At 38.5% G+C, this 72,089-nt stretch overlaps 1 protein-coding gene across 1 annotated transcript; it reads right to left on the reverse strand.

Annotated features, from left to right (window-relative positions):
- Positions 1–7,581: 7,581 nt before the first annotated feature.
- Positions 7,582–38,238, reverse strand: LOC136058886 (orofacial cleft 1 candidate gene 1 protein homolog). Its single transcript, XM_065752670.1, has 9 exons — positions 38,227–38,238; positions 32,467–32,533; positions 31,991–32,167; positions 21,350–21,436; positions 17,627–17,710; positions 12,857–13,026; positions 11,455–11,562; positions 8,798–8,965; positions 7,582–7,629 (listed from the first exon to the last, which is right to left on the reverse strand). The coding sequence occupies exons 1-9, from the start codon at positions 38,236–38,238 to the stop codon at positions 7,582–7,584; spliced, it is 921 nt and encodes a 306-aa protein (XP_065608742.1).
- Between the last annotated feature and the right edge of the window lie 33,851 nt (positions 38,239–72,089).

The raw sequence follows: 72,089 nt of genomic DNA on the forward strand, positions 1-72,089 counted from the left end.
TGCTGGGTATTAGATTCAAGAGAATAGTTTAGTCAGACAAGATAGGTCTCTTTTGTGCTCATCAGAATGCTCATCAGCTGTCACAGTAAGCAGAGACTCCTTAGTTATATCCACGAGGGTTATTTATTTCCTCCATTCATTTCTTTACAGGTAATTTGACACGTGTATTTGTCTGAAGGTCATGCATAGCTTGATCATGAAAACATTACTCCAATTCATATTTCCTCCATTCTCCAAGGGTAACTCAGAGGCAGGGATGAAGGGCACTGGGAGAAGCCATTTGGTCACCTTTTGAAGTGCTCTCTTTATAGCACATAAAAATTGCAGACCAAGAAGGGTATCATAAAATGGAGGTAACCAAAACAGAGGCTTCTTTCAGAAAAACAGGGTTAATTTTTCTAGGCCCGAGGTCCTTTGTTTGGAAGAAGTTCCACTCATTAAAATCTATAAAGCATTGAACAGCCTTTGGAAGGAAAGCACATTAGACAGAAGTACAAATTAGCCCTTATCTGCCATACCTTTGAAAGAGCTTATGAATCCTGGCTTTCAATTTGTGTTTGTTGTGGTGGGAGGATTCCTTGTGGTGCTTTGAATCCTACAAGTAAATAATAACAATAACAATAATTTAGTTTGTTTCCAAATATACAGAAAATTCATGGAAATGAAAGCCATCAATACACAAGTTTCCAAAGCTTTTCCTTAAGTCTCCTGGTTGAAGCTTTTCTGAAGCAGAGTTGGGAATTTTAGCTATCACTGCTTTATTCCATCATGTTCTCCTTTTTTTTATTTCCCATACACTTTTGTGTATATATACTACTTTCTAAGGGAAAGCACATTCTTATAATCCCTGAAAAGCTTCATCTGTACAGTGTGTATTTGCACAGTGTAGTATCCCACAATACTTTATTTGCAATATCTAGCTGTCATATATACATATGTGTATATAAATGCATATGTAAGTTTGCTTGTGCACACACAAGACACAACATACAAAACAATTACTCACAGAATACTGGAGAGCCCACAACTTGCTCTGCTCCAAAACTTGAGGCCCTGCATCATCACTGGCATTTTTAGGACACTGGGTAAGAGGGACTGATATTTTTGGATGTTGTAACACACGGGAGACTAACATAGATAAGACATCATCTCCCCCAGCTGCTCTACTACAGCTGTCCATCATGAAGTTCTTGGACCGCTTCTGGTTGAAGTTCACCACAAGCCACCAGAACAGAGACTAGGCCCCGTGTTTCTCCCTCCTTCACAAATGCTGGCACTGAGTTTTTCTGCAGCTGGGTGAATCACTACCTACACCATTTAGGAAGGGCTGGGAGCTGGCTCCAGTCCCATCTCTGCCCTGGTGGAGTTCGGAGCTTTCTGGTGAGGGCAGGGCTGCCATAGCTGAGGCATTTGGAAGTGTGCTGAGCAACAGTACTCAGTGTCCTCAAGAATGCTTAATGATGAAAACTTACAGTGTTTAAAGCTCTGGAATGAAGAAGTTAAAGCTAAAGTTAAAAAATGTGAGAGAAAGCTTAGTTTATAATTTAAGTTCATCCTGGATCCAGCTCTAAGGAATACCTGTGACAATCATTTTCATGAGTTAGGCATTTAGATTAAGAAATAAGAAGACATCGAAAATTTGTTTCACCTAAAATGTCAAGCAGTTTTAAGAGTACACCTTTCACACAGTGCTAGTCTAGGCTCGCACTGAGCAAGAATAGGAATTTTTTTTTAATTGATTATATTACCAGACTCCCATAGCTATCCTATCCCCTTGTTTATCTTTCTAATCTTAATTAAATAATGAATATTCAAAAGAAAATATGAATCGGAGCTCTCTGTATGAACTTTACTGTTTTCCATCTCTCTGCCTCTGAAGTGGCAGTGGGAATATGAGTTAAAACTATTTCTTCTGGATCCTAGTAAAATATTTGTCACAGTGTGTCATGATAATTTTTAAAAAGCTCTGTCATCTACCTAATAAATTTGTTAAGTTTATTCAAATCTTATTGAACAGGAAAAGTGCAATGAGTCATGGTTAATATTTCTTTACCTACACTAAGAAATAAAATATATCAAAAATTCAGTGCTTAGGGTCCTATTCAGAAAATCTCTAAGAGTCTGTAATACATCTCCTACATGATTTAAAAAAAAAAAACACCAGGAAACTTGCTTTAAAATGAATTATTCACCACCTTGAATAAATTTCCATTTTTCCTATTTGCAAAACCCCAAAGTCAGTTATGTAAATTTTAACCTACACTAATTACCTCAGGGGTGTGCAAGCTAAAGGAAAGTAGATGCAGTAGGAAAAAAAAAAAAACCCTAGATATTTTCATCACCAGGAAGCAATTTAATAGAGGAAAAAATGTGTAAATTTTCAAAACCAGAGCAGCCCATGTAATTTTTTTTTAAATGTGGTTTAATCATTGCCGCAATATCCCTTGAATCAGAGATTTACAGGAATAAACTCAAGTGCCTTTTCTCAATGGTATATACCATCACACACATAACTAAGCCCGTTTCTCATCATGACACCCGCATTGTCTAGACTGTAAAAATGACCCATTGTTGGCAGTGGGCGTTCCCAACAAGAAGGCATGAAATGTGGTTTCACTTCATGTCAATGCAGACATTTAGGGGCGCCTTCAGAAAGTGACTAAAGACCAGGAACCACAGAATATCCTTCAGAGTTTGCAAGAGGTGTAATGGAGAAAGTGGGGCATTGCTTGAAGACAGAAAGGCTCTATCTCAGCACTGCTTTATCTTATTTCCCATCCTGATATCAGTCAGTACTTTAACTGTGTAGCCCCCTTCTTCATACATTTTTCTCAGTTTCTTCACTGGATATCTTGAGGTTTAATTATGGAAATGGCTCATCTACTGATTTTAGAGAGCACAATCAAGACCAGTATTAGAACAAAACCTTTCAGTTTGGGTACAGCATAGAGACAAACAATGGTTAGTACTGTTCTTACAGTAGGTAAAAACAAGAACCTGACTCAGTGCTATTAATCAGTGCTGACTGACCGTTTTCACTGTGAAACTGGTTCACAAATGCTAAATTTTTACTCCTGTAGCAATTTTCAATTCGGAAAAAAAATCAACAAAACCCCATTCAAAGTAATCCTTTTCCTTTAGGAGAAACTTCAAAATTCAACAAAGTTTTAAGTGAAACAGAATTGATATTTTATCACTTAACAAAGACTGACATAAAATATTTACCCTTCCAGAGAGGCAGTGGAGTCTCCTTCTCTTTAGACGTTCAAGACCCCCCTAGATGCCTACCTGTGCAACCTGGTCTACGGAGCTGCTTTGTCAGGGGGATTGGACGCAATGTTCTCTAGAGATCCTTTCCAACCCCTACAATTCTGTGATTCCAGGATCTCCAGCAGCTCCCACTGTTCACAGGTATCCCACAGACAGGAAATCCCAGTGTTTTACCTTCATTCCTCTCCGTGACAAACCCCTTATTATCAGTACATCACAGCACAGGTAGAAACAAGCACAAAGTTCTGACATTCTAGTCATTAACACCCAAACAAAAGCTTTTCCGGGTTTCCATCTGCTCATACCAAAACATTTTGCAGTAAAATCCTGTCCTCCTCATTTTTACATGTGGAAGAAGTGAGTTGCAAGTGACTTGCTTGAGCTCACCTAGTGAACAGTCATCAGGATTAGAAACAAGTACTGCATCTCTAGTCTTACCAGTGCCACCCAGCCCTCCTCTTCCACATTCCAGCTGCTGTGAGGAAGTTCACTTGCAGGAATTTTCAAGATCTAGTGTACTGCATAGCACAACAAGCAAAAAGTAAACCATTCCATATCTCAAAATTCTTTTCTTGATCTCTTAACTTTTGTGCAACGTAAGATTTTGAGAGACACATCTTATCCATGTTAAAAGCAAGGAGATCACAAGAAAATTAGGTATCAAGAGATTACTGGCATAATTGTTCTTCACTGAAAGCAGAGTCTATCAGCTGGACAGTGCTTGACCTGAGAGTTGCACATATTGAAATTTGATTGACCTTGTTTGGGAGATGGTTACAAACCACGTTTAAAGTTGTGTCAAAATCCTGTGCACATAGTAGCATTATTCATGACGCTCTCTGCAATAAAAAAATAAATAAAAATCAAACATGCCACAAGCTCTCAGTCATGTTTTCAAAAGGGAAAAAAATAAATACCCTGCTGTGACTTTCCCTCCAAAGAGAAAATTAAACTAATTTACTGTTCAAAATTTAAAACTTAGACAATTTAGACATTTGTAGAATTGCTAGAAAAAAAAACCTAATGCTCTTTCAGAATTAATCCTGCTGAACACAAAGTGAGATTTAGTTTAGTTGTGCTCCAGCCTCTTCACACTGAGTAATACAGATGCATTTAGTGACATTATAGGCTGATCGTTTCAGTACATTTGTAAAGCACTGCATTATCTCTAATAACTTTTCAGCAGAGAAGACTGAGCTACCAATCAACACAGAAAGGCTGTAGATAGACACAGAACATAAGTATTAAAGACACTAACTTTGAACAACTACAGGATGTTAAAACACTGGTTGTAACGTAAATATGAAAAATAAATTTCTGAATTTTCCATAAAATTCAGATATTCTCATGCAGGTTTTTGATCCAAGAGGAAAAATACCAACAAATTATAGAACTTGAATTACTTCTCATAAGATGCTTCAAGAAAATCTTGGAGGGATCTCTGCTGCAGAGCTACCCATTTCCTGCAAAATAAAGATTTTTCCTCTCTGACCTTAAAACAGAGGACTTGCCCTTCTCACTTCTGTCACGTCATACACAGAGTGGCCACCTGTAGTTTCTCCAGGACCACTAGATATTCCTTCAAATGCTTCTCATTTCACAGATGAAAAGATATAGCATCAAGGTCATAAAGCTTTGATGTCCTCATCAAAATCTACAGTGTGTCATAAGTGTATGCAAGACCATTTATCAGAGCGTCTGACAACCATAGCAGAGGTCTGAAAATGTACAATGCTGCAGTGGTACTTGCAATTGATGAAGAAACCTAAAGCATAAATGTGCTACCCTGTGAAAGCTCTGCTAGTTCAGATGTCTTCAGATGAGCCTAGAAATCAGCAGCTACTAAGAAGCTGGGTGATCTTAGCCTTAATATCAAGACCTAGTGGAAGATGATAACCACAGTTAGGCAACATATTCGCTACAGTACAAACTCATTTAGGACAAGCAATGCCAGGGGAAACCAAGTGAACTATGTCAACTTAAAATGGGTAGTTTGTGCTAAGAGGGAAAAAAAGAAAAAGTGAATATAAAGCTAAGTAACAAACCAGGGTTTTACTTCTCTACTTTCTGGATACCGGCAGCAAACTAAGGCGTGAATGACTGAAGGAGAAACAGAAAGAAAATACTGATTGGAAATACTGAGACTTTTTTGTGGTTTCTCCCCCACTCTTCCTTAATTTAAAAATGCTTGTTAATTTCAACACAGAATGTTTTTATTATTTCTATAGACTTTTCAAAGTCCCTCGTGAAATTCTACTCCTTTAAATTCTCCCATTTTTCCCTAAAGCCGGTATCTATTTTTAGGTCTGTTTTGCAGATAGGCAAAACTGAGTCATAGTAACAAATTTGCTTGTTACAGTCCCATAAAAACTGATGTTTAGGTCTGAGGTTACAGTTCACATCTTTCTCAGTCCCATTCCTTTTTCCATCTGACAACACAGCATTGCCTCACAAATTTGTCTGCATAATTGTAATCTAAAAGCATAATCTTTAGTTTTATTCAATAGTTTCCATTTATACTGGCTTTTATATCATCTTATATTTCAAGCATGCAGATAGAGTTGAACACTGTAATTAAGAAACGTTCACCAATCACTAGTATATGAAAAGTACAGCAAAGAATACAATTTAGGTAGACTTTACTGTATAACTGACTTAAATACAACAGTGAAAATCACAAGTTGAAAAGTCTAGAATTTTTTCTCTACCAAGAGCAGATCTCCTCCTGCAAGCCCCAATCCTGTTCCGTTTGTTTTCTACTCTAAGTGTGCAATCAGTTCACGTTTCCAGCTGCAGTGTAAGCCCTGCTAGTTTGATCTATTCCCCAAATGCTAACATGAACAAAGATAGCATCTTGCTATGATGACACATCATTGAATGTATACTTTTTGGTATATATTCTCATTCTAACCATTAGTTCCAAAACCTCTGTTCATTCTAAAGGTCTACTACAGGAGCCAGGGAAAACAACTGTGTTAACAGATTGCCAGCAAGTTAAACAACAGTGATGATTTCCCAGGTAAGTAAATAAGTATGCATGCAATGCAACTGAATTGCCTTACCCAACATTTCTATGCTTCTTGGTTCACAGATGACCATAGGTTACATTTCACATTAAGAAACTGGTATGAACAACTCCAAAGCCCTTAAACTCAAATTGCACATTGAAAGCCTAATTTACCTCAACATTATCCTTGCTTTGAGCAGAAGTTCGGACTAGAAAGTCTCCATAGGTCTTTCCACTACTAAACTATTATGTTCCATGGAGCAAAGTGCTAAAGTACAGATTCCTCTCTGCAAGTTCAACTCTAATGTAAGACCACAAAGTGAAAAAAGTACAACATTTAGACCAATTTATTTATTCGTAGTTCAATAAGACTTGTGTAGCCTATCAACCCTCCTTAGGAGTCTCCTGTCATAAAATAGTCTATGCTACCCTTAGCTACAGCATGGAGATACAGCATGTTGGGTTTTCGTTGTTGTTGTTTTTTGTTGGTGGTGGTTTTTTTTGTTTTGTTTTGTTTTTTGTTTTTAACTAAAAATACAGATAAAACTTCTCTAGAAAAAAATTTGGAAAATGCACTAAGCAACATTTTTTTTTTTTTTGGCAGGCCTGTGACTCTATGCATCAATAGTATTATTTCATTCCTTTACAATATTCATATAAGTTCTGCTTCTTTTAACAGGTTTCATTATTTGATGAAGCCACTTAAAACTTCAACAGGTCTTGTCAGTCACTAATACTCTGACAAATCTTTACAGTTGCTCTGTTAATTGAACCATAGAAATGGACTTCCTTACTTGAGTTTCTATTAGGATAATGAGCCAGAGAACTGACCAGTCAGATTATCTTAAGCAGCAGCAAATGCAGTATCATCATTTACAGTTGCTGTACAATCATTGTTCCATCTCAATAGAATATCAAGAATTGTTTCAGTTATTTAATTTCCCTTCTGACCTTAAAAAAAAATTTGGAAGAACACAGCAAAAAATAAATAAAATCCTTTTCAGAGAAATTTAAAATATTTTCACGTGATTTTCATTACTGACATCTAATCATCTACTTGCCTTAAAATTCATATAACTCCTGAACAAAACAATCAGAAGATAATTGCAATTAAAAAGAGAGACTGTATCAAAGTTGTGGCTTTCATGATGGCACAGTGACAGGTCGTTGACAAATCATGTAAAACATCTTTTCCAGAGTTCTGCTTCTGTTGAGATTCATTTCCAGCCTTCCCCTTCCACACCCAGTGCCACCAGAAGGAGATGTCAGTAAATTTAAGTGTTTAGAAGCAATTCAGAGGAGCCTTAGAACTTTGGAGCACTGCCAGGCTTCCCACTTCCTGCAGAGCGAGCCTGACAGAAAATAAAAGATGTTCAGAAATGTCAGATTTGCACTGTGGAGAAGTCCCATGGCTACATATACATTTTGTCTCTGAGTTTGACCTGTGGATGCTGACCCACAGCTGATGGTCATAGACTCACAAGGCAGTTACTAAATACAAAGTCCAAAGCATGAAACCTGATATCCTAGGTTCGGAGAAATTCAACTTGTGTTTCTCCCCTCAAGCTTAGATTTCAGTGATGTGCTTTTTTTGAAGTCCTAAAGCAGTCTACCTAGCAGGACTACAATAAGTTTGATGAGCGTATCCTAATGACATGCTCCAAGACAAAGTGCTAGGCACTTCTAATGGGTGTAGACTTCAGTCTACCTTTACCCTTCTTCTTCCTCAGTAAGATAGAGAGACACATATTTCCTACTATATCACATGAATGAAATGCAAATCACTATTTTAACAGACCACAGAGAAGCTTTGAAACTCAGGTAATTAGAGTAGTGTACAAGTAGCTTAGTTAAAGCAAAGTAACCCACCTTTAAGGCATGATGTAAAAAAACCATTGTCAACTTTATTATTTTTAACATACAATTCTCAATAAAACTAAATAAATTAGTTGTTTGAACATCACAACCATATAAAATCTTGGCAAATGTCAAAAAGAAGCACCTGGGCTTCAGTAAAAAAAAAGTCACATTTCAATTCCACATTGCTTTTAGGTGCATATATTCACACAAGCATCATATTCAAATGAACGATCATGTAGGATAGTACAACACTTAATAGGCTACAGTGCTGATGAGCAGGAGGCCTGTAATACCATCAGGATGCAAATGAAAGTGTTATCCAAGGATGTACAACATGCAAGAAGACGTGCATTTGTGTTTTATAATTCTGAGGCCTTATTCCACTGAATAAATCTTCATTAGAAGAAGATTCATCACTACCTTTCACAGTACCAAATTTACTTATGTTATCCACCATTAACCAATGGAAAACTAATCATCCCTTCATCATATAAATTGATCTCTTTGACAGGGAAGGAGTCAGAGCAATGATGGCATTGGCTCTGTAAGAATATTAGGTCTGAGGCCCAGAGGCATTAACCATTGTTTAACCCAAAGGTAAATTTCCTGATGAAAGGTAATATCATATTATTATCTAACCTGTATCAAATATCTCATTACCTGGTAATTCAGGTTCTGGTACCAAAAATTAAAACTTACACTTTGCTTCCAGAAGTTCTTCATTAATTTATACTGAAGACGTGTATCAAAACTGATTACAATCTCTTTAATGATCAAGTCCTGCAAAGTGTTATGCCAGCACAGAGGATTAAATGCAGCATCTGAATTCTACAGAGAAAGATAGAAGTTGAGAACAAAGTGTACTTAGTCATGGACACTGAACATGATTCAGGAAGGCAGTGGCCAAGCAGGAATAGATACTCTTGACTTCTGAGGAAGCATTGGTCCTTATCATTGCCCCACTCTTAACTTCTAAGAAAACTCACATAAGATTGAGTAGTCGCTTTTGTTGTCTCTGCTCAGAAACAGTTGAAAATCCTAGAGCTGGTACTTTTCCATAGCATTTGAACCAAGGATTGGCAAGATTGTGTCATCATCAAGGGCAATCTCACTTCTATCTCCAGTGTTTGCTATATCCTCAGCAGTCTCACATGTTTTGAAAGCATCTTTTCTTTAATCAAACACAAAGCCAGAATTACATCAGGTCTCCTCTGCTCTGCACAATCAAGTTCTGCCTGTAAGCATGTATCCATCCATTATCTCATCACAGATGGTAATGCGTACCCTGCTTTGGTTGTACCTGGAACACAGTTCCAAAATTATGATTTTCTTTTAATGCTGTTTATTTTTCTTTATTAAAAGCAAATGTCACCAAGGCTCTTGAAATCTGTAAGGCCACAACGTAGGCTTCAGGAAACAGAACAGCATTCAGAATTTAACATACTTCAATGTGTTTGTTAATCAAATATTTATATCTGCTTATTGTTTCTTTCTAACAACCTATTGGATCTCCCCTTATGTTTTTCTTGTTGACCTCAGCTAACAGCTTTTACATTCACAAAACAGAATATGAAAGACTCAGCTTAGAGATTCAGAGATTCAGAATCTTGCAAAGTCCTTTTTCATCCCCCTATGGAAAAGGCATCAGCTGTTTCAAAAACTTTTAATCGTGATTATCTCACACACTGAGCTTCTGTTTAAATGAAAACCACCCATTTACTGTGAAGCTAAAAGCAAAGGAGAAGAGTAATGAGCTACAGCGTTGAGAGTTAATGCCTGGATGTCCTCACTGCGCCAATACTGCCAGCAAAGCTCTAGCACAAAACAAATGCCTTATTGGCGGACATTTTTGGCAGACTAAAAAGAAGTAGAGTCAACTCAGGTGTGTTTCTGAGACACGGTTATAAATCCATTCTCATGTACTGTAAACTGTCATTTGTTATTTTTAACCCTTGGGCTCCCACGTCTTGTTTTCGTTTTGTCAAAGCAAAGGAATGTGAGAGATGTCTATTAGACTCCTTCACTCAGCCTGAGGGTTAATTACTCAGTTTGGTAGACATTTGAAAATATTATGTTACCTCTAACAGCAAAATTGATAGAAGCTTGTTTCAGGCTCACTTTATGTCATTGTGGCAGATTAAATTAACTAATCATAAATTATGCTGGCTAAAGTACATCTGTTACTCACTAAACCTGCAGATGGAAAGGAAGGATTTTTTTTTCTCAATACAAAGTAAATACCACGAAGTGAATTAAAGACTTTTCAAGCCGATAAATGTACGATCAAGTAGTAAAAATTGGAAGTATCTCAAAGGCAGCAGCAGCAGATTCTAAAGAACAGGACAGCACTCCAACACCAAATTTACAACTGCTAAAGAAAGTACTCAGCACTGCAGTACCACAAAGATTGATCTACACATCATGGACAGAAGGCACATTAAAGAACAAGGAATGCTCATATTTTTTTTGACATGCATTGGAATACTATTATGACACAAGTGGTGCATTTTTGCAACCTCAGTCTCCAATGTCCTCTTCTGTTTCCTATTGAAAACAACTGAATGACCTGCTGAAGAGGAGCTCTGAGGTCAAGGACCTGGGTGTTCTGGTGGATGACAGGTTGGTCATGAGCCAGCAGTGTGTCCTGGTTGCCAAGAAGGCCAATGGGATCCTGGGGTGTATTAAAGAGTGTGGCCAGAAGATCAAGAGAGGTGATCCTCCCCATCTACACTGCCCTGGTAAGGCCTCACCTGGAGTACTGTGTCCAGTTCTGAGCTATGTATGAAAAAGAATGGGATCTCCTTGAAAGAGTCCAGCAGAGAGCTACGAAGATGATAAAGGGTGTGGAACACCTCCCTTATGAGGAAAGGCTGAGAGACCTGGATCTGCTCATTCTTGAAAAAAGAAGACTCAGAGGATATCCACGTCTATAAATACCTAAGGAGCAGGAGGCAAAGGGACAAAGCTGGATTCTTCTGGTGATTCTTCTTATGGTGACAGGACAAGGGGAAATGGCCACAAAATGATGCATAGAAAGCTCTGCACAAACAAGTGTGGGAACTTCTTCACAGTGAAACTGACAGAGCACTGGCACAGGCTGCTCAGAGAGGTGGTGGAGTCTCCTTCTCTGGAGATGTTCAAGACCCTCCTGGACGCCTACCTGTGCAACCTGGGCTCAGGAGCAGCTTTGGCAGAGGGGTTGGACTCTATGATCCCTAGAGGTCCCTTACAACCTCTAAAATTTTGTGATTTCTGATTGCTTCCAAAATAAGGAAAGGTATATAAACCAATGAGGTAGAAGCCATTATAGATTTTACAGTGATCCTCCTGTAATACTCAGCATTGTGCAATGCAGATGTGATATCTTGTACCACATCAGTATGACTGAATTCCTGAATAGGACTCAGACAGCTGAAGTCAGAGATCTGTGAGAATAAGGGACAGAAAACAGTCATTAACAATCTTTTCCATGAACTATAAAGCACTGAGTCCCCATCTGCAATTACAAAATCTATCCTGATGATACACCAGCTAAATCACTTTAAATAAGGATTTTCCTTTTACCTTATTTTGATGAACAAAAAAAAGAAAATTGTGTTCTTTCAGGTGCCACAGAGACTCGCAAATATTTGTGGGCATATCTGAATAGCCCAAATTTAAAATGAAAACTCTCAATATATTATAAAGTCTTCTAGATAGTTGCTATAACCCAATTTCAACTGTTCCCAGGTTCTCAGTCCACCAACTCAATGTAGCAGGCGACATTTTTCCTCCCTTTCTCTCTTCATATTCTCTGAACAACCTTTCCCAAACCACTTCCCATGCATGATGCAATGAAAAAGTCATCCAGAAGGAAATACAGCCACACCAGGGTTCAGAGGGAAGCAGCAATGAAGAGAATTGTGTCACCACAAACGTCAGCAAGGCAATGATGAGGTTTGGTCCTGCAATGAAAAAATTCTAAAAACTTCATCTGAAAATAAAGAAAGCTTAGATCACCATTAGTCACTGGATAACCTATTTTAAGCCCATCAGAGCCAGTATGGTGTTCTCATGTTGCTAATTAAAAATGATAGATTCATCAATTAATCTCTCTTCCTGTCCTCTAGTCTTGCTATGAGATTTTTCAAAGGAACAAATTGTAGTTAGGTGCCCACACGTATCACTTCAGCCCTGAAAACTCACATCTTTGTCAACATGAACTAAACCGTGCCACTTCAGACTATGAAACAACGAAAAGAAAACCACAGGAAGTCTTGGCACTCTGAAAAACACAACAGATTTATAAACTGGGAATAATTATAGCCTCTCTACAATAAATATTACTACATAAATCCTTCCTGGATTCCAATCCGAACTTTCTTGTTGATAGATGAATAAGCCTCTGTTAAATTTGTCAGAGAGATATGTCCTAAGCTTAGGCTCTTGACTGAAACTCAATTGCAAAACTTACTGCAGAGCAGTAAGGAACACCCCACTGTTTAGGAAAGGAGCAATGAAAGCAATCTATTTTTATTCACACAGAAGTAGTCAAAGACAAAGGCTCTGCTATTAGCTAAGCAAAGTTCCAGTGACATGAAGCAAGCCAATAAAATGGGTTATCTTTTTCAATATATGTATCATTGGGCAGTGAAATAGAATTGGGGTGTACAAGGTCAACAAGCCAGCATCACGTTATGAAGACAGCAATAAAATTATCTTATAATTCTTAAATCTGACCTGTTCCAGTGAAGAGCTGCCAAACATAATTATGTCATCCTTAACATCTCTCTCGAACTGTTCGATATATGAAGGAATCACTTCATCTTCAAGCTCCCTCTGATGGTCACATGTCTTACTGAAGCTGACAGGCATCAAAGAGTCTGAAGAATCTTCACTGGTGACAGGAGCTGCTTGAAATAAAAGTGGTGGAATTTCTCTTAGCAAATGATATTTCATATATTGATTAGGACTTCTTGGCTGCAATGTTTGGTCCACCAAAATACAAACAGAACAATTCATAGCACAGAATTAAAAGAAATAAATACAAAACAACTGGCAGATTCCAAATACAATTACCAGATAAACTATCCTTAAGAGCAAAGTCAGTACACAGGAACAGCTTGTTCCTTAAGAAGCTCAAAAAGGATACTCTGGAAGTCCATGGTCACTTCACTCCCCCCTAAACCTTAGAGGAATTTTGATTTGGAGTGACTTTAGTTTTCATTCCTCGGGAAGATTAGGAATAACTGCAATTGGAAGGAAGGCTTAGGCGGAGCCACACCAAGCATTTCATCTTCCTCCCACTCACCCTGAAGGATAAGATTCCTCTCCCAGGTGTGTTCACACAGCTCCCACCTAATTAATTGGGTTCAGTTCTACTCTCACCCACTTCATTCCACTGATTTCACTGCAATGACGTATGCAGAACCAGAGGGTATATGCTATATGTACATAAAAGTAAATCCCATTCAGAAAGCAATCTTACAAAGAAACTTTCATTTTTTCACTCCAACTCATCATGTTACTTAAAAGCACATCTTCTCATTGATATCTGCTGCAGTAAAAATATTAAAAAGATAATAAAGACAATTACTTTTGCTCATTTCTCCATATTAGGATCACTAAGATATGACAGATATCAAGTTGTCCACATCTAACTTCATATTTTTGTGTATAAGGGCATGTTTTTATAGTTCTTCTTGCCTTTCTCTACAACAAAATGACATATCTAGTCATTTGCCTTCCTTTTTCCCCATCGTAAGACATGAAAGCAGTTAAAAGACTTATTTATCCCTCCTCTTTGATGTCCCTCATTCTCTAATGAAGACCAGAAAAGGAAAGATAAAACTAAGGCTATTAAAATTTTCAGTTTTGTGCACTACTCATTGTTTTATGACTTTAATTGTTGAGCCTCCTGAGCACTTAAATCATCTCAGTGCCACCAACACACAGGAAGTAGGTATTTTTTGTTTTTGTTTTTTTTTTAATTTAATTACAACAGGATACAAATTCAAAATCATGTTGAGGGAAGTGTACAGTAGATATAAACAACCCAAACCATTACCTTAGGGTACAGAGGATCTCTTCATGTAGCATCTTACAAGCCTAATGAAAAGTGATTTGACCTACAACTATTAACTGCAAAAACAAAATGATATTTACATTTAATTTTACTGTAACATTAAGGGTTTGGTGAGCACAGAAAAAATCCAGGAAGAGCTGGAAAACACTGTCAACAGCAGAGGATGCAGTATTGCCTGTTCCATATTGTGTTGTCAAAGTGGCCACATGCTCAGCTGGTATAAATCAGTTGCCTTACTGCTTTTACAGAAGCAGTGCAAGTTTACATCCTGGGAGGATGGTACATTCCTATTTCAGATCCACTGGATATAGATAGAGTGTCTTTATATATCAAAAAAGGAATAAAAGCATTAGATCTGTAAAGGCAACCATGCAGCTATTCATCAACATAGCCTTCCTCTTTTTGGTGTTTATCACTGTTGTGAGGAGTTGTAACAAGTGGATTCGGTTTTGGTGGAAGACACTGAGCTCATTACTGACTATTTTGTGGAAAAAGAACGAAGGAAGAGAGAGAACATGTTCTAAAGCCTTTCCAAGAGAGAGCACTACTATACAAACGTAAATTATGGCTCGGATTTGAAGATTATTTGATGGAAATGTATGTATGATTTAAGAACCTCTGGAAAAATTAAGCTAGAGACAAGGAGACAATGTGGTTGCTCAGTTAGTATCTCCTTCCACACTGCTTTACTCTGAAACTTAAGTCACCGACATATTGCTCCAGATCTGAACTGACCCAGCATCATGCTGTTAGAGGCTCCAGATGCCACCTCTGTGCAAAGCTTGACCAAAAGAAAGTCTCCACCTCCTTGCTGACCAAATTAGCCTCTGATAATAACGTTACTGATTCATATGCACAGGAGGAAATGGCTGAAAATTTGAAATGAAGCTAACTAATTAAAAACTGGATTCTCTGAGATGTTAGCATCTGTGTCAAACTTCTCATTGCCTTGACTGCATTTAATAGTGCAAGTCATACCTCCAATAGAATGTAAATTTCTTCTCTTTCGCTAAGGCTTTATTTATATCTTGTGATGTAATTCAGACAATCTATCCAGTATTCTCTCAGCTGCTTTTAACTTCATTTACTCCTGCATTTGTCCATTGGATAGGAATGGTTTGCATTCTGAACTGGGACTTTTAAAGGACAGGTTCACCAGCTCAATGCAAGTTTGAATGCATAAAGTACCTACAAACTTCACACAGAAAATACATTTTGGCTGCTTGGTTCCAGAACACTTTTTAATAAAAACATACCAAAGGCTCATTTTTCAAACAGCTGAGTTCCTGCAAAACATTTTGCTTTGATTTTTCTGTTGTTATCAAAGAAAAATTTAATAAAAATGTTTTCTATTCTATGGCACCTGGTATCATTTAAAGATGCATTAATCACCTTTTTATACTGTTTGACAGATTTTATTCCTAAGTAAAAAATGTACAGACTACAACTTCTCTAAAAAGCAGATAATCAACATTTTAGGTTGATTATAATAGGATTGAACATATACCACAAGAGCGACCGACAGATTTTTCAGTGACAAAATGCTTTAGAATATGCAATAATATAAGTTTTGAGTGCCATGTTCTTTCTTATCCTTTGGGGATCATCTATTAATTAGGACTGTATGACTACGTGATTTTTCAGCTCAGTGGTCAAATGGAAAAAAAGAAGCCTTTCTATGAGAGTGGAATCAAATGAAACCTAGTTTTCTACAGTTTTTTAGATGTCTAATTAGGGTCAAATTCTCATATTAACTTTTCCCTCAGTGGAGCCTTGTCTGTTTTGCCCAGCTGTCCACTTTCATAAAACTGGTAGGGAACTCAGACTTATGAGATTTGTTCTCTGTAAAATAAAAAAATAATAATAAAAATAAAAATAAAGGTTTTGGAAGAGGAAAACAGGTTCAAAAATTTATTATTAAAGTGAGAATCAGACAGGCAGAAGTAAATACAGCTCCATACAAATACACAGAAGTGAAGACTGTGCTAGCCTCATTTCCTCAAGAAAATTCTGCTCTTTTCAGAATCGTATTCACCAAAGCCATAAAGAACGTCAGTAATAAATTCAAGCAGGATAGGGTACAACATTCACCCACAGCACTACTTCTGATGGCTATACGGTTCTTTTTAAGAAATAGATAAGCCAAGACAAGATGGCAGCAGATTCACTTTGTTCTAGCATAGGCTCTAGCATGCCTGTGGAATATGAGATATTGATGTTAGTGTATTTTCCTGCCTTTAAACCAGTGCACCAGCAGCGAGGTCGGGGCTCCATGTGCACAATAACCACCCACACAGCAGCCCCAGAGGGAGATCATCATCCTCAAAGCATATCGCATACATTTGAATGGCTTTGGTCAAGGGTAATGTGGTTATCCTAGAGATGTCCTTCCAGAGACAAATGCAAGGAAATAATTGCTTCTAGGGTGTGATTAGTCTGATTAAGAGCCACATGTGTTAAGTGAGCTGAAGTGCTGTCCAGAGGAGTTTCTCTGACCTCTCCCATGATTTCAGGGGGGATCACAGCAGAAAACTTTCAGAAAGATAATTGAAAAGATACTGGACCCTACCTGGGCAGCCTAAAATGACATCAAGACATTTTCCTAAATCACTCAGGAATATTTGGAGGATCAGACTACAGAAGACCATGAAATGCCATAAATATTTGTAGAAGGAGAAAGAGTATGTATTACAGGTAGACACCACATGTCCATGTTTCCTATAGAATTAACACTGGCTTCACCACAGCCAAGTATTTTTTTGTTTTAATGTATGTTGTTGTAAGACAGAAGCAACACACAACCTGCAGTACTGCTGTAAGCTTTCTCAGCAATGTGGAGCTCCAAATTAACATTCATCAGTATAAGACTTGCTAGTAATGTATTAAAGATTTTTGCTTAAGCTATGTGCATGAATATACTGATTGTACTTTAATTTCTTTACATTTAAAATAAGACAAAATAGGTTTCAAATATACTACTGATATGACCAGTACCAAATCAAGGGATTTTTCAACCCTAGGCTAAATAAAAATTTGCCTCTTCTAGAATAAATTGACTCACAAAATAAAATAGTCAGGAAATAAGTTCCTGGATCTCCAGCACAGTAGGCAACAGTCTGCTCCATCCCTCTAAGTAGACCTTGCATATTACAGAAATATAACAAGTAGTATCATACAGTACAAAGAATAGCCCACTCATTTATGGGCTCAAATGAGGACTTAGCTTTCTAGCTTTAAGCATGTGAGCAAGGACTTTTACAGTCTTCATTCATGTGAACTTGAACAACAGTGAAGTAAAGAAAGCACAACACCTAAGTTATACTTAAAACCACATAAACAGGACTCAAAACAAGCATTTGGGGAAGAGATCTTATATATATATATATATATATATATATATATACACTTTTTATTTTATTTTTTACCTTGGGAGTTCATTATTTCACTTGCTTCTTCTAGAAGCTTCATCAGTTTGCCATATAGTATTTGCTCCTCCAGTCTCTCAGGATCTTTCAAAACAAACAAAACAACAACAAAACAACAGTGAGAAATCTAATGTCTCTTCGTTTCTTTCAGCAGTATTTCAGAGGATGTTATTTTAAAGTACGAAGTTAAATAAATACAAAAGAAACATACTGACATACAGATTAGTTTTTGTAGTGCTAGCTTCATAGCAGAACTGTCATTTTCTTCTGAGGTATGAAAGACAATTTAAAATAAAAAATGTATAATTGCATATTTTTCAAAGGTGATCGATATTTTATCTTGGTCTGCACTGAAACTGGCTTTCTAATTCTGCTAATAGACTTGTTGAACTGATTATTTATATTCAAATCATCACGTGAATTCTATTTTTTTCATAATAAAAATCGAAGTACCTCATTTCTTCTGTAATATGATTTTGGATCCTTATTAAAATTTTTACCTTACTGTCCATAATACTAAGACATTATCTAGCATGAGTAGACATTACAATGCACTATGAATATTATCTTGGGGCAGGTTTGTCATTCAAATTCCCAGTAACATCTGCAGTTTTTTAAACAGAGCAAGGGTCATGGACATGCATGTTCCTTTTTTCATGAGATCTAAAATCATTTCAGGTACCAATGTTTAAGAGAGAAATTACCAGCAGAAAATGTCCTCTCCCTGAGCCACCAAGACTCTAGCTTCTCTAAGTCATCAGTAGAGACAGGCAGGTAAAAAACAAGTAAATTTACACAAGGTAGTTGAATTGAATTACATCTATATATTACACTGTGTTCTTTTTAAGTGTTCAGGGAATAAATTTTCTCTACTACGAAATTTCAGAGGCATTCAGCTACATGAGGTCCTCAAAGAGAGAGTCTATTCTGCAAACCTCTTCTTAAAGTATAGAAACTTCTACATTTTTGAGTGTGTAATGTTCAAACATTCCCTTTAGTACAAGGGGAGGACAGGAAAATCCATAGTAGGTTGTTGTTTATTTTCAGGGCGTTATGAACTCAGAGAAACTTCCAGAACAAATTTAATTTAACAAGTATAGGTAAGATAATTACTAATACCTTCATTTAACAGAACAACCCATTTACAGAATCTCATATGAACACACTTAAACTATATTTAACTTTGTATAATAAAGTTAGCAGGTGAAGTTTTGTTTTTCAGCAGCTGTTCTCTGTGGTTCTGACTTAGTTAAGTCATGAAAGCAGTGTAACCTTAAAGTGTACACTGAATTCTTCATCTTGTTCTGCTTCTGTCTCTTGCTAGTAGCCAGCTGCTAGATGGAAAGAGAAAGCAATTGTATGTCTCTCCTGATAGAGCATGACCATCCTGGACCAGACTTCAGTTCTGACTCCTTTTTACTGTGTCCTAACAAATACAGTTCTACTTGTTTAACATTTATTCTGTGGGGAAGAAGGGTAACAAGGCAAGTACTCTGTTTATGAGTATGTGTGATAATGAGTTGTTGAGATATCTGTTACCAAATTAAAGGATGGACAGATTCATAGATACAGATGACTATGAAACTAACTTTATGACATTCACGTACTACATTTCACTGGCGCTAAGTTAATTATACTACAGATTTTAGGAGGAAAACAAAGAAAAATCAGCATTTTGTGGAAAACATTATATCAGGGGAAAAAAATGATATAACAGTCCACTCAAATAATTAGGTATTTGGGGGCTTTAGTTATATTCTAGTGAAGTTCTATTATATTCCTGAAGAGCTGTTACTGTTTTTCTGTCTGATTCCACAGTGGATTGTACAATCAAAATTCACCTAAAACTGCAGCCTTGTCTTTAACATGCAGTCCAAAAGACCCCAGGAAAAAAACAGGACTAATCAAAGTTACAAAAAGTAAGTAATTGAAAAGAACATAATTCTCTTCTCCACAGTTTACTAGAGATGAAGTGTAGCAAAATATTATTTATTTCTATAATATTAGCATTCAGAACATGTAGTTATGCATCGCTAATCTCAAATAAATGCTCCCACATCCAACCTGACACCTACTGATGCTTGGTCAATACAACATTTTCACTGCTCTGCAACTATCAACACAACCAAATTCAGGCCATTTACTGTCACTAGTAGGTCTGTAATAAGCAAGCATTACCCTAGACTTAAGTGAGAGTTTTGCCAGGGAAGAAAAAAGAGGAGTCAGCTATACATGCCTCTCAAGTTTGGCAGGATACACTATGGTCTGGACTTTCTTAGAGCTTCCTTCCAGATTAAAAAAATATAAGAGGAATGTTAATGATTGCATGTATATAACTGTTTCTACATGGGCAAATCTGTATTTTTTCCTGACAAAAGCTGTACTACCTTGTATTCTTGGCATCAGCACTCTATCACACAGGCTTTTAGGCACATTCACAAGGATACAGAAATCTAATCCACTTTCCATTCTCTAGGTACAAAGAAGATCATGATTCATGAATGCTATTCATAAGACAAACCAAGGCAGCGTTGACAAAGAAAATCTTTCGCTTAAGAACTCTGAGCCAAAAGCTGGCTTCTAAAGATCATTGGTGTTCTACACAAGGGATAGGAAAGTTACAGGTTTAGGTGCAATCTGCCCTCAATAAAACTAAAATCATCACTCTGTTTTCACCAGTACACAGAAATCTAAGTTTCTGACGTGCACTAGAGTGTGTTATTTTTTCTCAGCCATAAGTGGTTTCCTGAAAATTTAAATCTCGATATCTACTCAAAATAAAATTTTTCCATGTATTTCCAAATTGATTTATTTTGAGACACTGCAGTAGACAAATTTTCATACCTACTGAATTTATTTCCGCATGTGACTACAATGATGTATCGAGAGCTTCTGCAATAGCAGAAAGCACAAGGTTTGAAAAAATGATGGGTTGAGAAGGTAAAAACTTAGAAATCAGTCTCACATGCTATACGGTGGTTTGTGTTTAACTACAGGAACTGGGCCAAAGCATTCAGATCACAGTTAAGCACTTCATTACCATGATGATGTTCTTACCTAAGCCCATGCAAATTCAGGCAGGCCCGTTCCCACCCTTTTTTATCTAAAAGTGAAGGAGAATTTCCTCCATTCACAGGAAAAAAACAATACCTCCTGGATAATCTCTCTCATACCTATGCATAACTTCTTTTCTCCCAGCACTGCAATCACACCCTCCCATTTCTTGCTATCACCCACAGACAACAAAGCTGAACATTTTGGCTAAATGAGTAAAAAGAAAACCTGAAGAGGCCTCCAGTTATGCTGGGAACTCTGGACACTGGAGTTTCTCTTCTCTTAAGCAAACAGATGTTCAACTTATTAACAAAATTGTTGTTGAACAAAGACTTCAGGTTGCAAAACATGCAGTTTGGTACTCACTTGTAGACTAAGTACGTTAATTAAAGAGAACATGGTGTAGACAGTTTTCTTGAAGTGTTTATTATTATTGCTATGGTTGGAGAGTGAATACAGCACTGCCTCACTTTTACCTGTCCATTAACTCACTGTCCTTGATCAAAGACTATGCATACTGCCTATCATGTTCAGAGCAGGTAAGACTTACAAATTAAATTGTAAACCTCAATATTTAAATGGAACTGCATACGTGATCTTTGTCACCTCATTTTCATGAATGGAAAAGAATATTCTGACACCAAAATTACATACTTAATTCTGCCTCACCTTCTTCACTGACCTCCATCCCACACTGCCTTGGGTTTATTTCCTCATCCATCAGCAGGTCAAAGTAATTTCTGCTGTACTCATTTCCTGTGGAAAGCACATGAAGTAAGGGTCAGCGATTATTAGAAGCACATGAACCAAAATGTTAATTTTGAAATCGACACCAGCAAGCAAAGGGGCATTTTTTGCTACTTTATAAGCTTAATTTTTTAACAAGTCTTCTAAGCCTAGTAGTACTGCAATTATCATCTTGTGAAAGGTCAGAAAAGGTAATTCTGGAAACAAGTGCACTTTATGTTACTTTTATTTGAAAACTAATGAGAAAAACTCTCAAATTTAGATGATGAAATGATAAGAAAAAATCAAAAAATTCAGCATCTCCAGCATAAGCCAAATTATTTTTGAAACACATTTTGCAGGTGAATTACCCATACTGCAGATGAATTTGTGTTTCACAGCTGACCCCTCCAATTTCAACAGTTCTAAATTTCACCACTGAGGTTTCAACGTCTGGTGCGTCTTTAATACTGTAGTCAACCAGAGAAGTGTTTAATTACAGAGGAGATACTAGAATACTGCCTCATTAATCTGAACAGCAATAATGTTTAGTTGGGCTAGGTAGCTAATCCAAGATTTTGATGGGATAAAAACCCTCATTTTAGCACTTTCCATTTCATCAGCTAGTTGTATCTGCTCTTTAGAAACTAATAAAGTTAGCAAAACAAAAAAAAAAAAACAACAAAAAAAGTCATTTGTTGGACTTATCAAGGAGCAACACAGCATCTAGCTGCCTGGAGGAGCACCCAGTACCATGAGCCAAAAGAATTCTTCTTTTTACACAAGAGGGAAAGAGATGAGCTTTTTCTCAAAATATGACTTTCCTTCGAGAAATGTGTTGCTCTATTAAAATCACCCTTACGTTCACTTGGCTTTCAAGAACAGCGAATTATGACTTAAATACAGAAAAAAGTAACATAATTAAGTCCATAACAAACTGTAAAATTCTTTGAACAGAGCTAATACATAAGAACTAAGTGTGTGAGGGGGTTAACTCATCCACTATACACCATAGTAGTCTACAGTATATTTGTTTTAGGATCAAAAATAATCCAAACAGCAACTCCTTCTCAGAGACTAAATGAAACTTTGATATGAAACTAGGTTTAATTTATATTTCTAGACTGGCACATTTTGACTGTCAGTCTCTGTTCCTTCAATGTAGTAAGTACAAGAACTGAAAATTTGCTTTACCTTGAGGTTGCAATAAAGAAAAAATAAATGAGTTTCATTTTTGTTACTTTATCTGTCAACAACTACTAGACTGGTATGAATCTTGGCAGTATGTAATCAAAATCTTATGTACTGCAATAACAGAGCCATTCTACCTTATTCGCTGTAATTGTTTTTCTCTATCACAAAGCACCATGATGTTATACGAACACCCCTTCACATGTTGGTAAAATAATTCACCCATGTACTAAAGAAGAAAATGATGATGCATCTCTACTCAGTTCCTTCATAGTCACAAATGTAAATGGCTGGAAAATATACGTTGCAAACATACAAGCAATACTCAGCTAGCACATCGGGTTTCTGCGTGGTCATAATAGCACAACAGATTTTGCTGAATTTTAATACACTATATTCTTTATCCCTTGGGTTTGGTACTGAGTTCTGAGAAGCAGACTTTTGCAGAACTCTTCACGACAGAATAATTGGTGTTTAGGAGGAAGTGTCATGTTATATATGAGTCTACAAGGCATGGAAACTATTATTCAAAAAAGACATACACAGACAAAGCTATTAACAAGATTGGGTTTTCGTGCCCTTTAAAAAAGCACAATCCTAACCCTTTTCTGTGAAGCATGAGGCATTTCATCCAGAGCTTTGGCTCAGGCAGGACAACACACAACTGCAGCCATGAAGTTATACAGAAATAAAAAGAACAATAAGTCTTGATTTCTCCAGAGCAATGTTCACACTTTAAAATCCATATAGGTGGAAAGTGTGGTAAATGCCAGAACAGCCTCCTTAAAGTGACTTTAAAGAGAATTAGATATTTTAAAGTACAAGACACCACAGAAGACTTATGGAGAGGCTTTCTGAAGAGAAGAAATCCTTGCAAACCTCGAATCACTGCTCTAATCTCATTTTACTTTTTTGTTTTCCTCCCTGCTCAACATACACTGAGAACTGAACAACACAGCTCCAGGTAGTACCAGCAGCTCTGGACTGGTCCTTGGTTTTGTCGGGGGTAGGGAGGGTTACTTTAGATTTAAAGTATAAAATTATCAATTTTTGTCAACATAACTTACTGCCCAAGGCATTTCACTAATAACATTTTGTGAGCACGTGAATGGATTACTAATCATTTCACATTTGCTTTTGGAATTATTTGAAAGTGTATAACATGTAAATTAACAGTCCACTAAGGAATTCACATTGCTCTGCTTCACGGTATAAACACAGTAAAGCAAATGTTAATACAGAGCTTGCTTGCAGGTATTTTGAACAGTAGCAGACAGCTTAGTGCTTTCAAACAGCAAGCTATTTTGAATATCTGCAGCTGTGAAGAGCTAGCTGGCTTTGGAAACGTTCTATTTGCTTTGAACCAGAGATCACTCAAACTCAGTAACTCAGTTTGAAACTCTATTCACCCCTTCAAGATAGTGCTACTTCATGTAGAAAATACAATGGATAATTTAAAATAATAGAACTGAAGAGCAAAAGTAAGAATTATCTATAAGTTCAAATAAAAATGGAAGGAAGGGTGTTGGCACAATAGTGACCAGGTGGGAATTTATGTAGTTTAATTAAATCAAGAGGAGTTGCTAATAAAATTAGCATAATCCTTGAACACAGCCCATGGGACTACATGCGCATTACTAGGAGTGGATGAAACTCTAAGATGGCTTTTAAGGTGAGATGTCTATAATCAATTATAACGTCTATGTGCTGAAAATACCACAGAAATGGCATAAGTAAGTTGCACTTCTGCAAGATCTTCTACTCCACAAAGAAATCAGATAGCCCATACCAATATCATCTCATGGGTACTGCAAGAATTTTTAATGACATGCAATTATTTAATTGTCCCTTACATTTTACTACTGATTTAGGTTTTGAATTTAATGAAATTTAAATAACAAAATTCTACTGGATAGGTTAAGCTTCTCTTGACCAGTGTAAAAATGAATTACTAATAACCAAATGCCTGATTACTAACTGCTTGAGTAGACGTTCATTTATGTCTTCTTTCAGAATAATACCTAGAGACAAATGCAAAAATTGCTGCATAAGCAAACTTTTGTTACAAAATGGGATACAGATCATTGTCTGAGCGAACTTCCCTTAGTAAGTATGTGCTCTCCCTTCTCAGGTAGCAATGACTAACAATGACTTAGTATTACATTACTGGAGTTGTTTATATGGCAACTCATAAGAGTCTTTTGAATAAGACAGAGATGAATTTTAGTCTGAGATGGCATTATACCCAAAATGCTCTTGAAGCACAGCAGTGAAGCAATGCAGATATGACCCTCTGGAGCAGTCCATTCTTTTTTTGAATATTTCCTGGTTTCTTTCTAATAACATGCAACCACATGAACCAAAGCAGCATCCTGGACCCAAACCAAAATCCCTTCTAAGAGAGGTGCCTATCTCAGCGTGCCCAGAAAGAGCTGAAGTTTGGAGTCAGGAGGGTAAGAGGAAAAAAAATTTCTTTAATGATTTAGAGGTAGAAAATACTTAAGTTTATATTCCAAAATTGTGTTGCTAGATTTACACACATCTAATGAAAATGTTAGAAAGGAAATTTTCATTTTAAATAAGACAGTAATTTGGTATGTAGTCCATAAATTAACAGTAATTATCTGTTTTTGTTTTGCCAGAAAATAATAGAAACTTACTATAAGTTAACCTGAAATTATATTTTAATTCGGATTTTTAGTCGTGGTTACTGAACCATAGTATCAGTTATGCCTATCTCCACTTGTGGCCATTATACTGTAATATATACAAGTTGATCACATTATAAATAAAAGCTAAATGCTTTAAGTAAGGTAAATTATTATTATTTTTATTTTGATCTAAAATTGTTACTTACTGCTGTAGATAAATATTTTTATACTCTTCTAGATACAGATCTAAAATAAGATTGCTGGGAAGCGTGAAGACATTTCAGATTATCATCAAATATATCAGGGAGTGGTCTGTTTTACATAGAACTTCAAATTTTAATAAGCTCTAGGAGTAACTCAGTGAAAAAAATAGGCTTTAATGGCATCTTCAAACTTACAGCCTTGCAGCAAGAGCCTGGACACCAGTTTGTATCTCGAAAACACAGCTTGTTAAATGCTACCATCAACAGGTTTATCTTCAATTTTTAAAGTTTAAAGGTATTGTACATTATTTTCTTTATCCTCAGTAGAGACCATAAGTAATGAGTAAACCACACAACTGTTTGTATTGCAAGTCTTGAATAAACTCACTTGTCAGCTTAGACAGGACATTGGCCGCACTCGAAAGCCTGCGCCTTGCCCAGCCATTGGGAAAGAAACACCACACTCTGCACCCACTTTCCTTTCCCCTAGTCCACTCTTGGAAGACTTACCACGTTTATCTTTATGCAGATAGACAGAATGGGATTAATTCTTTTTTCTACAGGCAACAGTGGTCCCTGTGCTAAGGAAAACCAGTATGAGACCTGCTGCTTTCCTAAGGAAATGCTACTGGTTGAAGACATGAAGAAAGATTTACTGAGGTAGTTAATTTAGGAACACTGTTAGATAACATGACATACATCAATGGGGAAAATGGATACCAAGTGCTAACAGGCTGGCAGCTAATCCTATGCAGATGCATCAAAGGAAGATGCTGGAACAGTGAGAATTTTGGGGTTACAACAGCACTACTATGAAGCAAACAATTCCCAAGTGCTATAAATTAGCCTTAAAAACATATATCCAGTCAACTTCTGAAAGGGTATTTCCCAATTACAAAATGCATCCATTCTTCACAGTTCTTCTCCCCATACCTTTAACAAATTCAATTTTAGCACATTACTTAGATGAGTGGAATGGTATCCCTGTTGTCGAAATTGCATGGAATGGAACACGTTTTGCACACTACATTACACCTTGTGCTGTTCTGCTGATTTCAATTGGATTACACATTGTGTAATTCAACGCAAAATTACTTCCAATGACAACCCTTTTTATTCCTATGCATACATGGTGATCCATCATGCCCTGCATACTGGATTTGGCATTTCCATTTCGAGTCCCTGTTGAAATCAGAAAGCATGGAACCACAGACACACAACTTGAATTATTACATACAAACTTTCTTGTTGCTTAAGAAAAAAAAAAAAAAAAGGTAGAGTTTTGATTCACATTTCTGGCTCCATATTTTATGCAAATGAAATCTTAATGTCCAGTGCAAATGCCTATGTCACAGGCCCCATTTTCTTCACAGGCAGCATAAACATCAATTCCCAGCAGTTGCCTGCTTTTTTTTCATCCATGCTTACTGTCTCTCCAGTGGGTATCTAACAATTCATTAGAATGAAACTAGACTGTTCAGAAAGCATCAGTTCTCTCTTAACAGACTGTTTTTCCTGATGCTCTTGATGGTACTTTTATTATCAAGATGATATTCCACATAGTACCTTCCCAGAGCTCTTTTTGTCTACATACTGCAGGATAGAAGTTTTCATTCACTTACATGCTCAAGCAGAAACAGGCCTATTTTGCCCTGTCACAGTTTAACTACCTTCAGCAGAAGCTTATTTCTTAGCAAAGGCTTCTCCCTACTTTGGCTTTTGATGAGGGGCAGAATTGCTCTATTTCACAGTGGGATGTTCCCCACAGGATGCAAGCAGAACCATGTTAGTTATGTCCAGCCCAGCTCTGCAGCTATTAGGTGGTGCAGCAAGAGACTGCATAGAGACACTAATTTGCTGCCAGAAGCAGTATAGCCATGTTAATACCATACTGTACCTATGCTAATTAGAATAGTTTTCGATCTTCCATTGAACAAGCCTTTCTTTCCCTCTTTTTTCTTTTTAAACATTGTTAATCTCTGTGGGCAAATTTATTGGAGCATGATATGAGATGTTAACAGTGCCTATTGCAGATAAAATGGTAGAATTAATTAGGGCTTTTGATTTTAGGAGTTAATCTTGTTCTGAAAAAAGGATTTGTGTATTGGGGATGATAGAAAGGAAATGAGCACTCCTCATCATCTGGAGGCAATTCAACCTGAATCATCAACATTTAGGGTCAGAGTGCTCTATCTTTTTGTACTACTGTGCAGGGTACAGGAGAAGAAAATTAGCCTTTCTTTCATCATCCATGCAAAAGCCACAGATGATCACAGCCTCTGAAGAGGCCGGGTGAAAGGTAGATCGTGTAATGGTAGGATGCCTGGATAGCCCTGTGTCTGGATTCTGCAGCTTGCATGCGTAACTGGCATCCCAGAAAGAACACAGACTAATTTGTTCTGACACACATTCCCTCTGCATGCCTGGGCTAGAAATTTCACCTATCTTGTAGAAATGTGAACAGTGCCATCCCACAGAGCTCTTCACAGGATTAGCTGGACCAGAGCCTTATAGTTCTGTGGCTGTGGTGATCACCAAGCAGTACAAACAGCTAAAAGCCACTAGCAAATTAAGTATTCACAATAGCTGAGGATCTGAATGCTGGAAAGATTAACGTTTGCTTTGCAGGCCTATGATAAAACACTAAATACATAGCCCTTTGTTAAGGGATTTCTTGTGACATACATCATTCATCCAAGGTTGAGCAACTGCCTTCAGCCAAAGAGGGCAGGTTCCTGGCTGTTTGGTGCTTCTGTCACAGCATTTCGCAGGCACCAAATCTTCACCAAGCCCACCAGAACACTTGGAAACTCTCCCAAATGTTGTGGATTTAAATACCTATGGAAAAAAAAATCCAACGGGAACTCACCCTGATTTCAGGTGCACCTGAAATATCTATCTTTTACTCCAGGTACAGGTAATGGGATCCTAAATAATTTTCAGTTGTCTACTTACTGTCTGCTCGACCTCCCACTGGGGTGTCTAATGTGAAAATTTCTGGTGAATTCAATATTTGCTGAGGTGAAGAAAGGAGGAAGGAGCTGGTTGGATGTAGTCACAAGTATACTCTGAGTATTTTCAGGAAGAAATAAACTGCACAGATTGCCAGATGACCTTATTTTCATGAGAAACATGGGAAAGAAACATGATGATTAGGAGTGATCAGGAAAAGGTCAGTGTGTCATGAAGAGAAAACAGGACTGTAACCATTTAGGTGTCTGATAATCGGTTCCCTTGAGTCACTATAGCATTTACCAGCAACACCAGATCTTCATCCTATAAGAATAATAATAGAAAGCAGACATATCAGAAAGTTACACAACAGCCTATTCCTGGATAATTGTCCACTCATGAAGATAAAATTTGGAATATAGTCCATCACTGAAAATATGACTGTGTAAGGAATAAAATGGCCTGACAGATGGAAGAAAAATGGACTATTGGAGTCACAAGAGTATAGAATCATAGAATATCCTGAGCCAGAAGGGACCCATGAGGATCGTTGAGTGCAACTCCTGGCTCTACACAGGACTAAATCCTCAGTGAAAAAATACTTGAACTTTTTAAACTGGAAATATTTCATCAGCTATTCAAGGCAAAACTCAGTTCACAAACTCATTTCCAGGTGATGTACTGTTATCTGAGGAAAGGGAATGGAAAAGTCAATATAGCTCTATCATACCTGTGAATTAAGGTGTTTAGGGGCCAGCTGCAAGCAAGCTGTGATGTGATGGGCTTCTGCACAGGCTATTTCATCCCTAAATAATCTGTATTTTGCACAGTGTGTCAAATTCCAGGAACAGACTTTGAGGCTGCCTCGAACACACAGCTGACTGTACACACTCATTCTCAGTATTCTCAGCATGCAGGTGAGTGAGGAGGTATCTCACAAGTAGATGGAGGATTTTCTAGGAAATACTTCCCTCCAGTAGTCAAAGAAGGAGGAACAGGCTGTGACACTATTGTAAGATGGAGGAAATGATAGCACTCCTGCAGCTATTGTTTGCTGCCATTGAGGACACAGGTGACAGGTGGAAAGACAATGGAAAAGCAATGCCATCACAGAGCCATGCCTCCAAGGGCATAGCATTAAATCCAGCCTGATGTTTACGTAGCGTTTTAAACCTGTAATCTGCTAAACACTGCAATTAAATAATTGTACTTAAGGTTATAACTGCTTTTACATTGTGCAGTTTTAGTACCAAGCATTAGAGTTGACCAGTGCTACTCCCTATCAAGTAACCTAGTCTCAGCCCAGGGTCTCAGAGCTAGAAGAGAACCTAGTGGTTATGGACAGCACTGTGAAATACTGTCATTTACTATCACTATGATCATGCAATACTATACTTTTTTGTGTAGCTGGATTTTTCCATTTCCTCTTTAATGAAGTATTTTTACACTTGGGGGTGGGGTAAATTAGTTCAGGAGGTACCAGAAGGTTTAGATCGATTTTTCCCAGGTTCTGGACGGGCTTGAATCTGTTGTTTTGTTAGCAGCCTGTGATAAGTTTGAACTGGCCCCTATGACTGCCAGACAAGTCTTGACAGAAGAATAATTTAATGCAAGGTTGGACCAGATGATCTCTAGAGGACTCTTCCAATCAAGACTATTTCATGATGGCATAAATGGATTATTTTTTTTTTAACACCTGCATAAATTAAAGGCAGAGCTATGTGAATAACTGGTCCTCTGGTTAACTGGATGAGCAGAAGGTTGAGGAAGGAAAGTGAGTTTGGGGAAACAAAATGTTTAACTTTCAGTAAGCCTTCCTCTCCCACGAATAAAATATTTTGTCAATCAAGATGTTGCATTCCAGGTAAAATTAAGAATTTCTACTCTGTGTTTCAAAACCAATTGGTTTTAGGTGTTATTTTTGTCTGGTTGGTTGTTGGCTTTTGGTTGTGTTTTTTTTTTTTTTAATGATACTGTGAATGAAGAATTCACCAAAATATGTTTTAAAAGGTTTAAAAACACATTTTAGTCTTTAAAAGTGTTCCTTTCTTGAGGAAACTATTCATGAATTTATGGAGCAGTGGCTGAAAGTATGGACAATCTCCAGTGAGCCCAACTTCATTTTTACTTAGAGTATTTCATTAAAAAACAATCAGTCCCTTTGTCTGCTTAATCACTGTTCTGACAGGCTGCAAAGAGTGAGAATTCCTGTTCTGCATGGCACTACCATGTCACATGAAAGCTAAATGGAAAGCCAGACTTAATTGTGAGAGAGGCTATCAGGAGCCATGGGCTTTCTGGCCTTGTGAGGATAAGATATTAACAAAGTCCAGAGTTTTAAAATCAAATTAGTGAGTTTGGCTCACCAGCCTGTACTTACATATTTAAATACCTGTGTGAGTACTCCAGGGTGCTCACCAAGTAGCATTGCTGCATGGGAGTTTGCTAGGATGCACTGGGTGAGCTGGACACCTCAAAGTCATATTGTTTGCTTCGGTGCCTTGAGAGATCTTGGGCTTTGTATGTACACTCACATAGTCATGGTTGATTACAGTCCTCCTGAAGATAAGGATACCACACAGTCCAATACAATAATATTTTCAGTGTGTATTTAGGGAAGATTTTTAGACTGACTTCAGAAACTATCGCTTTCACTGTAAAACTTAGTCCAAGATTTTCCTCATATAACTCATATGTCTTTATGTTCATTTTCTCACCTTTTTCCTCGTATTTTCTCACCAGCTCAGGTTGGATGGGGCCCTAGGCAGCCTGATCTGGTGGGTGGCAATCCTGACAACTGCAAAAGGTTGAAACTAGATGGGTTTTAAGGTCCTTTCCAATCCAAGCCATTCTTTAACTGTGTGAGATTACTAAGTAGAAACAACCGTTAGTCATAATATTCAGCGGTAATAATAATTCAAAACGGAGTAATTAAGCAATAGGTTAAAAGATACCAAGCCTCTACAATACAAAAACTGATGTCACCGAAGATCCTAATAGTTTGAATTACCCTAAATAATAAATGCTGTTTCGTGAGACAGGATCTCTTTTGTGCACCACATCACAGCTAAGCTTAAAAGCCAGGTTGTGCAGGATTGCTTCCCTGGAAAAGCTGAGCAAACAGGACTCTCTGCTCTAAATATCTGAGCACAAGTGGCTGAAAAAACATGATGCAGCAGAGGCAAGATGCCGATTGACTGAGGGCATATGGGAGATCTGAAGACAACAATCAATCACAGGTCTGTAAGCTGTTTAAAACTACTCAGTGCTTGAGAGCCAGCAAGGGAGCAGCATCTGCCTGCTACAGTCCCTCTGAAATCCAACCTGGTACATAAGAGCTGGCACCCTGCACTCCCATCTCCATGGGGGGAGCACCGTGCAACCTGCATCCACAGTAAGGGTAGAAAGCCAAATGGGGAACACAGATCCCTAAACCTGCAAGCACCCAATGTTTTCAGAGGCATTTGGAGCTTTTGGGGTGGATGCTGGGATGCATCAGGATGGGAACACCCGGCAGAATGTGCAGGTTTGATGAGGAATGCAACCACTGTCACTCCATTTGAGGGTAATCCGGTTTGATGTCTCACCTCTTGGTTCAGCATGGGCTTGCAGACTGAGTTTTTGTTGGTGAGCTGCAAGGGTGCTATGCAGCTTGTCATTTCTAATAACTTCCTCTTCTGAAGTCTGATATGCTGAAAGATCTGTGCTGCTGATGTTAAAAGCTGGATTTTCAATGCCTTCTGTTGCTGCTCTCTCTTCTTTTACTACAGAAAACAAGGAGGTCAGAAGAGCACATTATAGCAAAGTGTATTTCAATGACAAGCAGAAAATTCCTTCTAGTAATTCCTTTGCTGAAAGACTCAAGTGTATCGTCCTCAAATGTCGCCAAAACAGAATTAGGTTAAAATTAACTCTAAAAAAAAAAAAAAGAATAAATGATTAAAATAATTACAAATTGCACCCTGACAAGCAAGAGCAAAATTTCGCCCACAGCCATTTGTCTGTAATTAGTTAATTAATCCTTACACAAATTATGAGCAATAACTCATCAAGCAAGGCTCACCCATCAGAAATTCAGCCGACTTGGATTTCTTCTGCTTAGTTTGCTTCAGAGCCTTCTGCTGGAACTTCTGGAGGGAAATTGTTAAATGAATAAATTAGCTAAAGAACGAAGATCATCCTTTATGATCCACAACTAACACAGTATTTTAAATATGGGATGGCACTGAAATGTCATTTAATTTACATCTCTGCTAAAGGGGTCAAACACTAATTGAACAACAGCAGTGGAAGAATTAAATAAAATAGGAGAAGAAAAGTTAAAACAAATGCCAAATGAAGGTCACATTAAAATACTGTGATTTTTTTTGTTAGTTTTTCTTTTTTTTTAACCAATTTTAATTAATGCAAAGGAGCCTCAACAAATGAAGAATAAGACTTGTCTTTAGAGCATGCAGCTGCTTTATTTCACTTGCAGAACTGCAGTGCTTCATTTAGAAAAGTTTGGTTACGCACATTACTCATAGGCAGGCTTCCCTGATGCCCCCCTTTCTGCATTTCCTAGGTCCACTTACATAACCACTGTAGCTGTTCATCACAGGGCAGCTGAAAATGAATGAGCTCCACACTTTCATATCAGATGATGAAATGGACTCAATCCCAAATAATTTGCATTAAGAGATCACAAAAGAGAAATCACAGTCCAGGGGAGAAGATTCATTGCAACAACTAAAAGTTAATTTTATATTAAAGACATGCCAACAACAGCTACAGTGAAAAGAAGTCAGTGATAGATCTTGGAAGAACCGGGCTATGACAAGTTCCAACTTAATTCCTGTGGGGAAGCAAGGCCCAGAAGAAACATAGTCATATTGGTATCATCAGGTGCTGAAGTATGCACTGGTAGAAAACTCTGTGCAGAATTAGCAAGACTTGCACATGAGCTCATGCATAGCTACAGACCGCAATAATGGACACTAACAGTCAAAGCAGGCTAAGATTATCTAACACAAAGCATATCTGGGAGCATTAATCAAAGCCAAAATCAAAGCAAGAAAACAGCTCACACCTATTTATTTTCAAATGTTGCATGGCAGTTCCTGAAATGAGCACTATTTTTTAAGCCAATTGCTTAATTGTCCAGTGATAAAGACCACTCCTGGCTACATAGCTCCTGGAAACTCTCAATACAAAAGGATTAATTACAAGAATTGTTGAAAAATTGCAATTTTTAGAGCATCCATCTTTCCCATTTGATTGCAAGTGTCAATTTCCAGTAAAAAACAATGCTTGCAGCATACAATCAATGTCAAAAACTGTCAAAAAAAAAATAAAACCACAGTACCGACAGATTAATATAGACATTAATAACTTAGTATAAATGTACATATGCATACATGTTTAAATGTTAGTATGACAACAGTAGAATTGCTCTAAGACAAGATGTCTACTGTCCTACGAAAAATGTATATGTGCAAAAATGAGCTAGATGCATTCTGGAAGCTACAATAAATACCAAAATTTATCAGAAATTTACCATACTCCTTCTGATGATTTTCTCCCAATTGAAAAATCTCTGTAAGACATGTTAGCTCACTGAGTATCTCCAGAATTCTATAACTCTTTAGACAATAACATATTGCTGCATTACTTGCATACCTAAAATTTTAATTCATAATGATTTAATTTTAAGGATGCGAGCAGCACTTATAAAAACATTGTATCTTTATTATTCTTATTAAATTGTATACAATCACCACACAAAGCTTTAAATCTTATGCTAACAGTGAAATAAATAATATCCAGACAAAAATTGTGGGACAAATTTTTATACTGGTATACGTCAGTATACATATGTAACTTTGATAGAATTAAGATGATCAGCACTGCTTTCTACATATACAAACACTCCTTCTGCATGTCAGATTTCTCTAGCAAAACAAATTGCAGGCTGTATTTACCATAGTCAGCTTTGAATTGCTATATTCTGTAAAACACACAACACTTCTTTCACAATAAGAGGTGAGAAAAAGAATATAGTCCTCTTCCTCCAGACCTAAAAAATACACATTGTGAGATTTTATTGTTGTTATTTGGTTTCCTTAGTGTTCAGCATAGTTAGCACCAAATATTGTTTTTCAGAGACACAGTAGTGTACATCCTTTGGCACTTCATTCACTCAATCACAGATGAGTATTTTTAAGTTCTGATACAATATGCTTGTGACATACAAGGAGCTTCAAGAGATATGATGCCCTTGTCCCTTAATATGATTAGGCTTTGAAAAGAGTTTTTGAGAGAGTTCATACTTTTAGAATGAAAGCAACACCTTATTTTCTACAGCAGAGTGAAATCTTTCCGGAGTTATTTCTTGAAGTAACTAAATAATGGAGCGGTTTGGTGGCCTTTGTGTAGTCAACGCATGTTGTTGTCACTTTGTGCTTAAGAGGAAATTAGAAGAGTTCTCCTTTCATATCTATCTCCACTCGATTCTTCTATCTTTCTTGTAACACCTCTAAGTATCGTAAATTATATCTTTTTATTTTTTTCCTGTATTTCAGATTTCCTTCCCCAGCACCCCCACTCATGATACTTTGTCTTCTTATCAGACAATAGGCACAGAATTATCCAGTGGCACTCTATATTCATTTTATCATTAGTCACTACTCATATATTTATACATTTATGCAAATGTATGTCTAAAGTGATTGTCCTCTAATCATTTCATGCATATCTACAAAACTTGGATTTCCAACAGCAAATAAAAGAAAGCCCTCTCAGTGCTGATTTGCGGGCACCATCCAGTTGTGTGACCATACCCATGTATGCGTATCTGTCCAGAAATCACCTAGCTGTAGAACACAGTCCAAAGATGAGTTCAAAGTTGTGCCTTTCATTTTTTATTAAAAATGTATATATATTTTTTAACTTCATTGTCGTGCCTTGTGACAACAGCAAAGGGATATGGAACTAGCTGAACACAACACAGAGTAATCAGCATGTAATTCAAAGCGACCTAAACCTTTACATGCCTTTTTGCAGTCACCACCACACACACCATTGGCATTAAGGCGTTCAGTCTGCTTAACAACACCAGTTTAAACAAAAGAAAAACAGGAGTATCCGAAACTGAGGAGCCCAGGTTTGTGCAAGAGTAGCAAGCACCGCAATAGCAGCAGCAGCAAGGGAAGAAAAAAAATCCTCATTTATAACCAGTGACAACTAAAACCTATGAAGTTTTTAAAAGAATGTGATTGTTGTCAAAAGGAATTGGGTACAACAATGCTGCGTTCAGCTCTGGTTCCACTCAAAGCCGTGGCTGAGGGGCTCTGGGAAAGCTGCTGGAAGGCTGGTGGGCACAGACCAGCAAGAAAGTGAATTTTGCATACTGTACGGATCATCGCTCAGTTCAGGGCAGTCATATTGAATCTGTGATCAACCAATTGTGCTTCATGAAACCGTCAGCCTTCATTTACGTCTAGCTGTTTTCTTCTGTCCTGCTGTAAACAAGCTCTGCTCTGAGCTGTCTTCCTACCCTTATCTGCTTACGAAGATCACACAGACAGACCTCATCAGCAGCCTTAGAGTTAAAGTTAAAGTTACTGCTTCCAGACAGCAGTCCCTATGCAAGCTGGAAGTCAAAAAGAAGAGCAACTTTGGAATGACAGAGTTTTAGTTCCTTTTAGGAAATGCATACCTTAGATTCATACACATACTGGCATGTTATGTCTCTTTCATGAAATTAAATTAGGTGTTCTTAATATGAACAACTGTTTCTAACATCAGCAAACTAGCTCAGCAGATTCATCCATGGTTTTGTTCTTTTTTTTTTTTTTTGTGCGTTGTTGTTGTTTGTTGTGTTTTTTTTTTTCCTTTGGGGCCTTGTTTGAACACAGCCAACAGAGAAGTAGCTGGAAATATCGTCAGTCTGGTAGGGCTCCAGGAACCTAATAATGCCTGAAATGCTCTAAGGAGTGTAATGACAGTAAGCAGGAACAGGTAAGTTGGCTTCTGTTCTTATTCACTTCAGTGAGAGCATTAGACTTTAAACATAACACAGAGCAGTTTTCAAAGAACAACATGCATGCATAAAAAGGGATAGAGCCTTCCTAAAAAATATATTCCTCTACAAGCAAAACACAAACCTGTGAGTTGGTATTTACAGCCTTTAATTCTTGAAACCAGCTGGTAAGTCCCTGTTAAGGCTTTCCTTTATGCAGCTGGAGCTGGAACCTTCTCCCTCCTCCCAGCCCATTACTTTTGTCTATTTAAGGGATGGCAGCCAAAGAGAAACAGCTTGTAATTTGCACCTGTCTGCTTTAAGCGCTCCACATTAGATTTTGCAGAGAGCAAACTCTTCATTACTAATGAGGATGACACTTGGTAGGGTCAGACATAATTTTTAGCTGAGTCTGCAGCAATTAAAAAACAAAATAAATAAATACCTGCTTGGTTTCAACCCATTCTAGCTGGAAAACGAGACCAGAGGGAAAAGCCTGCTAAGAAAAGCAGCTCGGTGTGGAGGTGGAAAATGTAACCTTACATATCTGATCTAATATAATGCAGAGCACAGCTAGGCACAACAGGTTCTGAGTTTGTACGTCCTGGGCTGCCTTTTGAGGACCCATGGTATGCTCAGGTACCCAAGGATTTGGCTCTATGAGAAAAGTGTTCTCAAAGAATTGCAACACTGAATCCCATGTTTCAATCCTGTTCCAGAGGTGTGAAAGCACTGCTGCACAGAGATGCACTAGCTAGAGTGTGAAGGTGGGAAGGTATAAATCAAGCAAATAACCCACGTGTGATCTTTCAATCTTACATAAATTACCTTAGCACATTTGCTTCTTGCTGGAAAAGCAAGCACTGGGTTTCCAGTCAGCTGCAGTATCAGTTACAACTACGCTGGAAGAAATAACAATTACACTGGCATGTGAGTTTAGCTGTTCAGAAGCAGTACTTTCCTTGGTTAGTCTTAAAACAGAAAGGCCCTCCAAAACTCAGTCTTACAGAGCTGATGACAAGAACAAAAATGCCAAGAAACAATATATATATCAGTCAGAAATAAAAAGTAAAATATACAATTTATTAAAGAAAACACTGGTGGTGCATTTTGATTTCATAAATTGTCCCCACTTGTACTTCCTGTTTAAACAATAACTAACACGATGACGGGTTAAATGAAGTTGAGATTGTCACAAACATTGCCTCACTAGTAATTAATGTAGTTTAATATGGTTGTTGGCACTCATCTCACATGACAGATAACGTTCCAACATGTCACTGATAGGACCTTTCAGCACAGCTTTAGGAGATCTACCAGGCATTGCCGAGGTTGGTTAGGTCAAAGGGTTGAACCATGTGTAATTCAGAACAGAGGAGGTCCCACGGTCACTCCACAAAAACAATTACACTACTTATTTCACTCCATCCCTGGCCCGAAATTCACAAGCCTCACAGTTTCAGCGCAGTCAATCTCGCTCTGCCCTGGGGCTACGAGCCACATGAAAATATGTGGTGCTGTGTTTATAAATCTAATCAAAAATAGAAACAGTAGACAAGCACAATGAGGTCCTACTATGGATCATGGGAATTCTCTAAATTCTGAAGGCACTTTTGTTTAACTTCTGTGGGCCTTCTCCTACCATTACATTGTCTGGTACTCTCGTTAATCATCCCCTTGACTTGTCAATGATATAAAGGAGCCTACGTGTCTGCTGACTTCCCTCCCATCATGCTACAAATAATATTATGAAATAGCAATGTTAGGAATAGCCCTTTCAATTTTCTTTTTTTTTTTTAAGTGTTTTTTTTTTTCTTGACTTACCTCTTTCTCCATGTCAGCCTGTTCTTTCTTAGATCTGTGGCTAAAAACACTTCCTCCTGCAACAAAACAGAGGGAGATCCTCAGAATTTTCAGTGCATACACTATAGTTAATACACACAGATTTAAACACAAAATTGCAAAGCATCAGCATAGAAATCTTCTGGGATGGGGAATTCTGCTGCTGCAGACCCTCTCCTGCCTAGTCAAAAAGCAAAGTGAAGAAGCATTACTTCACCTTTTCAAATACTCTATGTCAGATCACATACAAAAATGAGGGCTGATCTGAAAGTAATGCTTCCTGTTTTATTACATTGGCACCTGTTGATCCTCACTGATGCTTACTGAATGTTTATAGAGCCCAAACAGTGAATGCGAGCACAGTGAGGTTAGTGGGTGGTGAGTTTCAGCAGCAGCAACAGTGGGTCACCTCTGCTGGTGCAGATCTTTATGAGCGTGGCATACAGGCTCTCTTTCAGTGCTAGTGAAAATGCACAGCTCATGGCAGTGACTATATAGAAAAAGAACATCTTGTAGCTGAGAAATTTCTCTAACAGTGTTGCTGTGCTCTTTGTATCTGTACTAGCTTCCATGGAAATAAAGAGGAGGCACTACTTTCAGACCAACTTACACGTACATGCCCTTCCACCCCAGAAAATTTTATTAATTAAAGCTCAGATACAAGAGTAACAAAGATGTTTTTCTGAGCAGAAACAGCCCACCAAAAGCAGATAATTCCCACCCATGGACAGTAAGCACTAAGCAACACTACACCTAACATAAAATCTGTAATGCCAAATCTGACAGATTAAGGAATCTTCTGTGATCCTGCATCTAGGTGATGGGATTTCAATTGTAAGCACAGAAATTATTCTCCGCACAGAGGTTAAAACCATTATGCAAGCCTACCATAATTGTACAAGTTATATACCACATCAACAAAAAAAGTCTCCATTTTATATCAGCTGATTTTGTCTCTATGTGGGAAAAAAATTATTCCTTCCAAAGGGCCAGATGAGTTGCCCCTGTGCTCAATGCAATCAATGGCAAAACTCTGTCTGACGCCCTGGTCACAGGATCTGAACCGCAATGAATAGCAAGCTTCTTTCTCTGCCAGCTTTTCCCTTATGCTTTTATACAAACACATATTCAGATTATTTTGCAGAGCCTGAAAACAAAACAAGACTTTGAACAATTAAAAATATCCCTTCAGAGTCCCTCAGAAGATTCAATTGACCTTCTGGGTCAGGGGATGCCCTGTACAAAGTACATGTTTGGCCCCACTTGAGGAAACTCTCTCTCCTGAGGGCACCAAGCAAAGAAGTGCCTAATTCTAAGCTTGTGCTTAGGTTTCATTGAAATCAACACAATGGACAGTGAACAGGGACACAAATTCCATGGAAAAAGGCTGCATTGTCACTTTGGTTACTCAGTAATGAATGAAGGACTGAGATCTGCCTAGGACTTGCTAATGCTGAGAGCCTGTTGACCTTTACCATCGCCCCTGGATTTTGGTGCCCTGCTCAGGTTGCCAAGGCCATGCAGGGGGTTGAGATGCCAGTACTGTGATGCTGAAATCACCCCCCCCCACAGTAATCATATAAGGTAGGCTACTGTCACATTTCTCCAACCCAATCACGCATCTTCCATGAGTAGCTTTCATTTTAGTCCAATGTTATGGGACAGTAATAATTCAGACTGGATATAAGGAAACATTTCTTCTCATAAAGAGTGGTGAAACACCATACTGGAGGTGCTCAAGAGCCATGTGAATGCAGCACTGAGGGACACGGTTAGAGAGCATGATGGGGATGGGTTGGCAGTTGGACTAGGTGATCTTAGGGCTCTTTTCAAACCTTAAAGATTATCTGATTATATATATTATAGTTCAACTAGAAGAAAAAAAAACACCTGAATGAACCAAAGGCAATAAAATCTTGAAATGACTTGTCTCCTTTAAAGAATCAAAATAAGTGCCCAATAGAAAGAGCTGAAAGATATAAACTGTAAATTAAGTATTTTCATCTGTGGTCAACATCTGCTCTTTGAGGAGGAGCCAAAAACACAGCAATTAATGACTTTTGTTTCAAAGCCACAACAGACCAGAAAACTCCCTGGATGCAGTGTCATGGCACCAGGAACCTCAGCATTGCCATTGTCCTGACTGCTCTCTTCCTGTCCATATCCTAGTCTGTACCCAGCAAAAGAAGCTTGTTTGCTTTTTCCACTACAAAAGGCTTTTTTTGTCTAGTAATTCTTAAATAACATGGCCTCCAAATTAAAGCAGCATGTCAGTTGAAAGTACTGAGCTGTACATCAAATATGAAAAAATGTGCTATAGAGACAGAACCAGTGCATGATTTTGGCCGCACACACACACACACACGAATTACACCATCTAAGGCAATGCTATAGGCAAATATAAAAGAACGGATCCAAAAGTAATGCCTCCTGTTCTATTTTATTGGCCCACGACAAGAGGGGGATGTTGATGGTACAGTAGCAGGGGTTGAAACTTCCCACCAATACTCTGTTACATTTTGTAGCAGTGTGACAGATGGCAGCAGAGGGGCAGTCTGACAATGGCATCTGACATGACAAGTGTGGATGAAGAAACTGTGTGTCGTTGAACTCCTCCATGCAGAAAAAATGATGCCCATTGGCATTTATCAATACCTGTTGAATGTTTGTGTAGACCAAACAGCGAGTTTGAGCACAGTGCGATGGTAGGTGGTGTTTCAGCATTGGTGACATCAGATTGTCTTCACTGCTTCATATTTTTATTAGTGTGGCAAGCAAGTTCTTGTTCATCAGTGGCAAAAAAACATAGGTAGTGTCTATGTTGAAAAATGGAGCTCTGATGCTAAGAATTTGTATCAAACAGTGTTATTGGGCTTCTTATGCATCTTGTAGTTTTCACGAAAAGAATTGGAGGCATTAATTTTGGAGTGACCCATGTAAAAAATAATACAGACAGCCAGAAATATTTACCATTACTAAACATGCTTCAAGCATAATATATATTTAGACCAGGCACAATTTTAGCACCAACAGCTCCTTCTCTTTCGAAAAGTGCATCAGAGTATCCATCATAACTTATTTACAGGGAGTAATTTGGGTTTTTATTAATTTATTTATTTTTACTATCTATATTATCCATAGATTTTAACATTTCCTTCTGGAGTTCTACTTCCATTCTCTGATTTCTACTACCAGACTACAACTACTACAAAAGAAAAGTCAAGCATTCAAACTACTTTTACATACACTTCTTTTCAGGGTATGAAACTATGATTATTGGAACATTATTTTCCAAGAAATTCTTCCTACAAACAGCACATATGCTCCACACTCAAATAAAGGCTTTCATTGCTGCTTACGAGTTATACATATATTTCAAATGTTAGTCTAAAACTGTGCAGATCAAAAAACTCTCTAGCACTGCAACATCTCTCTGAATTAAGGAAGAATACCATCACGGATACACTGGAAAATACATCTTGTAAAAGTGACATAGTTTACACACATACCACCTCAGAGATGAATATTGTTGTTAATAGATCAGTAGAGTTTGATTGAAAGCAAGGAGACAGAAATCGTACTGTATGAGCAATCCCAGAAGAAATGCCTCTAGTGGTTCAAAACGTATTTCATTTGCCTCTGGCATGAGTTTCTGGATTAGTGTCATATACGTGTCAGCATGAAACAACACAGGCTATTTGTTTATACATTCATATTACTCCTCCTTTTGTTGTTCTGCATGCTATTTTACATTGACAAAACATACTTAATATATTCAACCCAGTGAGTGCATTCCTCTGTCATGTACCTGTTAACAAATTATAACCACTGAGCACAAAGGGAAATTGAGGTAATGATGTAGAGAAGAAAACAAAATGGACAAGGACATAACAGTGCAGTTTGTGTACTACTAACTAAAAACTAGCTTTAAACAAGCTGTAAAGACATTTTGATTAATAAGAGAACAGAATTGCCACTTGTTTTTTAAGATTTAACTGATGAAACAGACACATGCAACCAAAGGTCTGTAGCTGATTCCATCTGTATTCAACCAAGAAAAGAAGAAAAAAGTAGTTCATGCCTGGCATTTTTTAAAATCAAGTTTACTTTGTCAGCATAACTTGGAACTCGAGGAGGAGTTTAGCTGAGCCAGAAGAAGCTACTTTCCCACCATCAGTTGCTTTGGAGTATAAGTGTTTTTGGGCTATCTTAGCTTTTACTAGCATGTGTTACACCTACAGTTGAATCTAAAAATAGCTTTTAATACTACATTCCTCACTACTACAATAAAGGGTTTTAAAGAAGATCTCTACAAGCATATAATTACTCAATTTAGATACTGCATTCTACTAGCTGATTGTCTATATAGGATCTGGTTTGGATGACTATACAACTGTTATTTTGAAAAACATATTGCATAACAAGTGGGAGAGAATAACGGAAGAGGAAGCAGTCTAGTCTACTCTGTAATTTATAGGTCCCAAACCTGCAAAACACTTCATATATGTTTCTTTATATCTGCATGAATTACTTCACTGGATACAATAGACTAATATATAAACTCCTAACTGAGAGTGTTTACAGTAATCAAACATGTGAAAACTACTGAATTAAAATGCCATGATTGCACTTCATTTCTTCTGATTCCTGATCCCTTCTCCCTCTCCCCAAGTACCAAACTAAGGGCTGAAGGGTCTCATTCTAACAACATCTAATAAAAATGTTTTTCACCACAGGGTGGACAGGCATGGAACATGTTCCCCAGGGCACTGGTCACAGTCCTAAGTACCAGAGTTCAAGGAGTGTTTGGACAATGCTGTTAGACACAGGGTATAAACTCCAGCTGGTCCTGCATGAAATCAGGAGGTGGACACCATGGTCCTTGTGGGTCACTTTTCAGCTCAGGATATTCTATGACTCTATGATAATTTTCAGCAGTTTCGGATTGGTATAATTTTACTTGCTTAAAAGAATTCTCATTTACTGTGGCAAAAATAAGAGAAATTTCAAACACTTATGGCTGATCAGTCCACTCTTTAAAAACTAGTAGCACTGAAGTGAATACAGGACAGCTCACATACTGAGAATTTTCATCTGAAGTTTCAACACATCCCTTTAATACCTTAAAACACACATTTTTAATCATGCAGTTGTTAGCAGCAACACAGATTTAATATTTTCTTGTTACCACAGTTCATTTGTGTTATTAACAACTATGTAACTAAAAAAAGTTCAATTGGTAAGAATTTTTAACCAATGGGCTTTTGATATTGGTCTTCCTTATACAGTGAAACCTATGTGAGCCTGGCTTACTACACAATTTAGGTCCTGTTTGTCTTGGTACAGTGTAGAACACCAGTAACCTCCAACTGCTGATGAGAAGCAGTTCTTATATCAGATCAACTTCACCACTGCAGGACATTCTGCTGAAGAAGTTAATGAGGAGACTACCTTTGGTTTTCAAACATCTTAGAGCACAACACTGCACAAGCCCTCTTCAAAACGTAGAGACCACTGGAAACACTGTGAAATCCAGAGAAAATGGTAGAAACAGCATAAATATCCTACATCAAGTGCTAAAACTCACACCCAGGTGAGTCTTAAGACTGGACAGGTGAACGACAAACATCCCTTATTTTAGTTGGCATTTTCCTCATTATTGCTAAAAATATGAAAACACAATCTTCTGATTTATTCAATTCTCTATAAAGATAATATACCTCCTAAACTAACATCAAACCTCCTAAACAAACATCAAAGAATGTGTAACAAGTCTCATCTTTCCCTCCATCATCTTCAGCACAATGAAGGCAGGGACCAGAATCATTACCCCAGTTCTCCACAAAGAAATAGGCTGACCTTCTACAGACTTGGAAGCAACCCTCACAGTGAATCTTCAGCTCCATCTGCTAACTCTCACCTTTTTTTTTTTTCCCCTCTGTACTTGACTCCTCACAGAGAGGAAACAGCAGTAAAATGCAAAATACAGAATATATGGTTCATTGATGTGCCCTTTCTAGCTGCAACTTAGTGTACTGCAAGTGACCGTGTGTATCTGAATAGTGGATTAATTCTCCATTTTTCACTTCAATCTCCCAAAATAAAAAAAAAGTATAAGATTTCACAGGGTAGGGAGGAACCTGATGAGATTTAACAAGAGGAAGTATAGAGTCTTATACCAGGTGAGGAAGAACTGCATGCACTAGTACAGGTTATGGAATGACCTGATGGAGAACAGTTCTGCAGAGATGGATCTGGGTGTCCTGGTGGACAGCAGGTTGACCACAAGCCAGCAGTGTGTCCTTGTGGTCAAGAAGACCAATTGTCTCCTGGGGTGCATTAAAAAGAGCATAGGCAGAAGGTTGAGGAAGATTATCCTCCCTCTCTATTCTGATCAACAACTGTATACAGTTCTGGACTCCTTTGTTCAAAGAAGACAAGAATCTCCCAGAAGGTGTCCAGCAGAGGGCCACAAATGTGATTAAGGGCCTGGGCTATCTCCCATATGAGGAAAGGCTGAGTAACCTGGGTCTATACAGCCTGGGGAAAAGAAAACTGAGAGGGGATCTGATAAATATTCATAAATATCTAAAGGGAGGTAGGAGGCAAATGGATGAGGCCAGACTCTTCTTGGTGGTGCGTAGCAATAGGACAAGAAACAATGGCCTAAAACTTGAACATAGGAAGATTCGTATTAACATGCAGAAGAACTTATTTATGGTAAGGGTGACAGAGCATTGGAACAGGTTGCCCAGAGAAGTTGTGGAGCCTCCTGTGGAGATATTCAAGACCTGGCTGTACGCCTTCCTGTGGGACCTATTGAGATTGGACCCAATCTCTTGAGGTCCCTTTAAACCCCTGTGAATCTGCAATTCTAAGCTACCAGTATGCCCATAGATTGCATTAAGTTTAAGCCTTCAGTTAGTTACTTTAAACAATTCATGTTTCCATAAAGGTGATCTTAAAGGACATAAAAAAGGAGGTTGTCCTTTTCTGCTGCCATAAGATGCATAAATGATACTTAAAATATTCCCCCCCACCCCCCTTTTTTTAACCCTTATTTTTATATCTGAATTAAGAATACCAAATCTGGTCTCTAAAGAGTTTTTGGAGGTGTTCCCAGAGCACTAGAGAGCTGAATTAGGAAATATCTTCTCTCTGCTGAACCAGTAAAGCTAATGAATCTTTCATATGTTTTCTTGCAACTGTCTGGTCATTAAGTTAATTAAAGAAGCAAAGATGAACATAACATGACCCCTTGCAGGAACTGATGCTGCAGCAAGTGTGTGGGCAAGACACTCCACAAGCAACGTCCAACAGGACTCTATCACATCCATAAGATCCTCTGCTATTTCATGACTACTATGCTATGGACTGAGACTAGTACAGTCCACCCACTACCTGCCCCATTAAAACAGCTCATTCAGGTAATTACTTGCATCAGATGAACAGATTTGGGATGATCCGCTTACAAGAATAGGATTGGTTACTATGTCTTCAACTTGGGGTGGCTTTTTTCTTCACCTTATACTTCAACATACCAGTGTACCCAAGAAAACAAATATGCAAGTACTGGCCCTCAGTAACATGCTATAAACTTCCAAGTACCTTATTCCCGCTTTAAATAAATAATAGCAATAAACCAAAACTGTCTACATATGTCAGAGATTCTGAAACCTGTACTTCTGGATGGAAGAGAAGTTTTCTGAGTCTTTAAGGTGATGTTTTTTTGATGCTAATAACAGTGCCTATTGTATTGCTTACTTTTTTTCCATTAGCTGTTCACAATAACAGTATATAAAAACAACAGGACAGATCAGAACCACAAATCCTCTGAATTATGCCATCTGCACAAAAAAAAATCAGCATAATATTTTTCAAGAGTTATTTTGTCATCTTAAGAGAATTACAATTACTTGATACTTTCTGTTCAAAGATGGGTTCACCTTAAAAGATAGATGCAGATTAACTATACCGTATATTCCACAACAAAGCACAAGCAGATTAACTTTGGAAAAAAGAAAATAGGAAGTATTATGAATCCAAATTAGAACTATTTAACTTGGACTCAAAAATTTAGATACAGTTCTGTTTAAAGTTTACTTTGTAACCCTAGCCAAGCATCCAAGCTAGTCTGTGAACAGAAAAATCCAAAGCTTCCCTTCTCACTCTGAAAAATATAGGGAATATTTAAAACACAAGACCTCCTTCTAGGAATAATACCATGTTGTTAGACACTGAACAGAGCAGGAACATAAGAACAGTTTAATCATACCAACCAAAATTCAGAATGTCCAAATAAGTAGGGAGTTTGTAGACAGTATGTGTTCTTGAACCACAGCTGTTCACTAGATGGGTCAACACTATCATAGAATCATAATAATTTGATTTGGAAGAGACCCTTAAAGACTATCTAGTCCAACTCCTCTGCAATGAACAGGGACATCTACAGCTACATCAGGTTGCTAAGAGCCCCCTCCAACCTGACCTTCAGTGTCTTCAAGGGCAGGGTGACCACCACCTCTCTAGGAAATCTGTTCTAGTGCTACCCTTATAATAAAATAATTTTTTATTACATCCAACACTATGGGTAAAATGGTTCAGCAGAGCAAGTAAGGACATAGCTCTCTACCCAAAAGAAAATTGGACTGGCATGGTTGCTGAGCTGTCCCCTGCAGGAGCTTCACCAACTGGGTGCTGCTACTGGGGTCACTGGTTTCGTGTAAGGTATGTCTGACTCCCAGTGGCTCTAGTGGATATAAGAAATGTGGCTTGGCACATACATTTGTATTTTGATTGCAAGTATTCTTGTGGAAAATTAGGGTCTCAACTCCCAGTTGGAGAACTTCAAGAGGCTTTTTGGTTTTATGGCTTGTTTTTGCTTTAAATCATCTTAAAAAAGAAAACTAAGGTGAGGAGGGAAACACTCTGAAGAGCGTCAGCAAGACAATACTTGCTTCAGTTTCAACCAAGAAAGAGACTGCATGGCATTCTTCAAAAAGAAATTTCAACTCATATGCTGACATCTGGGTGCAAGCTGATGAGGAATGTACTACCCTCTTTTTCCTGAAAACATGCAAGGTAATTGCAGAGTCTCAGTGCAAAGTTTACACTTCATACCTTATTCATCAACTATAGAAACAGCTTCCTTTGGCACACAAGTAACAAGAAGATGCTGATTTCATATCAAGGCATCAAATAAATTAATTCAGCTGAGGCTATAAACATTCAGCCTGTATGCTGACAAGAAGGCTTGAGATCAGCTTCCTTCACAACATCTGCAGTTGGTGCTACTGAGTACTTCCTGGCATATAGCCCTAGGGGTGCAGTTTGTATCTCAACATGCCAGAGTGAGGAAAGTCTACTGCAAAGTCCTAAAGCAATAGAACACCATGAGTAGAAAGTTACTGAGATGCAGCAGCAGATGCTTCATGCAGCACAAGGAGGCTTGAAAAATAGAGTGGAGGAAATTGAGAAATCATTTGTGGGTGTGAAACATGCTTCCACAATATCTGATACAGAAGAAGGAGGCTGCACAAAATGCAATCAGATAGAGCTTTGTATCAGCAGTAAGTCTGCCTGTCCTTACATGAAGAAGTGGTAGGTGATGGTAGGAAAACACTGTGTTATCAGGGATCTTGTGCCAGATCTCCAACCTCTGCAAGCTACTATCCATAATTTTGAGCAGAGCTACACCTCATGCACGTCTTAGGCCTCTAATCTGTATGGGAAATTTGTACCACCATTACCCAAAGAGAGTACTCTTCACACACTAGATACTGTAGAGTGCTGATAGTGACAGACTCAGGTTCCAGCCCTCCAGCCAAGGCTACACACTGTACTCAGAAAAATCTTTGCTGGCATTCACAAACACTGTGGAATTGAAGTTCTTCACTCCTCCTTGTCCTTGCTCCAATCTTACAGTATTTTAACTCAGAACAGAATATGATGTGTGCTCAAAGTTAGATTTACATATTTTTATATTTAAATGGTTAAGTAAAAAACAACTGATAAAGATCTTCCAATTTTCCTTCATATTGCTGCTACTAACACTGTATGTTGCTTCTTAAATACAAAACAAATAATTTAGACTTATTTGAGAACTAGTTAAACTCGTGCTCATGGCTTTGCAGTAAAAATTTCCACAAGACTCAAATCTTCCCAGCTCCTCCTGCTGTCTCTTGTCCATTATCCTAGATTAATTCCTGGGCCTCCTTTGTTCTGCCTGCCTTTGCTGACAGTTCTGCAAAAAAAGTATTTTGCTGTACCACATGCTGAGAAATGCAGGCCAGCAAATATCCTTCTCATTTCAATTACCATAGAGAAGTAACTTCACGCCATTTTCTCTGATTCATGTGTGCAGTGTCAGGTAAGGCAGGATGTGACTCAAGCATGACTAGATTCAGAAGTAGGACTGTGAAATCTTCTGGTTTCAGTTCACAGAGATTTGGGTTTTGCACTTTTCTTCCAGACCTTCATGGCTCCCATTCACATCAGGCATTCTTGGGACCGTTGGCCAGTGTGAACCAAGGCGTGTTTCATGATAGCTGCTCTAAAAATACATATTTTTTGCCTTCTACTATGCCTTCTGGTATCCAGTGCTCACAGGACACAAACACCCTAGTCCTCTGGTGGAGAAAAGTGAATAGAGAAACTGATTTACCCTTTGTTTCTATTCCCTTCTTTCCCCATCTCTGCTGGAGAAATCTTTCTTTCCACTAGCTTCAGACTGTTTAGCATTAGGAAGCAATTGGTCTACAAGCAGCACCCAGAGCAGCTTGTCCTAACTTGGAGATCATGTCTCCTTTCTGTTGAGGATGTTTCAGAAACACCCTTCTTCAAGAGCATTCACCTTTGTTTTGAGACAAAGTTTGATTACATTTTGCCTAAGGAAACTCATGATCTCCTGCGCTCTGAAAGATGGCTTGAGGCTTTACATTTGCACAAAAGAACTGAGAAACAACCAGGAAACTTTCTTAGAGTTCCTAATCTCAGAGATACACATATACAGAAATCCCAGTCTAGGCCCTCCCTCCAAGCCTACAACTTTGATATGCCAACATTTAATATAAGAAGCACAATAAAAATGTACTCACACACTTCTAGATCGAAACTTTTTTTTCCCATTAGTTAAATGAAATAACAGGCTCTTTTATGTGGAATGGGAAAAGTGAATGAATTTCACCTCAGTTCTTTATTTCATATAATTGAGTTGATATTAGTTTGAATTGCATAAATGAGATAAAACAAATAAGGCCACTTTTAAAAATTCTTCTATTCATGAAAAAGTATACACCCTTATTAATTGCACTAATCCAAAATTAAACTTTGAATGGAATACTTGGCATCAAGCAACAACATATTTACCCAAAATTAAAAAAAATCTACTCCTATTTTATGCGTTATTTCAACTAATTTTCCTTAGGCTGACATGATTCACTACTGGCTATGTATACACAGTTCTCCCAAATAGACCTACATGCACAATAGGATCCATTTGAAGATCCAAAGATGGGAGAGAATGATCAGACAGAACAGAAATGCTTGAGAATATGGAGGGAGACAATAACTTTTTATGACAATTCTCACAGCTTTGGCAAGTAAATGTTTCCGATATGAGTGCTTCAGTCATGCACAGATAGATGACACATTTGTGTGTAGGCAGAGGATGAAGTAGGGTGGGGACTGCGTGCCTCTTGCAATGGGTACAGTGATAGGTCTAGCTCAGCACCAGCAGCACTGAGTCATCATCTCAGAGCTTGAAGTTCTTCATCATTCCCTTTACGATGCAGAAAAATCCTGGCTAGATTACCTGCAAATGCAGACTCACCAACGTGGGGCCCAATGAGAGTAAGGTCAACATCACCACAGGGTTTCCATGCTCTCTGAGACACTCCCCAAAAATCCACTGATTCGTGCAAAAAGGCATTGCATGCTATACCTTCACTACAACACTGGCCACTCAAGATAGTTTGATTTTCTTTGTTTGCTTTTTTTATCTCATTCACCTGCCTATACAATGAATAAAGGTGAAAATAAATTCTGTCAGCATCTTGAGGGTCTCTTGAAGGACAAAAGACTGAATCCAAAGAGCTGGAAAAATCTGAGCACATACTCTAATGAATGAAAGTGTGGTAGAAAGCAAAGATATATCTACCTTTGGGCAATGAAGATAGCTACAGAGAGCAACAGCTCTATATTCTGACTGGTTTTGTAATTCTGAAAACATGCCCAGCATCAGTCTCACATTGTGATTTATCCATCTTCCTGGATGAACTGTTAAATTATCAACACACCAACAACCACTACAGCATAAGTTCAGATAGATTCTCCCTTATTCTCAAGTCAACACAAAAAATAACTGTGGCCTACTTTAACAGCCTGAGTCAAAGACCACGCCAGGAAATAAAAGATAAAGAGCATACAAACAGCATCAGTAGAAAGGAAATAGCTGAGGTTGCTCTACTTCTTGTACCATCTGGTAAACTATGGCATAAATTCAGTACAATTAAATATTCCTGCTGCATTAAGAAAGAAAAAAAATCTTGCCATAGCGTAATTTCCAGACAAAATAGCTGTGGATTCCCATCTTCTCCACAGCACACCAAGCACCTATTTTCTGTGGCCAGAGCAGAAAGCAATGAAGAATTAACACTAAATGTACCAGAAGGACCAGGGCCCTAGGCTGGACATTGAGCACAGCCTTCTTCCCCCTCTTTCTGATTCTGTCCCTCAGAAGTGCCTTCTGCATCAGCAAATCCTTTCAAAACAGACCTTTAGTAATGTTGGTATTCAAACCCTCCCAAAACCAAGAAGCAAACATATAAAGTGTTTGACAACTCAGTACTACACATCAGCCAGATCTGTGTTTCCTTGTCTCACAAAGAAGCAGATAGGTCCAACAAATCCAAAGATATAGGGGAGATCAGTGTTTATTAATTCTGAAACAATTATTCTATTAGAACTTTAAAAGAATTACAGATTCCTACTTGCTTTCTATTTAATTTCTACCTAACGTAGGATTTCCTTTCCTCTGAATCAGCTGGAAATCATCACAAGAGGAGACAGATCTGAACTGGAAGAACTCTGGATATAATGTAATTACAGTTTCTAGTCTCCCTAAAACAGATGATGAAATGATTATTGAAGACTGCGTTATAACTGAGACAGTGCCTGATCTCAGAAAGTGAGTCAAACCTGAAAGTTCACCAGCGCTGATTTTGATATCAATAAAGAAGATCAATTTGGTCAGAAAGTTCTTGAAACAGAAATCAAGGTGAATGACTAAATTGTGGGTAGGCAAGGTTCTGAAGCAGTCATCAGATAAAATCAGTTATAAATGCAGTTTGTTACGGAAGTCAGACAGCTAGCTGCATGTCCCAACAATGGTATCCCCCTAAAAATGCAAAGCCCAGCTGCATGTAAATAGAGAATTCAGTACTTCACAAACCCAGTTGTCTCTTTTGTTAGCATAAAGCATACACGTATTACGGTGATTTGTAGAAGCCTGACTTTGGCAGTCCAACCAATGTTATCTCAGGGTTTTCTTGGGCCCCCCAGGCTCTCTGTGTGCCCTCTGCTCTCTTCACACAGCAGTGGGGCCATAAGCTTACTGCAAAGGGGGCTAGCTGCCTTTTGTTCTGTGCTTGCAGACGTGTGAGTGACGACAGCAGTAGGAATTATAAATACAAGTGGCATTACATACACATGCAAACACCCCCATGGAAAAATTAAGCCATAGGGTAAATACTGAAGCTTTACTTGTCATTTAGCTATTCATTAAATCAAAGACCTAGAAATAGAGAACTGAAAAAAAAAAAAAGACATCTTTGCCAAAACCCTCTGCTGGAGTGGACAGCCCCAGGGGCCGAGTTCTGATCCCCGCTCCCAACAGCGGTGGTGCTTCCCTGGCGGGGAATTCCCAAAGCGGGTAAAATACCCCGGAGCTGACATGAAGCCAATAGATCCGGCTCCCGTGCCAGACTACCTCCAGCTGTCAAGGCATGGAGAGCATCATGATAGAAAACCCACTGTGCCCTGACTACTCCCCTCTGGATCTGCGGCAGACTGGACAGAGAGAAGAGCTCAAGGGCTCTACTGATCATCCCTGGCTTGAGATCAGAGATGCACACAGCCCCTGCTGCCCTTCAGCACTGAGTACCTCAGACAAGGTCTTATTATCAGTCTCTGGAAGCCTTCTAACACCTTTCTGCAGTAATGCTTGTACATCATTGCTCATTAATAATTCATTCATTGCTCGGTGATGAGCTCCTCCCTGCCTCCTCCCCCTTTCCCTCAGAGCCATACCTACATAGTTATCTTTGGCTATTGCAGTATGAAAAACACCCATTTGGCATCAGCACCTGGCAGGGGTCTATAAAAGTGCAAACTGAAGATTTAAACAAGTTCATGCATCACTGAAAATGAGTTACATCTGTAAGGAACGTGGTAAGTCATCAGGAGGGGCAGCTTTCCTTGCTGATATAAGAGCGGGCAGAGAGGGATTATCTACAAGCTGTTGTGGACCAGTGTACACCAAGGCTTTAAAATTCTGTGTGGTTAAACAATGACTCATAGCCGATCCTTATCTTGCCTGTCAACACTCACCATTGCTTTACATGCATATCATTGCTAAAGTACAGCAGAGGATCATGAAAAGGGGCAGAAGTGAACAGTGGTAATTTACAACTCACGCAGCTCATTCAGCTTCTGTGAAAAACAGATAAAATCTTTAAGCAGTGAGTATTTTATGACTTCTTAAAATTAAATTTAAATAGAACTGAAGTCTTGCTTTATGCCATCTATAAACAAAAAATTAATTGGAGAAGTGCCAGCAGAACACCAGAAAGTTCCTTCAGAATACTTCATTTGCTTCTTCTACATATACATCTATTCAAAACAGTTTGTGTAAACATGCACATAAGTATATTTACCTGTGCATATATACACACGAGCACAAATATGCAACAGAGCAGCCGTCACTGTGGCATCTTTCAAACCATTTAAAAATCCTTAGTGACATTTTAAAACCCTTCACAAGAGTTGAGAGACAGACCCGGTCTTACCTTTCTAGTTCCCAGCTTCTCTTCACCTTTTGAAACCGAATCCTCTCTGCTGTCTCTATGGTGACAGTGACGTCCCAGTCCCTGCAATGAGTCGGCTGCTGGCATGGCAGCAGGTGCCAGGGCAAGACTGTCAGCACCAGACACCTCTCCAGTCTTCAGCTCCTCCATGGGGTGCAGTGTTCTTCTCAGAGCTAGATCTGATGTGCTACTCAGTAAAGAAAACTGTGTTCCACACCAACTCATGCCTGTGGAGAGGGGGAAGAGGTTTCAACAAGTGGTCTAGAAATTTTTTTTATTAGTATTTTTCTCTTAAATAATTACTACTACTCAGGAATTAAATGCAATAGCACTGCTATCTGAGCATATCTGGATAACTTGCACAGAACTAGCTAATTACAGGCAGTTTCTCCCAGAGGGATTGACAGCAAGAAGATGCTTCTGTTATGAAGTAGCTGATAATCAACATGATGAAAACCTCCTATAATGTCCATCCACCTGGTCTGAGAGACCAGCGGTGATGGAAGAATGCTTCTTGGCTCCTGGCTAGTGAAGAGAGAAGCAAGGGGGAGATCTTATCATGTTGCTAAGTGAGGAACAGCAGGAAGGACCTGCAAAGGTGTGCCTTTCAGGCAGCACGGGAGGTGGCTCCAGTGACTTTCTCTCCTTAGGAAAGAAACAGTGAGTCACCAGGGTTACAAAATGCCAGCCATTATATATAGCCCTGATCATATGTAACAATGTGCTTATCTAGCTGTTGTACAATGCCAAAGCACACTTCCACTGTGACACATCTTGTAGCAGCTTACAGGCAGAGAAGGATGCTCAGCCCCGGTAGTACTTTCCCCTTAGGTTCCTAAATCAGGGTAGTTGTGCCAAGGAAACAGCTTCCTCCTTTCTGCTACAGCCTGCTGCCAGGGCACACTCCATAGGTGCTCCAGACAATCATTATTTCAATGACCTTTCATGGGCTTGCAGCTGAAAGTGTCTGGAACAGCACTGCATCGCTGTAGCCCCACACTCCACCACAAGAGAGGAGATGAAGTCCAGCAGCTCACACCCAGAGGGTTTACTGTGATACGCTGCTACTGTGATATGTTGCTGCAATCAGCTCACTCACAATCCCTCTCTGATAAATTCACCTGGTCAAGATGTAAAGGTCCTATCTGATTCAGATACTAGGAAAATGAAATTAAAGACACAAAGTAGTCTTGTGTTTCCCTCTCCAAATTTCCATGCACTTTTTAACCAGATGGCTAAAAAATTTATACCACATCACACTGGAGGTGAGGATTTTTAATAGCCTGGCACACATTCAGTATGATCCAGAAAAGAAGAGATACAAGAGGAAGGGCATATTATTAAAGCCTATGTTGCCATAATGCATGGTAAACATCTAGTTTCAGATTGTATTACCGATGCATCATACCTACTGTGACAAGGCTTGTTCTCATGCTTTTTTATTGATTCTTAAAGCAAAATAAAGCAAAACTCATCCTGAGATAGAAGAGACCCACAAGGATCACTGAGGCAAACTCTTGGCTCCACACTTATTCACGTGTTACCTCTATTCCGACATTTGGACAGTAAATGTTTGTGTAATGCTATAACATGGTGGAAAACACAGCAAAAATAGTAGAATGGCACAATCCTAGGCTGCAGTGAATGATAACAAGCCCAAATGCAACAGCCATGGATGCAGGGGGAAGGAAAAAATTAAAAATAAAAAAACAGAAAAAAGACTGCTTACCCTTAGAAGGCCTCAGGTAAGCAGACACCTCAGGCAAAAACACCCTCACCTCCACTGCCAACCCATAAATGAGGTCTGGGAAGGGGTGGATCCACAGCGTCAGGTCATTCAGGTGCATTGCATGCACCTGAGCTTCCCTGGGTTGGCCCTGCCTTCCCACCAGGTGCTCAATCACTGTTTCAGGCCATGTTTTAGCATTTCCATTACAGCTTGGTAGTTGTTCTTGTGTTGCCCTTATCGTGTTGGGTTATTCACCCATGCCTGAGGCGTTAAATGCTATAATTTATTATTATTATTTTTTGAAGTAGTTTGAGAGGAAACACTCTAGAAGAAGACAGAAGTAGCACAGGACTTAGTCATTGTATTTAGCTCCTTAGAAGTGATTGCCGCACTTAAGTGCACTTACGTCTCAGTCCACATGCTTGTTAAGCACAGGTATTACCATCTTTTCATCCAAAGCAATCAAGTTTTTTCAGAATTTTCATTCTGACAGCATCCAGTGCTCAGTCTCCTCCAGTTCATACAGAATTAGTTCCTATTTTGTTGCAAAGAGATTCAGAATGTATTTCACTTGTAGAGAAACCTGTGATCATGAGACTAAGAAAGGCTGTATGTCCTGTTGTCTGCAGAGGTGCACAGGTGCAAGACTCCTTTCACCAGAAGTTATAGCTAGCTCATTTTGATGAGCACACCAGCCAAGAAGTGTTGGGAACATCTAGGTCATAGGTTAAAGCATTTCTCTAATCTCCACAAATGTGTAACCCCACAGGAGGACAAGACTTTAAAGTAACTAACATGAAAGACAAGTTTTCCTCAGAGCATCTAGAATGAAACCTTACAGTACAATCATATTCTACGTGAAAACAACAGCTGACATCTGTGCATGCACACCATAATGAGAAAACGAAATGTCAGTGAATCTTATACCACAAAGCAACCTTTCAATCATTTTCTCAACCCCTATGCCTGCCCCTGCCTAGAATCCGATAAACTCCAAAATAATTAGAATGTGTCTTCTTTCAATCTATAACGATCTGTTATATTTCACAAGTATTCAGCATTGTTAGTGAGATTTCATGTAAACAAGGGATATACTTCTCGTAAGACTCACTCGTAAGACTCATTTCATACTACAACTAAAAACAGCCTCAAAAGCTACCTTTTCATTCTGTAACCATAACTGTTTTGACAAAGGTGCTGGCATTTAGGATTTTTCTCATCCTGCAAAATAAAAAAAATAAAAAAAAAAAACCACTCTATTGTCCACTACCCCCAGCTTCCCCCCAAAATGGGAGGAATTCCCACTGATCTGTTGCTACTGAGTCAAATCAGGATTAATTTTTAGAGAACAAGTTCTCTGGCATTTTGCTGTTTTCATGCTTCTAAACTTTTAATGGCAACTGTTTAACACATTTCTAATTAGAAATGCACAATAATAATTAAAATCTTTTTTTATATATAAAAAGTCTATAATTATGTCTTTTGCTTTGTTTGACAAAACTATGATTTTTACCAAAACACATGACCAGCCCTCGGGTGGTCTATTCACAGCAAACAATGTATTGTCCTGGGCACACAAGAAGAAAGACATGATGTGGTTTAATTGAGCCTCAGACTTCATTTACTCAACTTTTATGGAAACTACCAGTAATAACTCGTAGAGGGCACACCATTATTTCTTCTTTCACCAACTCTCCATGATTGAATTCTGCCATTATCAGCTTCTTCTTTCTCACGCATTCAGTTACATTCTACTGCTGGGTCACAGCCATCCTCTTTTTATGTGGGTTAAAAAGTCAGAGTAGGGGAGTTTGTTTCCTCACTACATCAGACATACAAAAATGCCCAAAACCTATTATCAAGATTTCCGTGAATTTGTTTGTTTGTTTGTTTGTTTTTGGTTTTGTTTTTTCCCTTGGTCTAGGTTTAGTTCTTGAGCTGTAGGTAGCTTGGTTTCCTGAATCCAAATGAATCAACAACAGATTAAAACTTCATTCCTTAGATAAGATAAAATAAAAATGCCGTCTCCTCATTTCTAGGTAGCTTTGATATCAGACACAGTATTGTAAAGGTAATGAAAGATTTTTCCCCACTCCCAGATTGACAGAAATCTTTTGAAGTAACTTTCCAAATCTGTACAAACCTACCTGGCAAAAAGTCCAAAAAGCTGGTTAATTCAAAAAACAATATTTTTGTTAACTGGAGTGCCTGAGAACACATGATGTTGATGGTTGTGTGTTTGAATAAATCCTGTTCACTTATGCATTATACCTACTGCACATTTTGACAAGGGAATTCATCCTACCAGTGATGGGATCCTTCTTACTGGAAATTAATTCTTTCTCTTCTAAGATAACATCATGGATGCAGGACACAATGGGAAGGAAGAAACTAATAAAGAAATATGAACTTGAGCTTTCTGGGCTTGGGGCTTTTAAGTGAATAATCCATTTCCATGGAGTTTAAGAGCCAAAGGAGATAGGAGTTGAGTTACCATACCAAGAGATGGCCAGGAAGGGACTCTCAGGAGTCTTCCAGCTCTTAAGATCATGGCACAGACTGTTTCCACACCCTCCAGCCACCTCCCATCATTACCTTTGCAAACGTTATTCTGTGACTGCTGCATACCTGGACAGAACAGGTATGTGCTCTGTTCCTCTTGAGTGGAAGATGAGTTGGTTGTGACCAGCCTGTCCAGCTCCTCTCTGCAGACTTCATTTCAAGCTTATAGAGCTAGGAGGCCTAAAACAGCATGTGTGCATCCTACCTGCAATGGCACAGACCCACTTCAAATCAGTCTAGAATTACATCCCGCCTGGAAATTAGAATCTATACAGAATCCATCATGAGAACCAGTATGGAACCAGAAGACATTCAGACATTCAGGCTTGAGTCTAATTCAGAGTCAGTGTGACAGTGTGGGTGGTCCACAACTTGCAGAGTCAAGACCACCATAGTTGTTCATCAGTGGTTTGATACCTGCTAAGTGTTCCTTTATTTCATAAAACAAACTCAGAACAAGCACATGTAGTGACACAATTGTGCCTTCCCCAAAAGGATTCAAATACAACACATTTTCCCACTTACATTTTCCCATTCCACTAACATCATTGAAGAAACATTTCATTTTCAGCTGTGTTTTCAGAAGGCTAACAAGGCTCTTATGAATACATCAAAGCGAAGTCATCTTATTCATTTACACAAATGTTTCCGATTACTTTTCTTCTGACCATTCAGACAGTGTTTTATTAAAAAGTTAGATGAAAAATTAAGTGTTTTTCAGGACCATCTCTTATAACTCAAGGTCTTGATCTCTCCCTGAATTTTCAGAACATCCATATGCCGCAAAAAAAAGCAAAACAAAACCCAAAACAAAACCAGGTACCAACTCTCTACAGACTCAGGGTCTACTAGGAGTTCTTTCAGCTAAGAGTGAGATATCTTCAGCAAACATAATCAGCAATGAAAGCACTGGGAAATACACTGGTCTGCACACATTGAAAATCTTCTCCCTTAAAGGTCTTGCACAAACTGCACCTTTGGTTGACTTCTGAATTGAGTCCCCAGGTGGTTAAAGTGATGATATTACATTATTTATGGTGATTGAAATGCATCTAAGTTGTACTTAACAATAGAATTTACACAAAGTTACTTGATGGAAAAAATAGAGGTGGGGGGGGAGGGAGGTTGTTTACAAAACAAGTTACAGTAATAAAGCTTCTAGGCTGAGCCAAGAGACCTCTTAGTAAATCATTTATTCCACAGTTTGACAATATTTACAAAGGTTTTTACATGAATTATTTACTCAGGCTTTTATAACTTGTAACGTACTGTACACAAAACAGCAAAAACACATTAGAGTTACAAACCTGGGAACATACAGTTATGCAATGACAGATGGTGGAAAGGGCTCTGACAAAGGGAAGTTTACAGCAAACACAAGCAACAGCCTTTTCTATCTGTCATCAATAAAGGGATGAGGACTAGCAGGAAAATGTGATTCAAGGAAACAAGACAATTTTTCAAAAGCAACATTCTTTATGATCGCTGCATTTGGTTATTTAAAAACAAGTCTTTTGTTTTGAATGTCTGATTCTAACAACTGACAATTCAGTGAGTTACCACCCACCAATGAAAGGCTGTATGGCACAAAAGCCAGAGTTTACATGAAGGAAGCCCCAGAATTCTGCTGCCCACCACATTAGCTTTTGGTCAACTCAATTGTTATTTCATATGTGTCAAACAACCCTGCTCATGTGTATTAGCACCAATGCTAGGAATTTTTGTGCACAATGCTCTGAAAGACAGATTCGTTGCTTGAAATATTTCTAATTGAAATAAAAGAAGAGAGAAAAACAAGATCTTTCCTGGCGCCGTATTATGGAGAATAAAAACTAGCAAAATACCTGAGGCACAACAGAAACCATTCAGTATAGGTTCATAAAGCTTTATGCATCAAACTGGCTCTTATATCCACATCTCTTACTGCCTGGTGTAACTGAACTCAGCAATGGCTATCAACATCAGACACTTTTCATCCCATGTAAAGGTATCACTCATGGCTTCAGCTTTCCTGCTGTCTTCCTGCCCAAAGTAAAAAGTAAAAGCACCTCACAGTAAGTGAGTCAAAGGATTTGGTGATATCATCACAGCACAGTTTTTCTTACATAAATTTCAACTCCATGCAGCACAATCACCTTCTTACTGCTCAATGACAGAAGGCAATGGATATCCCACGCTCAGTCTTCACGCACAGGAAAATGTAGAGCCATAATGGAGTAATGTCACTAGTGAAGTCTTTGAAGAATGCAGAGACACATCATCATGGTACATTCCCTTCCCATCTGCCAGTCAGGGTCAGATATGACATGCAAGGGATTTTTTCCTCCTTGTTGACCTGAAAGCTAACAAGTATTTAAGAAGACAGGCCATGAGCATGGGACTGCTTTGACTCTGGCATAACGCCTAAAATTTAGGTCTTAGTCAAGACTTTCTCCACTGCAGACTGCATAACTGAAGATCCAGCTCCTAGTTAAGTGCTTGGACATATCACCACAGAGGCTGAGCTTATTAGTAGCAGTGTAACAGCTCGAATTCTTAGAGAAGCCCTGAGCCCCCTACTTTTAAATGAGAAGTAGAAAAAGAATGTAATTATATACATTTTATGGGCTGAAGAAACCTCTCTTTTTTTATAAAGTATACTTTTTTTTCCTTGAAGCTCTTTGATTTTTCTTCTCAGAACAACTTTTAAAATCACTCTTAGGATAAAGAAAGGGGCAAAGATTATTGACTTCAGTTCACATTTAGAAAAGTCTTTTCCTAAAACAGCAACAACTTAGTTTTTGGGGACTTTTTCTCATGTGTTTTTGTAGCCAAATTATTACCCTCATAATTTTGGTCTAAACTACTGAGATAAGACTTCAAATATTAATATTCACCAACACTGCCCACCATCGAAGCAAAACCAACAGATCCATGTGAAAATTTCAAGATAAAAGAAAGCATCAAACCAAAGTCATAACTAATAGAAGACCTAAGGACTCTGTATGGATTGATTACAAAATCTGTCTGGACATCACATAGGTGAGTTTCCATGCCATAGACTGTATAGGAGAGGTTGTGATTAGACAGGCTAGTTGCTTCTAGCTAGAGATTACACAGACAAAAGACATTGTCATGTTCTTCTATGTCAAATCAACATTTTGTTCACTGCTAAAAGAGCAGCCATGAGCACAAATACAGGTACAATAAAACTGAAAAAGGTAGAGAGAAAAAGCAGGAATGAAGATCAAAGATATTGAGTGGTTTCTGTCTAAGAAACAATTAAATAGCCTTGAATTATTTGCCTGCAAAAGAGATCTGAGGGAGCATATGAAGGAGATTTATAAGGTAGCAAAATGTCATGGGAAAAATTTCACTTTTTCTTCTTGTTCAAGAACTGTCAGAAATCCAGTGAAAGTAGCAGATAGTAGTTTTGAAATGAACATTAGAGTATATACTGCACATCATACACTTAGGCAGTTTCTGTCCCAACATGTTGTGGATTTTACAAATATATAAGGGCTAAGAAATGGGCAAAACGCTTCTTCGAAGAGAAGCCCATCTAAGCCTTTACACACAAAGGCATCACCACTTCTTGAAGGAGCCCCTAAGACGGGGAGAATGAGGAAATGTTCCAGAGGTCAGAGTCACTCAGCCCATCTGCAGGATAAGAAAGTAAGGAACCGCAGGTGAGCAAGGGTGTAATTTGTTCTTCTTGCATGTCTTTAACCCTTTTGTTTTTAAATGTGAGAATTGAGTATGTAGGAAGAGGTTGATGTTCCACACAAGTCCAGATCCAAGAAGAGGAGGGAATGCACTTGTTAGAGATAGCTACCGTGATCAGAACTAAGAGGATCCTTAGAAACTGAGAAGTGTCTCAGATGTACTGCTAGCAGAGCAGATAAGAGTTAGTAGGATTTGCACAAGAAGATACCTAACATGATACCTGCTAGATCCACATTTTTGTTACAATATGAGTTTTGCTGAGAAACTGTCACTTAAATGACAAAAAACTCCCATCACTAACTAAAGTTTTTAAGCTTTAGTTAGTTTTCCCTCTGATTGTAGCATGCTGTAGGTCTAATAGAAATAGATTTTCTTTTTTTTCTTTTTCCTTTTTTTTCTTTTTTGACACTTCCAATTAGATTTTCTTCCTGCCGGTTTCTGAGGATCATTCCCTGGAGGCAGACATGCGTCCTTGCCCTTGTTAGCTGCTTTTGAAATATTACCACAGTTTTCAGGAGCTCTGCTATTGACTGAACTGCTCCAAAGTCCATTCATGATATGTGGTGAACATGTGCCCTTGGAGAAGTTACTGCTCTTGAGTATTCGCCGCCTATGTGTAGGAGGGAGATAGCTCTGTGATTTGTAACTGGTCAAAGCACGCAGAGCATCTACATCATGGCACAGCAGAGGGACCTAACAGTTTAAGTGGCTTCAACAGAAGCTGTAGATGCTCTTCATTGCCTCCCCCCTGAGCTGGGACAAGTGTTCTCATACATTCCAAGATCACATAGTAACGAGTTACAATATCAGAGAGCCCTCAGCCTTAAGTTGTCAAGACAAACCTCACCAATGCTTCAGAAATTCAAAATTATTTGTGGAAAGAGATTATTTCAGGGTTAAGTTTAAAAACAGTGGGTGTACAAGAGACATGATACCAGTTCATGGTCCTCACTGAAGTCAAGAAATCTCCACATATGAAACTTAAATTATGTTGAATGAAATTCTTACCCAGTGACTGTGCCAGAGGCTGTGAACACAGCCAGAGACACAATAAGAAATTCATGTATTTTTTTCATATAAGTAATATCTATTCTATAAGTAATATCTATATCTATTCAAATACTTCAGATAATGAATTTCATGCTTTTGATTGCAAAATCTAACACTCCTACAACACTGGCTACAAGGATATCCTTCTTAATGGGAACTATCTTTTACTATTTTAAGTTTCCTGTTTTGGTAGGAGTACCTGGGTGCTTGATACTCAAATAATTCATTATTATAAAGACAAACTCTAAAACAAGGCAGATTCAGGCTAATAATAATGCTTCCAGTAATAAGCTATCCTAAACTGAGCTCAAGTAGAAAGTTAATAAGCTGTAATTTTGACTGTTGATGTTTTATAGGGATAATATTTTTTAAGAAAGCAGAGGTAAGTCATATAAAGCCCTTTTTCATCCCAGGTTGGACTGTAAGTCTGTGTTAATTTCTGTGCAGTCGGAAGGAAAGGAATTTGCCAAGAGATTTTAATCCTGTAAATAATGGTTTCATTAAGAACCATACACGACTCCACAGGGAACTCTAAATATTAAGATTGGTGATAAAATCATTAGTTGTTCCAAGTTATTCAGCATATCATGGAGCCCTAAAAAGTTAATGACAGTTAGTTAAGAGCCAAGTACAGATGGACCAAACGTTAGATGGTTCATTTAAAATGGAGTTGGAAACAGTTCTTCACGGTGGGGAACAATCCTCAACAACAAGGCAATGAGCCTAAATGCTTAAAGAGCCTTTTTGATCACTAATTTCTAGCCACAGCCATAAAACCTCTTTGTGAGGTCCAAGAGTTAAGGTTTTGAATGCATAACAATGAATAATAAAAGCCTCAAAAGAACATTAAGTAGTTATTAAAAAACAAAACAAAACAAAAAAACATTGGCCCCTCTCAAACCCTCCAAGTTTCCTAGGACATGGACCTTGAAAATCGACAGGAGCCACCTTCCCTCCTGGAGAGCCTGAGACAAGATTTTACATATGGATCTGTCTGTAATGTGTACACGCGTGCACACACACAAGCAGGTAAACAAAAATCATGTGGCTCCCAGAACCTTCAGTACGCTGATTGCCACACAGAGCATTTTCAGTACATGTTCAGATGCATGGAGGTGTCCAAACCCAGCAAAACCAACGCTGTGTCATGCAGTTCTGCCAACAGGCACAGGTCCCAACTTGGTACCCTCCGGAGGATCCCCACACTCAGCCTGACCCTGCTTTCCATGGGGAGGAGGCACGGTGCCAGCATCTCTGAAGCAGAGCAGGATGGGCAGGCAGCCAGCACAGCTGCCTCCCTCCGCCACGGGTCCCCCTCACACCTGCTGCCCATCACTGCCCGTGGGGACAGACCCTACCAGCAGCCCCCTTAGGCTGGGAGGAGGAGTGTGGTGGGCTGTTCCAAGCAAATCAGCTGGAGGTAACTGGGATGGCACTGCGTTGCTGTGCCACTCAGAGAGCAGATGTCATGGGTGGGTGTTGAGGGAGGGAGGGTGGTCACCACATAGGCTTTCCTCAGTATTAAAACCCACACGCTATCCCCATCAGAAGGAGGAATTGCAGCTTGTAGAAAAGAGCATCCCTTCTTTTTACAAAAGAAGAGGGGCTTTCTCCTCATTTCTGTGCCAGGTAAAACCATGCTCAGACCCCGAAGGCTGGCAGCAGCTCCTCGGCCCCTCACTGCAGCACTAATGCAGTCAGTGTGAGACACAGCTGTGGTAGCAACGTTCTTTCAACCATAAGAATCCAACAAGGTAGTACTACTTGCACAGCAAAAAGACACCATCAGTGCTTTATGCTGCTGGTGTTTTCAATTATTTTGAATGCCCTTGGCAGATCAATGAGACCCTATTTTTTTACAGAGAATTTCTTCTGTAGGAACAGACAGAGTGTGTCAGCGCACAGGAGGGAAAGCAAAATACCTTTAATTCCCCACCTGCTTCCTTCATCAACTTTTCTGAATATTCCTTCTCAAAAAACACATTTTTTTAAATTTGATCTTCATGAGGCAAAGTACTGATACTATCCCCTGTTAAACAAATGGGAAAAAAATTCCAGCGACAAAATTTGTATTCTGGTCTTTTACATACTACTCTTAAACATTTACATTTTATCATATTTAGCAAAAATTTAGCCAAAAAAAGCTATTAAAACTCCAGTCCCAACAATAAGCAACGTATTTTCCTCACTTCTAGAAAAACACATTCATCTAAGGACCCCAATTCCAACAGCTAACATCTACATTTCTAACTCTGTGCACATCCCTGTATTAATGTTTCTATCCTACGAATCAGCCTACAAAAATATCTTTCAGAACCATTGCATTAGCAGGCTTCATAAATGCAATGACAGTGCTGCTAAATTAAGTATACTTTGGGCTAATTTTATGTTTTTATCACAATACTGGCAGAATATTAGGAAGCCATTATTTTGTCAGCTTTCTCATTTAGCAAAGCAGCTTCAATTTATTAACAGTGTGGAGGGTGAATGAATCAATATGTTTCATTGGGCAATGTGTCATTTGTTAATCGGATATTGATGAGATTATTGACGCACAGCTAATTAATCTCAAACCCTGCGCTAGCCTTCATATGTTTCCTTAATTATGTTCTTCATCTTAGTCTTCCAACTTTGGCATGCAGACGCTGGCTCGTAGGCAGTGAGTGAAGTAAGCTGTCAGAGGGTCTTTCCACACATTTACAATCTCTTGGCAGCAAAATTATTTTCCTACTTGTAAATAGGTATCAAACAAATATTTAATAATATTTGCCAGAAGACTGATATTGATTTGGCAGGGAGTCACTCCAAATTAGCTTAGCAAGAGATCTTGCATCAGAAGCGGCATACTTAAAAAGATAAATCTAACGAGCATTAAATAATTATGAAACTATAAACCTGTAATCATTGGGAAGTACTAAAATTGCTTCTCTGCAGTCGTTATCATTGCACTCCCGGCTGAAGAGACCTAATGTAGTGGGATTTAGTTTTTTCCCTCCTGCAGCACAAAGACAAATGTTTTCTCAGGGCTCTTATTTTCTTTTGCCAGTTGGGCAAGTTTAGCAAAAGGGAAAAAAGCCTTTCTAATGAGATATAAAAAGACAGGACTAATTTCGTGGGGTGCGTCAAGGGTCACACACCCTAATTTTGCAGGGTGGCCACAGGGGGAGGACGGGGTAGGGTAGGTTGGTTCATTTTTAAGCATTCCCTTCTGGCTGAGGGCACAGCCCTGTGGTGGGATGTGAAGTCCTGCCAAGAGCTGCTTTGCCAATTTTAGCTGGAGTCAGCCGAGGACACTGGCATCCCTGGTGCCACGGACAAAGGGAGCTGCAACAACACAGCTCCATGGGGTGGCACCCGGCTGGAAACCCTTTGTGCTACCTACTCAGGCACAATAGCTTTAGAAGACATATCATTTCCATCAGGCTTATTATTTTCTTATTTTTTAACCAGTGGAAACACTTACCAATGGGACTAAAAGTAAATCCTGGTAGGGTGGTAGAGCTTCTCATAAGTAAAATTGAACAGACCAGCTCTAGCTGGATGAGGTTCTCTTTCTGAAGGGCAGGAACACAGATGCTAAACACATCTCGATTCAGTGTATCTACCTCACTTCTGCAGTATCTGCCTTAAGCCCTATAAAAATTATTTTTCTAAAAATAAGGAACTATCAGCTATCAGCTCTAAACAAGAGGGCAAAGAGTTTGCATCCCCCTCTTCTCTTCCATGCCTAACTCAATTTCTGAGGAGAAAGGAGGAAAGAGATTTCACAGATGTAGACAAGGTGGACTGGTGCTCCTATCACTACTGATATCTCCAAGGAGACCACCTAGCATGTGCTGCTAACTTATGATCACTACATTTAGAGTCAGGAAAGAGGTTCCCTGAGGTCTCTTTGGCAAAGACTGATGGAGTTTGTTTTTTTTCTCTGCCTACAGCCATCAAGAGAACAGACCTTAGAATATCTTCTGCTGATGCAGAGGGCTACGACACTGATTAGAAGTCCACCATAACAGTGTGTATCAATAGTCCTTACAGCTTTCAACACAGGCATTGCAGTGTCCAAGGACTATACTTACAAGCACTTGGAAAAGACATTTTTCTCTGGATTAGGCATTTGTTACCTCTGATCAGCAAGGTATCTTGCTGGTAATTCAAACAGCCCTTTGTGGTCCCCTTCCAGATGTCCCTAAGCCTTAGGCTTTCTCCTGCTATCTGCACAGCAGCCATGAGAAGGTGAGGAGAGGAGACATACCTTGAGCCATGAGCTCCCCTAAATACATTAGTTAGAAGTTAAGGGTAATGGAACTAGAAACAGTCCTTAGCATTCAAAAACAAATTGTTTCAGTAGCATGTTGAGCAGCTGTGGGAATCCATGTTACCTCCACTTATGTCGTGTGAGAACAGGACTATCGTGTTTCAGCAAGCAGTGCTGCACCTTATTTAAAAATAAATAAATAAGTCAGGCTTTAAAAATGCTGTCACAGGACTTTTTATTTTGTATGTACTGAGAGCAAGCCAAGAAAAAAGACACAACTGCACAGCTCACAGTTCTTTGCAAACCAACCAAATATATTTGAATGTGTCTTATCTTAAAGTCAGTGACTTCTCCCCTAAAAATGAAATCAATGCCAATTTTATTCCATGTTTATATAAATCCTTCTAAAGGGAATCAATGTGCTTCTAAATCTTAGATAAACACTGACTTTGTCTGTAACCTTCAGCATCATACCAATATTTGCAGCTGTTCAGTTGTTTTTTTCTTTCAGAAATGTTGACCAACAGGTTTATGCTGCGATTTAGTCCAGTGCTGAGAGAAAGAATGATAAAAATTTCATTTGATATGACACCACAGCAGTAATCGTTCTAATTGGCCTTTGTTTTTGTTTGTCATCTATAATTATTCTTTGCATAAATTATCACGTTTGACTACAGCGTTTATGATCAGTGAGTTCTTTAGTATGCCATTACAAAGATCTTTGCTGCAATATATTTACTCAGTAAATTCAAAGTCCAATCTGAAAATAATATGAAGATATTAAAAAAAAAAACTTCTGGAAACTATGAAAGTAAAAAAAAAGTTCCTGAGTTTCATATCTCAGCCAACTGTGATCTGTACAAAATTCTACTCACAACAGAAATCACAGCATCCCCAAACAATTAACCATTGCATGTCAAATTAACCAGTCCACGCCAAATGCAGCAAAATGTTCAATCTCACTCTGAAATGGGAAAGAGGAAAAAAAATCACAATGTGAAAATAATAATAAAAATATATACATCGAGAAAATTTTAACATTACTTTGATTTTTCTGTTCCTGACATTTTCTTTCCAACACAAACCGTGGTATTTTTTGCATCACTTTCTCAAAGCCGAGGTGAAATTGGCAGTAGTATTTCCTGTGGACATACCAGCCCCAGAAGACAGACACCCCACCCAGGTGCCCTTCCCAGCTAATTGAACTGCCTCAGAAATAACATGGCATTTTTAGTTTACCATCTACTTTGCTCCATCAGAACTTTAACACAAGGTTGTATTCAATCTAGAAGCCTTACGATATTACTGCTGCCTTTGAATGCTGTTAGAGTTCCAAAAAGCTGCTTGCAACTTACACAAATATCCCATACAATTTCTGTTTTAGGGCTCCAGTCTGTTTTCCACATACTTTTCCCTCCCAGATACTGGTGCTTGCCTCAATCTGGATGCGTATCTGCAAATTGCTTCAAAACAATTGAGAGTCCTTACTCTATTAACAATGCATATATATGTGTGTGTGTATGTATCATAATTCTGTGTCATTGTCTATAGAGTCATTCTATTATTAATCCTACATTCATGCCAGTCTTATTCCAGGTTTGCACCAAGGAGAAAACAGAAGCTCTGCTTGAACACTTCATCAGGAAGCCAAGTATACACACATTGCCTTCTAAACACATATCATTTTACATTTGATTAGAGGACTTAAAAATCAGAGTCAGAACTGGAGGGCAGGTCATTTTCAGTTTTACACCTGTGTCAGTTCACTGTTTTGCAACAGAGCTGTTCCAAAAGCAGTGGTGACAGAAGAATCACACCCTATCTGTGCTGCTTTTCTACAAACAAAGCTTTATAATACTCATCCTCTAAATTTCTCTCCATGCTGCAGATTCTACCCTCTAAACTCTACATTTTCAAAGTCTATTCTACATTTTCTTAATTCTAATTAAACAAATCTTAATCTTGACTTTAATGGCTGCAATTATGATACTTCATTATGTTAAATGTTAGTTGCAACATAAGAATAAATTGTATAAACAGTTTAGCTGCAATTGCATGGAGTCTAACTGTACATTACTCATTAACAAGATGTGGGTAGTAGCAATTATAACATTTCCTCCTAATGTCCCTATTTATTGAGTCTCAGCAGCAAGCCCCCTTTTCACAACACATACTGATTGACGATAGCAGCTTTTGTACTTGTGAAGAACAGGCACAGTAACCTGCTGTGTGCCTGTAACTCAGATCGATGGAAGTACACATTAGCTCTTAGCCTCACAGGCCGGAGTTCCTGAAGGTCAAAATAGCCATCAGCAACACTGTAGGGTACAGAAATCATTTCACAAATTGTGAACAAAAACAACACAACTTGCTTTGCAGTTTGATTATTGTTTATAGATACAGCAAGCCAAGAATTAAAGCATAGCCTTGAGGCAGCGTAATTATTTACAGCTGAAGACTCATATCATTATTAGCGTGCTCCTAATTGCTTGAAGTTATATCAATGTTAGCTGATTTAACACATTTTTGATAAGAGGCATGGAAATTGTTTTCTCTGCATATGGAATGCTAGATGGCTTCTTTATTTGTAAGGTCTTCTCTCCTCCCCTTTATTCCAAACTATCCCTTGTTTGCCATTGAAAAAAGCCCCATACCCATAAATTCTCCTTTATTCTGCATGCCTATAACAACCACTGCAGTGTTTTGTTGTGTTTCTGTGGAACCATATACTTGAATATAGCTGAACTAAAACAATGTCAGGCTTGGGCCTTTACCAACCATGGACCTCATAGTTCCACAATAATACCAACTAACTAGAGAATAAATCACATTTTGCTTTGTGGGGCATTCCCTATCTTTCACTTCCCACAGTATCTCAGCTAAGAGCCATCTGAGGGAAAGCTGTGTTAATCTATAGCAAAAGGCAACGGAGAAAATCTAATGGACTCAAATGCCATCTGCCTTGGGCCTCACATAGACCTGTCTGAAGACAGGCAAGGGTTATCTAGAGGAACATCACCGTCAAGAGAAAAAAAATTAGATTGCTATTAACAAACCAGAGCAACAAATGATTTGGAAACATCTTGTATCACCTGGCCTGTAATTTGCTGCTTAATTTGTTCTTTTTTATTCAAAGCAGGGGAGTAGTCAAGGGCTAGCATGGGCAAAACCTTGAATCACTTCTGGCTGCACACAAGAAGAGGTGACTATTTTGCTAGTGATGAAAGGAGACAGTGACTCTTTGGGAGGCCATAAGGGAAAACTGCTGCTAAGGCCTCCCTCTGCCAGCACTGCATGAAAGTTGCTCAGGTAACTAAAATGCAGCATTTCTAAAGTCGAGGGCACTCAAAGTCTGCAACCTTTGAGACAGTTCTGCTCACTCATATTAATGCACTATACATTCTTCAAGGCAAACCAAATTCAAATAAGGTTTTATTTTCCTTCTATAACTTCATTCCCTTTCTCTAATTAGAGCACTTAAATTTTAATCTACCCAACAGATATTTCTGCCTCTTTGAGTTGTGCTGCAAGCAGTTGGAAAGAGGGTGTTATTTTCTAATTAAAGTCAGGGAAAGGCAGTGGACATTGTCCATGGACCCATCTTGGTCTTCAGGATATCCTACACAACAGTGTGGAGACCTTGAAGACTGCTTGCTTCACTTAGCTAGGTGAGAGATGAAAAGGACAGGACTGTCACTGGAAGGGAATCGAAGGGTGGTAAATAAATAAATTAAATAACTGTCCATGTTACATTCAGGCCTTTGTCAGCTTACAGAAACAATTCTGTGACAGGACTGGCAGGGATGCTGGCAGTCTCAAACATTATTCCACTTCTTCCCTAAGCACAGGCTTAATTTTATGTGTTGAATTCAAAATAGTTCAGCACATCCTTTGGTGAACAGTGAACTACCTGAAGATTCATTTAATTGGACTAATTCATTTATAGAAATGCAACAAAGACCACGCTGAATAATTACAGACTGGGCTATTTTAAAATAACGATCCAACTGCTGGAAGTTACAGCATCTGGCTACTGACAGGGGTGATGCTAGCTGAATTATATATTACAGTTTCCAGTGAGCAAAATCTTCCATTTTTGTCTGTGAATGGGGAAATAAAAAACTGCAATAGCGTGTGAAACTGTCATAACAGCTTTTCACAGTTGAGACACATTAAATTACCAGCAATCAATATCCTGAGAAAAACCTCAAATAGATTCACTAGAAAGGAATAAAGAAGTGCATCCAGTTTTAACTTGGAGCTTTAGTTCACCCTGTATTAGAGAACTCATAACAGATGAAGCTGAGAGAAAAAGGAAGGAAAAAAAAACAACCACAAACCTACAGACTGTATAAGGGACTTTGCCTGGAAACAAAAGAACAGAACTTTTAGGAATTAGCTTATATGTATGCCATGATGTGTGCACAAATAGAAACAAGAGCTAAGGGAAAAATTTATGCAGGCCAAGAAAGAGTACGTCTGGAGGCTGCAAAAGACTGACTCTTTGCTATTCCTCTTCCATATGATTAAAAGCTAAATGGCCGTCTGTTATTCCTCACTAGATGCTCTGTAGTCTTGGCATCTTATAAATGGATCTTCTGCCACCTGGCCTCATTTTCTGAGACAAGAAATAATGGATTCTGTGATGACACGTGCATTTTAAGCTGTGTGACTCATGTACTTCGTACTTTTTAACAGTTTTGTTTTCTGATTCTAGCTGGGGTTGCATGGCACTCAAAGTCAAGGAGAGTTAATACAGTAAATGGAAACTGCTGTCAGTATGAACCAGATTAGTCAATCCCTATAGCACAAGTGAATTTCAGATAGCAGCTCAAGCATGACCACTATGATCACAGCCTAGTGTTTATGTATACACAGAAATAATGAAGTGGCCTGGCAATTACTGGAAATACATTCTTCAAGCTTTCAGGCTATGCCAAGCTTAAAATTGTGATCAGCTCATGTGGGAGAAACTAGATCAACTTGGATTGCATTGCAGCAGTTGTAATTGAATTGTATATTTTGCCTTTCTATAAAACTTCCAGTGCTAAGTGCACAGCAGTCTAAATGACTGTGACATATAGTACTTTCAGTGCCTTCCAATTTGCAAGTCTACACAGCAGACTCACGCACACCATGCCAGCACAACATATCACCATGCTGCACCCTGCCTCACCAAGGCCACGAGACTTCCAAGTTCAAAGCTCACAACAGCCAATGGAGGAACCACTGCAATTTGCTGATGAGCAGAGCACATGAGTTTGGAGCAGAATCCAGTCCAGCCAAAGTTAATGGCAGTTCTGCTGTTTCCTTCAGATGGAATGGGGTCATGCCTTGTAAGTTTGCACATACCACTGACAGTTTGGTGCTTGTAACATCAACCCACAACACTGGAGGTCACCAAATAAGGCAATAAATTCCAGTTCTCATCACTCCCCCAACCACCTTGACTACTCTTTCT

This window comes from Cyrtonyx montezumae, unplaced genomic scaffold (genome assembly GCF_038088225.1).
Source record: "Cyrtonyx montezumae isolate F1298 unplaced genomic scaffold, pur_monq_1.0 scaffold_8, whole genome shotgun sequence".
Lineage (NCBI taxonomy): Eukaryota > Metazoa > Chordata > Aves > Galliformes > Odontophoridae > Cyrtonyx > Cyrtonyx montezumae.

What these genes read in the sequence shown, in the direction of transcription:
- LOC136058886 (XM_065752670.1), bottom strand. An exon ending in AGCCCATGCTGAACCAAGAG is followed by an intron (nt 21,437 to 31,990) that starts GTGAGACATCAA and finishes TGCTTTCCACAG; the next exon opens with GAAATGAGTACAGCAGAAAT. An exon ending in ACCAGAACCTGAATTACCAG is followed by an intron (nt 7,630 to 8,797) that starts GTAATGAGATAT and finishes ATTTTCTGTCAG; the next exon opens with GCTCGCTCTGCAGGAAGTGG.